Source organism: Mizuhopecten yessoensis, unplaced genomic scaffold, assembly GCF_002113885.1.
Source record: "Mizuhopecten yessoensis strain PY_sf001 unplaced genomic scaffold, ASM211388v2 scaffold10529, whole genome shotgun sequence".
Classification (NCBI taxonomy): domain Eukaryota; kingdom Metazoa; phylum Mollusca; class Bivalvia; order Pectinida; family Pectinidae; genus Mizuhopecten; species Mizuhopecten yessoensis.
The window spans coordinates 533,420-603,719 of record NW_018408592.1 but is presented as its reverse complement, the minus strand read 5'-3'; the positions used below and the strand labels follow the sequence as shown (position 1 = coordinate 603,719).

At 36.2% G+C, this 70,300-nt stretch overlaps 5 protein-coding genes across 11 annotated transcripts in view; 2 read left to right on the top strand and 3 right to left on the bottom strand.

The window, feature by feature from the left end:
• LOC110460953 (phosphatidylinositol 3-kinase 2-like) overlaps positions 1-1,094 on the bottom strand; it is a 28,769-nt gene extending 27,675 nt beyond the window's left edge. For 4 of the 5 annotated variants that reach the window (XM_021514185.1, XM_021514189.1, XM_021514188.1 and 1 more), the window contains exon 1: positions 1,036-1,090. The gene's annotated coding sequence lies outside the window, so the exon portion shown is untranslated. Of the gene's footprint in view, positions 1-1,035 lie in introns of all 5 variants that reach the window. The other variant, XM_021514186.1, reaches the window with a different exon arrangement.
• Positions 1,095-12,716: 11,622 nt separating this feature from the next.
• LOC110460980 (E3 ubiquitin-protein ligase Hakai-like) lies at positions 12,717-18,720 on the bottom strand. Of its 2 annotated transcripts, none has more exons than XM_021514235.1 (6): positions 18,697-18,720; positions 16,813-17,004; positions 16,127-16,218; positions 15,667-15,753; positions 15,158-15,219; positions 12,717-14,808 (listed from the first exon to the last, which is right to left on the bottom strand). In XM_021514235.1, the coding sequence occupies exons 1-6, from the start codon at positions 18,710-18,712 to the stop codon at positions 13,590-13,592; spliced, it is 1,668 nt and encodes a 555-aa protein (XP_021369910.1). In that variant the 5' UTR covers positions 18,713-18,720; the 3' UTR covers positions 12,717-13,589. The 2 variants fall into 2 exon arrangements, with proteins under 2 accessions (XP_021369910.1, XP_021369909.1); XM_021514234.1 differs by lacking the exon at positions 18,697-18,720 and adding an exon at positions 17,842-17,911.
• A 90-nt stretch (positions 18,721-18,810) lies between these two features.
• Positions 18,811-41,541, top strand: LOC110460965 (ubiquitin carboxyl-terminal hydrolase 19-like). 2 transcript variants are annotated; one of them, XM_021514212.1, is made up of 27 exons: positions 18,811-19,154; positions 20,652-20,783; positions 21,363-21,490; positions 21,936-22,110; positions 22,772-22,818; positions 23,096-23,196; positions 24,117-24,188; positions 24,412-24,527; positions 25,256-25,458; positions 25,780-25,939; positions 26,481-26,614; positions 27,090-27,182; positions 27,464-27,529; positions 28,220-28,330; positions 28,654-28,764; positions 29,426-29,509; positions 29,998-30,092; positions 31,136-31,196; positions 31,461-31,576; positions 32,194-32,337; positions 32,849-33,471; positions 33,822-33,922; positions 35,456-35,495; positions 36,252-36,327; positions 36,840-36,992; positions 37,898-38,064; positions 38,307-41,541. In XM_021514212.1, the coding sequence occupies exons 1-27, from the start codon at positions 18,995-18,997 to the stop codon at positions 38,750-38,752; spliced, it is 3,915 nt and encodes a 1,304-aa protein (XP_021369887.1). In that variant the 5' UTR covers positions 18,811-18,994; the 3' UTR covers positions 38,753-41,541. The 2 variants fall into 2 exon arrangements, with proteins under 2 accessions (XP_021369887.1, XP_021369885.1); XM_021514210.1 differs by having other exon boundaries at positions 25,232-25,458.
• Positions 41,542-45,397: 3,856 nt separating this feature from the next.
• On the bottom strand, positions 45,398-54,469 carry LOC110460978. The gene is made up of 6 exons (XM_021514232.1): positions 54,327-54,469; positions 52,470-52,603; positions 50,444-50,685; positions 49,369-49,501; positions 47,146-48,993; positions 45,398-46,901 (listed from the first exon to the last, which is right to left on the bottom strand). The coding sequence occupies exons 2-6, from the start codon at positions 52,555-52,557 to the stop codon at positions 46,591-46,593; spliced, it is 2,622 nt and encodes an 873-aa protein (XP_021369907.1). The 5' UTR covers positions 52,558-52,603; positions 54,327-54,469; the 3' UTR covers positions 45,398-46,590.
• Positions 54,470-60,700: 6,231 nt separating this feature from the next.
• On the top strand, positions 60,701-68,515 carry LOC110460974 (mediator of RNA polymerase II transcription subunit 1.1-like). The gene is made up of 6 exons (XM_021514227.1): positions 60,701-60,783; positions 61,751-61,904; positions 62,083-62,321; positions 64,356-64,497; positions 65,382-65,768; positions 66,332-68,515. The coding sequence occupies exons 2-6, from the start codon at positions 61,793-61,795 to the stop codon at positions 67,468-67,470; spliced, it is 2,019 nt and encodes a 672-aa protein (XP_021369902.1). The 5' UTR covers positions 60,701-60,783; positions 61,751-61,792; the 3' UTR covers positions 67,471-68,515.
• Positions 68,516-70,300: the final 1,785 nt, after the last annotated feature.

Sequence of the window (70,300 nt, the reverse complement as noted above, 5' to 3'; positions counted from 1 at the left end):
CCCTTAGCAGCAGTCCAATGCACAACACTAGAGGACTTCAAGGCACACTTACCCTACACAGCCCTTGAAGCCCTCATCACACACTAGTACATACACCAGATTTTAACTTTTTATCTATACCTTGCACAAAAAAATCACAAAAAAAAACCAACCCCACCCCTAATCACTATTAATAACCCCTTCACGCCTCTACAATAGGACCCCCGATGGCATAATCATCAAACTGATGGAGCCCTCGTATAAAGAAGAAGAAGAAGAAGAATTAGACCAATTCAATAAACCAATTTGGTGTCCTGATATTTAGGTAATCTGGTCAATTCAGTACATGAGATGCTTTGATACTTGTTACTCAGTTCGGGTACTTTAAGTCACTTCACAACAGTCCTTTCAATATTTTTTAGGTGCTTCAAATAACGGTTTAACATTTACTTTGCTTTTTATTGTCACGTGTTGCTAATATCATATTTCGATTTTCTTAGCGGTTTTGTTTTACCTTACAAAAACTTATTGAAATAACCTACATTCTTAGGTATCAAAATTACCAGGTACCGAAACGTCCAGGATTCCCCTAGGTTAATGTATGCAAGACATTCTCAACTTTCAAAAGGACCAGTGGCTAACAAATGTGAGATGTTGTTCAACGCCATGACCCATGAGCATAGCTAGACCGAAATAACCCACTTACATAAACAAATAAAGGAGGTCGGGGAAGTCAAGTCATTTCGGACTAGATCATGGCGATACAACTATGATGGGTCAATAGAGACTCGGAATAACAAAATCATGCAGTTCATTTTGCACGTAAGGTGCCAATTGTTAAAGGACAAACCCCTGGATAAGATTAAATGCCAGTATTAGTTAGGAGCCCACAAGGAGGGCCCTGTGGTGCGAGTAGCGTTAAATGAAAACTTTCCTGTTTATCAAGCAAAAAGTTAAATATCTTGTATATACATATGTAACGTACGTTTGGGAAATCTACATCGTATATAAAAATAAACATGTCAGTTATCAAAAAGAATATGAATTTAAAATTACTGGATTTTGACGTTCAACCACCTGTTTGTATTTCCCACTTGTATTTCAAAAGCTGCACGAGAGATGTCGCTGCAATATATGCGAATTTTGATTGGATGAAGTATAACGGAAGCGGAAATTTGTCGAAAAATATCTATTGTTGTAATATAAGTTTCAAAAAGAACATTAAATTATTACAAGTTAAAACAAAATATATATCCAAGAACTCATCTCACATGATTAATCTAGTTTGGCTTTTATAAAATTACACATAACATTTTGAGAATAATTTGATGTCGCAAAAGCTGTATACAAATCAAAGATGGCGATCGAAATAGAGGAACCAACTCTGTTTGAAAATGTTTTGCATTATGGACTCCTTTTAGGAGCAGTGTTCCAACTTATATGTGTGTTTGCCATTATATTTATACCAAAGAGTGAATTAGATAAGGTAAATGGTAGTTATAATTAGATAGATGATCAAAATTCACTTTTATTTGCATACCGGTACTCGGTCGTTTCGTCACCGAGTTCATAAGTCGTTTCGATCACAGGGACCTGATAACTTGTTACAGCTATATTTGTACCTATATGATCATTGGGGTGTCATTTTAACCAAAAGTCAATCTAAATTCCTAAAACTTGTAAAAATCTTTAGTTTAGGTATGATCATTGGGGTTATTATTTTTTACCGAAAGTCGATCTATTAAATCATGTTACACTTAGTTTAGGTCCAAATATATAGCTGTAACCAATTCTCAGGTTCCTGTGGTCATGTTACTTGGCCAGTAGGTACCTGGGATAGAGTGCTATACAGTTGCCTCATTAAAATGACCTTGACCTACTTTAAAGGTCACTGGGGTCAAAATGTTAAAAACTTAAAACAACAATATTCTAAGAACCATTTGGACTAGAGTCATGATACTTTGGTATGTTATGTAGACTAGCAGTGCGAATATTTTCTCAATTATAGTAATGAGGTGAAAGGTCAACTTTAAGTGCTAGTGGAGGGTCAAATATCAACTTTGGTTAAAAGCTTTAACAATCTTCTTCGCAAGTTCTATAAAGCCCAGGGTCATGATATTTGGCCAGTGAGAACCTGGGATGGAATGCTATAAATTTCCTCATTAAAATGACCTTGACCTTATTTCAAGGTCACAGGGGTCAAATATGTTAAAAAAATAAAACAACAATATCCTAAGAACCATTTGAAATAGAGTCATGATACTTGGGTATGTTATGTAGTCCAGCAGTGCAAATCTTTTTCTCAATTACAGTAATAATGTCAAAGGTCAACATTAAGTGCAAGTTGGAGCTCAAAGGTCATCATGGGTAAAAGGTTTAATTAAATAATCTTCTCTCAAGTTCCATAAGGCTCAGGGTCATGATATTTGGCCAGGTACCTGGGATGGAAATGCTATAAATTTCCTCATTAAAATGACCTTGACCTACTTTCAAGGTAACAGGGGTCAAATATGTTGAACACTTCAAACAACAATATCCAAAGAACCATTTGGACTAGAGTCGTGCTACTTGGGTATGTTATGTAGACCAGCTGTGTGAATTGTTTTCTTTATTACTGTATAATGAGGTCAAAGGTCAACTTTAAGTGCAAGTCGGGAGTCAAAGGTCAATGTGGGTTAAAAGCTTTAAAAATTAAAATTTCACATTTCAAACAACAATATCTTCAGAACTGTTTAAGAGATGTTAAAATGTCTTGTGGTCTAGTTACCAAATTTGGTCTTAAGTTACTTATATATCAGTTTCATGTAACAAAAGAAACAGGTGAGCAATACAGGCCCTCTGGGCCTCTTGTTTGAGAGTGGATCAGGCCGGTAGTGGATCAAAAGCCCATGTCCGGTCTGTCCCCAATTCAGCGTTATCGCTCTAGTAACTTCAATCTCAATAAGTAATGACTTTTTGTAGTATTCAGCTACATATTAAGATACTGCAGTGTACGTAGACATTGATGCAATTATTGTGTTCATAAAGAAGGTTTACAGTTTCAGACACATTTAGGTAAGGAAATAACCAATAAATTTCACAAATAAGTGGTCTGTTTGGTTCATGGAAATAAAGATCTGTTACAAAAGTAGCTTAGAACACAATGCAAAGTGGTTTTGCCTCTTACTATATCTTGGTACTGTTACCTTATTGAAAAGCGAAGACCAGCTTAATGCATAGCATGTAACAACCCATTTACAGTAAAACAAATGTAACAACCCATTTACTGTAAAACAAATGTAACAACCCATTTAAAGTATAACAAATGTAACAACCCATTTAAAGTATAACAAATGTAACAACCCATTTACAGTAAAACAAATGTAACAACCCATTTACAATAAAACAAATGTTTTTAGAATGCATCGACATTCAGCTAATAAGAGAAAACATTATGATAATATAACAGATCTCAAATATCTTTTCAAAACAATATATTCTACAATTTAAACCTGTTCAAAAAGATTTAACAAACTACAGCAACATTTACTTTTCAAGTTGATTTTGTCTTTTACCTTTTTGTTCTTTTGATGTCATTTTTCTTTAAAAAAAAATCTACTTTTTCATTGCTTCAATTATCTCTTTTGTGTTGAAGGGCCATTAAGAGTCCAATAATAATAATAATTCTTGTGTGCAATTTAATTCGTCCATGAACCTCATTTGACCACCAGTGACCCTTCGGCCTACTCTTGTTTTTCTTTGCAAACACTTCCCCTGAAAGGTTACATTCACAGAATGATTAATGATGCATGTTTTCCTTCATGTATTTTTATTTAGTTATTTTGATGTATAAAACAATGTTGAGATCATATTCTGTAAATAGTCAATAGTTACAGAATACAGTGTATATTTATCGTACATGAACCATTATTGTAGCAATGAGATTCTGTGGAAGTAATTTATATGGTGGGTTACAGATAGTTTAATGATAATGGTTCAAATCTGCTGTGTTTCTGTCACGAAAAATTGTACAGAAACATTAAGACAGTAGTGGTGCTGTTTGTTTTGTTTGAAATTTAGTGAAAATTATGGAATAACAGAACAAAAAAGATATATGAAATAAAACAACAACAACAGGAAAGTAAAAAAAGAGATGTTAATTCTCTATCTGAATGAATTAAAGAGCAAGTGTGTACCAATTATTCATAACTAAGAGAGAATTTATTATGTCTCCCCTTCGAATGAAGGGGGACATATTGTATTAATACTGGTTTTGCTTCTGGCTTCTGGTTCTTTTAGTCGCAACTTGTCCGGGCCGTACATTTTAAACCGTTAAAGATATCTTAATCAAACTTAAAGTATACCTGCATCACCCACAGAAGTTGTGCAGTGCACTAGAATTAGGTCTTCTACCCCACTATATACAGAGTTATGGCCCTTTGTTTATTTTTAATATCGAAGTTTATCCGGAGCTTAAGTTCCATGTTGTTTCACCTACGTTGACCAAACTTACCATATTTATGTACCTTAGGAAGACGGAATCTCTCGCACTGAAATCGGGTCTTGTGCCCCACTATATACAGAGTTATGGCTCTTTGTTAATTTTTTAAATAGAATTTTGTCCACAGCATAACTTCTAAACCGTTAATGATAAAAGTATACCTGTATCACCCACTGAAGGTGTGCAGGGCACTTGAATTAGGTCTTGTGCCCCACTATATACAGAGATGTGGCCCTTTGTTTATTTTTAATGCAGAAGTTTGTCCACGCNGCATAAGTTCCATGTTATTTCTCCTACGTTGACCAAACTTGCTATATTTATGTATCTTGGGAAGGCGGAGAGTCGAGTACTGAACATCACCCATCTGCGCATAATTGATCGTAGATGCATTGAGGATTATTTGACTTGATCCGAATAATTTTATTAAATGACCTAAATACACTAAGTTGAAGTTTATAGAAAATAATGAGCCAATAGAGGAACCAGATTGTAATCAGATGTGTGATAATTCCTATTTTCATATACATGTAAATGTGTCTGTAGTACCATATATAGCTGCCGAAAATTTACCAAAATTGTGAAGACAATTTAATAAGAACCAGAATTATTTAAAAGTTTGATGATTTAGAATTTACACACATTAATCTTGATGTGACCTTTCTATATTCTTCGAAATATGCATATTGGATAATAAGGGGAGACATATGTTTTTGTTCACAAAACAAATTTCTTGTTTAAATATTGCTGTAAAATCAGACGACAGTATCATTATTATCAGAGATGAAATTTTTGGTTGATCATGAAAAAACAGTATAAAAGTTTGAGAGTGTGTTATGCCCAAAATAAGCTTTGACTATTAGGTTTTAAACTAAAGGTCTATTAATTTGACTCTTAGGTTTTAAACCAAAGGTCTATTAATTTGACACATATGTTTCGACTCTCCAAAGTTCAGGAAAATATTTCACCTCTGAAATTGCTAAATGGTTTTATCAAGAGTTAACAGAAAACCCTTAAGTAAAACTGGTAATCACAGTTAACAGGTCTTTTGGGAAAACATTTAAGTGGATCCAGTCAGAGTGTTTTACCATATTATCATATAATTGAACTTATGTATGTAATGTCTATATATGTACTAGACATTTTAATAAATTACTTATGTGTAAATAATACAAAAACATAACCTTTATGTTCAGGACAGTGAAGAAGATTTGAAAGCCCAGCATGTTGGACAGAGTAGTGGACAAAATCAACAGCATGGGAACAACACAAAGAAAAACAAGAAGGAAAAGAAGAAGAACCGCTGATACCCCACAACATGAGCAACGAGGCCAAATATTGGTAATAACAATGTATCTCTGTTTGGATGCCTATACCTCTGCCCTGATGTCATTAGATACATTAAAATTTGATTTACTCCTGAGTAGTACCGAGTTCAACTTATGTCATTTTCTCTCTCTTTAAACAACTTCAGAATAACTGACAGACCAAGGGTAGTGATATTTGGTTTGCAGCATAGTAGGTCAAGGGCTATCAAGTTAAAATCAATGACCTTGACCAACATTCAAGGTTACAGGGTCATATGTATTCAAATGTTTAAACAGCTTCATCTGAATAACAAATATAAGGTCATGATATTTTGCTTGTAGCATGCCGAGATGCTGGTATCCCAATTTTCCTTTACATGAGTAATCTTGGTTCATATATTTTAAAGCTAAAAACATCTTCTTCAGAACCGTCAATCATATGTCTGTAAGTTTCTAAGTTGACTGCTGATTCAGCTACTCATTGACATTTAACATTTTCACAGTCGCTATGGTCAAATATGTATTTCAAAATATATACTGTATCTTTTGAACATGGATGAGTGATTACTGTAGAATGTTTAATGCTAAATTTTGGTACAGAGTTGAATATCTTTCTAAACAACATTTGGCAAGATATTTTAGATCTTGATTCATATACTTTATAACAATATTGATTTATATATTCACTATCAAAAGAATTGAAATACATTTATAAATAGTATTACTATTAAAACAAAAATAAGAAAATCAAACGATTGATGTCTTATATCAGCTATTTTTTATTGCAGGTATTGCAAGGTGGGAATCAAGAGCATTCAAGAAGTTGTGGACTCGGTGAAAGTGGAAGTGTCATACACTAACTGAACAATTTTGCAATACATATCACAACATTCGATCCCCTTTTGGGGAAATTAGTTTATAGCCATGTTAGGCATTGCTTACTCCATAATAATATAGTCATAAAATACCCTTTAGTGATTTCATTGTGGATTTTATCCACATCATTTATATGTATATATTATTACATAGACCTGAACTTTTATATTTTTTGTCATGTTATAAAGGATATTCTTTTATCCAAAGTGTTTTCGTTTTTTATTGACAGAATAATACTTACCTATTTACTGTGTTGTTCCTTTGAATTGATTTAGTTGATGTCTAGTCGGTTTACGGAGACTTTGACTTATCAATTATAACTTTCTGTGATTGATCATGTTTTGACTATGACATGAAAACCTCACATTTTGTACTTACAGATAATGTGAATGAAAGTTTTACTTGTTAATGTTTTTATATAAAATTGCTAAGAACTCATATTCTACAAATGCTTTGGTGTGCCTTTGTAACAGGAGATTATAAATGCGACAGGGCAAGACCAAAATTTTATCCCAGGACCTCTGAACTCAAGAAGCACTCTCACCATTTGAACTACCTGGTCACTGGCAGTCAACTGGCCCAGTCCAACTACCTAGTAGGAATTTGTTCCTCCAGTCAGTCTTTAAAATTTTAAAACATGCACAACTGAGGGTCAAAGGGAATCTTCCTGAAAATGGGAAAAGATTGAATTCAGTACTTTGTGGAGAAATATTGATAACAAACTTTAAATGCCAAATTCCAAGATGGTCGTCATGACCAAGACAAATATTGAAATTTGAGAAAGATTTCCATCCAGTACTTCTTGAGAATAATAAAATTAACTCTTTACTGGAGACCTTTCTGTCCTTTTGATCTGTTTCAAAATTAAATATGCACAACTTATGAATGAAATATGTAATTTGAAATGATCATCCAGTACGTATACGTTCTTAAAATAACAATTACAAATTATTAAGTGCCAATATTCAAGAGGGCTGCCTGGAGGCCGTCATGTTCTTCCAGTCAGTCTCATATGTATAACTAAAGACCAAAGGGAATCTGCATGAAAAAGATCCCTACAGTTCTCAGTTCTTCCTGTGAAATAGGAGTTAAAAAAATAACAGTTTAAATCCAAAATGGGCTAGCCATCTAGTAAACCTATTGGTATTCCAATCAGTCTGAAGATTAAGCAAGGCAACACAAGTGATACAAATCCCCTCGCATTCACACATTGTGACATGTAAGAGGAAATGAAGTCGCTAGAGGGATGACAAAGATTTTCTAAAAATAATAGTAGTGACCTTGACCTTCAACGTAGAAATCTGAAAGAAGAAGCTGTTCAAGGCATTGCCATACCAAAAACTTGAAGGAAGTTTCATGAAACTCTATTGAGGAATGAAGTCCATGGAGCGATGACAAAGTTATTTGTAAAAATAGTAAAAGTAACCTTGACCTTAAAAGCAGTAATCTGAAGCACGAACTTGTTCAAGAAATTGTTATATACTAAACACTGGTATCAAGTTTAATGAAATTCTGTTTAGGAATAAAGACGGTAGAGCTATGACAAAGTGTTTCTAAAAATAATAGCAGTGACCTTTACCTTCAACATAGTAATCAGAAATGCGAACTTGTACAAGGTATTGTCATACTAAACACTTGTATAAAGTTTCATGTGAGGAATAAAGTCGCTAGAGCGATGACAAAGAGTGTAACATAGGTATGTATGTAAGGGCAGAATCCTTTATCCCCTCAAACTTTCATTGCGAAGGGATAATAAGGACAACTTAGGACCAAGGGGAACCTAAACATTCATTGGTAAAAACTTCCTCCAAGACTTCTCGAGATAAAGCAAAACTTTCTTCTGTCAAAATCGAAGATTGCTGTCTTTTGGAAATCTTTACCTTTAGGTCAGTCTCAAAATTAAACATGTACAAACGAAGACCAACAGGAACAAAATGTGAATTCCTCCAGCACTTTCTGGGAAAAAACCGATTACAATCTTTAACTGTCAAAATTCAAGAGGGCTGCCCGTTGGCCCTCATGTTTTTAGTCCCCCCATCGGGGGGGTTATAGGGCTGGAGGTTTGCCCTTCATCTGCCCTTCCGTCCAAGAATTGGATGGCGGAGTTCAGAGTGCATGAATAAGGTCACTGTGACCTATGACTTGACCTTTGTCCTTCACTTTTGAAAAAGTTTGTCTGAGGCATATCTTCTATACTATTTCACCTGGAGTAACCAGATTTGGATGGCAGAGTGCAAGAATAAGGTCACTGTGACCTATGACTTGACCTTTGTCCTTCACTTTTGAAAATGTTTGTCCGGGGCATATCTTCTATACTATTTCCCCTGGAGTAACCAGATTTAGTGTACAAGGACATCTTGGAATGATGCAGTCAAACTAGTGTAAGAATTAGGTCACTTTATCCTCACTGTGACCTATACTTCCTGACATAAGTGTACTGTTTGTTAAATATAAAAAATCATTACCGGTGGGGAACTATGGATTGCCTTGCAATACTCTGCCTTCTCTGAATAGTCTTGGATGTGCAGTTAGGGATCAATAAGAGAAATCTATTTCAGATATTTGAGAAAGATTTCTTCTAGAGTACTTCTCGAGAAAAAGGGACAACAAATTTGAACTTTCAAAATCAAAGATGGTTGACTGGTGTCAATCTTGTTCGTCTAATCAGTCTTTAAATATACACAACTATGGACCAAAATTTGAGAAAAATCAATCCAGCTTTTATAAGAGCTTTTGCAATCTGTTGACAACCATTGTGTTTCTGTAAACTTTCCCTTGTGCTTCTTCTCAAGAACTCCAAGGGCAATTGTAACCAAATTTGTTAGAAATTTGAATGAGTTAGTATTGTTTAGATTAACTCTATTATGTAATGTAACAAAAAGTTTGCAACAGAAAACAAAATCTGTCCATTATTTTGGACACTAGGAGGAAGTTTTTAATACATAGTGCAGTATTTGAATGTTAAAATGTTTAAATACTCATATATCTTCTGAAGAACCAAAATACTTTGCTTTTACGGCCAGTAATTTCCTGACAGGGATGCTACAAAATTTGAAAAATAAAAAGACCGCCTTTTTTCAAGGTCACAGGGGTCTTTTAGCTAACATTTCCAAATGGCAAGTGAACTTTTCCCATGGTGTGGCATATATTAAAACCAAAAGCCCTGTAGTCCTGATATTTGGCTTGTAGAGACTTAGAATGGCCCACTTAAAAGTTTCCTTAGATACTTCACCTTGAACTATATAAGGTCAGTTTTCACCCAGGTTAAAAAATTTAAGCAACATTTTCTAAAAAACAAGATCTAGAGCCATGATACTTATGTATAATATGTAGTTCAGTAGTGTTAATATTTTCCTATTAAATTGTATTAAGGTAAAAAGCAAAGTTTTATAGGTGCAGGCTGACGTCACAAGTTAATATTTGCTTTTATGGATAAAACATTAGTGATTTTCTGAAGTTCAAAATTGTCCGATATTTGACCAGTAGGTACCTAGGGTAGAGTGCTATAGAGTTTCCTCTATATAAATGACATTGGCCCACTTTGAATGTCACATGGGTCATTAGGTTAACAACCAGAATTTGAGAGAACTACCTAGATCATTATGAAGTGCCAAATTTTATACCCTTGCTTTTAACAAAGTTGGGGGTAAATAGTATTCACTTTGTGCATGTGTGCATGCCAACTGGTTTCCAGAGCAAATCTCGTCCAGTTTCATGAATGGGCATCACACTTTCAAATGTATGAACAGACTAAAATGAGGTCAGAATGACCTCTATTGTATCTTTGACTATGACCTCATGATCAAGTATTAAATATAAGTTTCTGGAGCAAATCACAGCTGCTGATTCATGAATAGGCATCACATTTTACATATAGGTACCTCAAAGGAAGGTGTGTGTAGCCTCTTAAAATGAGGTCACTGTGACCTCTATTTGACCTTTGACCTTGACCTCGCAAAATAAAATAAAGTGCAAAACCCAGTAGTTTTCTAAGGCATCTCTTGGCTATCGTTTAATGCATTTATGTCAGACTTGATGTGAAGATAGTGCATCATGGTCAAGCAGCCGGTCTTGTAAAAAAATGATTAATATGCAAATATTTGAGCTTGACCTCAACTACCAGAGACAATTTATTGAACAAATAAGCATAGTGTAGAGGTATGAATGAAACCAACATTTGGAGTCTGCTGCTGTCCTCCTGGATGCTGAGCCTGCAATGGGAAAATATTTGCAATATCATATTTAACGGGAAAGTCACATGATTGCTTAAAATCTCTAGGTCAGCAGCACAAGGCCACTGGTCATTGCTTGGGGGAACATTAATTACAGTATATTCTCAGAAAACAAATTCAACTTAAGCTCGTACAAAGGCAATAAATGCATAATGTGTTGCTTAACTACAAAATAGCATCCCTTGTTTAAGAATGTTTAATATTGCATAAATGTAGGTGCGATTACTGTATACAGGGAAATTGTTTGATGCAGTTGAATTTTCGCCATCTGTAATAAGGCAAAATTATCATTACACTAATCAACAACATAATGCATCTTGAATCTAAATGAGAAGGGCAAATTAAGTAGTGGATGAAAAAAGATAGGTTTTCCTATCGAAGGGCGACGATTTCCTTGTATACAGTAATATCTCTTTCCTACAAACACCAAACCTCTCTGGAAAATGATAAAACCAACAGATGCAATTATTTTAAGTATGATTTATTCATGAGCCACTTTCCACCAGCCTATATAACAATGCAAACAATAAGTGTCCCTTTAATTGTTATTATCAGAACATAACACGTCAATTATTTTCTCAATGATTCACCAACATTGATCAAAATTATTTTATGAACACGGACTATGTAAAGATGTAGCAATGTTATATGAATAACTTCAGATAATGGCTGTAATATGTTGTTCTTGTACTCTGATGCAGGAAAAATAGGATATAAAATTGATCCTTATGAACTTGCATTCCTAACTACAGCATAAATTTGCTTTCATTTTATTCGTACACTTATCCTATGAAACAAAGACAGTGATGTTCTATTTCATTTTAATCAAACTATTTTGCAACCATTTCCATTGACCTTCAGTCTGTAACCTTGAAATCATACTTATGGTCTTGCTGACCAACATAACAATTTAAGTAATATTCAGTATGACAGAAATTAGTGTTCCATGAAATTTAACAGAATTTCAAATGAATCACTTTGCAAACTTGACCCTAGATATTTTAGCCTTCTATCTCAAAAGCCCCTTACCCTTTCACCACCGTAGACAATAATGGACTCATCTATATCAATGCATGGTGGAGTCTACTAAAGTTACAAAGGGGTGAAAGGATTAAGAAGAATGTAGCAAGTTTGGTGAAGGTTTCCACTTGTTACTACAAATTTACTGTAGATTTTAACAAAATGATCCTTCCACCTTGTCTTTTAGCCACTGCAGCCATCAGAAATCTTTTAAGTTCTCCTTATGACATTTCAACTTCAGCAAAATCTAATTATACATTGATTTAAAACATGACTCTGAAGAAGATATGATGTCAACATCTGTGCTCTGGGATATAAATAATGATAAAGGGAGATAATTGTACCCTGGCGGTTTCAATTCAATCCGCTCAAACTCACTTACTTCATTACATTGACATGTGACATATTTTAAAATGAACTGCATATTCAAATACTTTGTACCTGGTTCTATGTTTTTCCCCCTTTTGTTCAGTGCTACAGTGATTTTGAAAGCCATCATCTCATCGGTCATAAAAATGTTAGCATGAAAAAAATAACAGTGGGTATCCAAATATCGTCATTTATCAAGTATTAAATAATCAAGAACATGTTAATTCAGCATGCATACCATATTTTACTTGTGCAAAAAAGTGTGGTACCTTGAAATAGTTACACATTTCTTACAGATTTTCCAGGAACAAATATGTGGGGAGAGGGAACCAACCCTCACATTTATGTTTTCTTTAGACCGGTTATCACAACTGGAATAGCCCTTTAGTGTTTTCCAAACATTTTCAAAACAAACTCTGCTTACAACATATATATTAACTTAGGTCCCCCCCCCCCCCCCCCCCTTTTTTTTTTTTTGCTTTAAACATGTTTTAGCGCAATCATTGAAAAAGTCTTATTAGATCATGTAACAGGTTGTAATATAATAATCAGTTTCTTCAATTTCTTTTCAACTATTTTCATAAAATCTTAAAACAAATAAACCAATCTTTAGTTCATGGAATATTACCCATTGAATTTGAATACATGTACAGATAAATTTGTGAGTTGCTAATATATTTTTTTTATATTTTATATACATCTAGTTATTCACTGCAAAATTTTTTAGTCACACAACTAATGATGTTTCATATTTTCCATGAACAATTGAACAGTACAACTAACACTGATAATAGCCTAATGATCTCAATAAAACTACTATATTTAGAATAAAAACATTCATTTTTTATCAATCTTCTGTCAAATATCCAGCATTGTTGGATATCTTTGAATGACTTCTCTGCAAATAGCAATGTTCAAGATGACGAAGGACAGTATGTCTTAACATCCCAATATACTAACATAATAAATACAGAAAATATACAATATGGCAAACATTTCTGTCATTTTCAGGACCAGAGTGAATGGTTTCAAAACTATCTTAAAATTTAGGTCTAGTGCCGTTTGTAATGAACAAATGGGTATTAAAACATACCTACCCAAACTAGTATTATAAATCTGAACTGGTATTTCATAAAGATCAACTTTATCAATAGCATTCTTAACTCTGTAAGTTCTGAAAATATACATCTGCACAAGCATTTTGTTATGAAAAAAATAAAATATGACAAATAAACAAAATTTTCAACTGATACATGTAATTATGATTTTACACATTAATGACTATCTGTAAACAACACTTTTAAACACAAGCTAGTACAAGTACAACCTTCAGTAGAATTGGCCATAGTCAGATTGTGGTCTCTGAGGAGGGGGATGCATGGGGGCGTTTCCTGGGCGGGGAGGGGGAGGCCTCTGTGGAGGCCCAGTCCAAGGTGCTCGGGGGTTTTGTCCAGGTCCAAAGGGAGAATTTTGTTGATTTTCATCAAAGTGTCCATGAGGATTAGGATAACGAGGTTGGCCAGTGGGGAGATGTGTTTGTGGAGCAGGACCAGGACCAGGGGGCATGTTCATCCTTGGGGGTCCTGCCTGAAGTCCATGGAGTGATACAGGGGGTGGAACATTAACTCGGGGTGGAGGGACTGGCCCTGGGGGAGGATGTGATACAGAGGAATTGGGCATGCCAGACACTAAAGATGACTGTCCTACAGTTGGGGAGGAGAAGGGGGATGGCACTCCCTGATTCACCTGGGGTGTAGTGTAAGAAACAGGAGGTGGACCTTGATGCATGGACGGAGCCATTGTTGATGATGCAAACTGAGGGGGTGGTAGTCCTGGAGGGGGGATTGAAGTTGAAAATGAAACAGGGGGCATAACTCCAGTCTGAGGTGCCATGTAAGACTCGCGTCTCCTAAAGTCTGTATCATCCTGCAGTTGAACGGTGATCAAATTAGTCCTTCCTCCAGACATGGCTGGTATACTGGACATCTGATAGCCATCATGTGATGACACCGGCAGTTGCTGTGGTGGCATACCCATGCTCTGAAGTTGGGAAGGAGGCTGGCTATGTGGAATCATGGCTTGACTCACAGACATGACATTGTTGTGCTGAGAAGATAGGGGCTGGGTATGAGCAGGAATTTGTGACATCACACGGCTAACCCTGTCTTCACGGTACAATGTGTCATCCCCACCTGACCTTGACGACATGCTGTGTGATCCCTCGACATGTCTCCCAGATGAGGTTGAGTAATGTTCTAACGATGACATATGCTTCTGTTTGGATGAGGAGCTTGCGTATTGGTCTAATGACTGACTACTTCGATGAGAAGACTCCGACCCTCCATGAGAATCTCTAGAAGATTCTCCACTCATCTTAGCACTCAGTTCTGCGGGTCGAATGTGTCTATGAAGGACATGAGCCTGAAGGTCCCTTTGCGAGAGGTATGTCCGACGACAACCTGCCCGGCCATGTTTTGTACTCTCGTACGTACATATAAATACTGTTCCCAGGGCAGATTGTTCTATCCTTTGCACAGGGTCTTCACATCTGAAATGAAAAATAATACTCTTAGTCTGAGAGGCCTTTTCTTATTCCATTAAATTCAGATCCTTCGCGTCACTAATAAAATGTAAGTAATAATGAATGTTGTCTGTGTACAATGTTATTTACTGAAAACCTTAGTTCAACCAGTGTATTGGTATGAAATTGAAAATTAATATATGATTGACCTAATTATGATAAAATGCTAAAATCAACTTTCTAAAATTCCGGTTGTCGTGGGATGTATGTGGATTGTAATGGGTATCGACAATTGATAGCCAATGCTATTCACTAGCACTCCACCAAGGAAGGTTCAAAGTCAACATTTACAGTGCTAAACCATTTTTTTTTTTACCTTGGACATGTTTTCTCTGTCTGTTTTGCACAATCAAAACAGAACACATGCTTACAGGGTATCTGAAAGTACACGAAATAATGTACATTTAAGAGAAAATAATCAGAGCTACAACAATATACTAAATTTCTGTCCAATTTGTGTACTTAAGCTTCACTTATACTTGCGAAAACATGAATTCTGACACACAATATTGTTACAAATTGTTTAGCCTCCGTTATCTTGTATATCATTCATTTAATATGTGTTCTAGTTCTCCTTCAGGTTGTACTGATTTTAGAATAAACTGATTTAAAAATACATAAAATAATCATAACATCTATATCAGGGCTGAAACAATTATTTTCTGTCCAATTTGTGTACTGGATTTTCATTAATACCAGCGAAAACATGTTATTGAATTGATTTGTCATAGCACCAGCAATTACAAAGTCAGCTAACCATTATTTTGGTAAAAAAAAAAAGAGTGTTTTAAAGATGTACACATCTTATCAACATGATCATCTTACCATTCTACCATATATAAGTATGGGCAGCAGACATTTTTCACAACAATGTACTAGAGGGTCCACCACCTTCTCTCCAATAAGGTTAACCTACAACCAAACAATGGGAGTAAGTCCAGTACTAGTTATATGCCATACAATGTACTTCAACTATAAATGCTCTGACTAAATGTGATATTATAAAATATTGGGTTTAGCCGATCCTTTGGAATTTCTTTTTAAAAATTGTGTAAATGTTGTTAAACGGTCAAGGAGCACATCATCTGAGACAATTTTAATATAATATCACAAATTCACAAAACACTTTTCGAAAAATAAACTGTAGTTACTAAAACCAATAAAGGAAGCTAAATGTATACAGTAGTTTTTTTTAGACACATCATAGTAATAATGTTGATTTCTGAAGAAACATTTCACTGCAGTCACTTCATCCATTCAATTCAGTTTGTCTGATTAAACACACCTTGTGGTTCCATTGGAGGGGCTGGCTCTGGTGAACAGGCTCTCTGGCTGGCTGCTTAAATATAGGGGCGTCTATTATAGCATCATTTCCAGCTTCAAAGTTGAATGAAAAGGATTATTCACATATTGTAATGTAGACCTTTGACTAGGTTTTCAATGTTTTCCAGCAAAATAGAGCATATATGATGGTGAGCAAACAGCTTGATTAACTTGTAATTTTATTACCTTCATTTACTTGGTGTATTTAACCACTGAACATATTTCTGAGATACAAAATGAATCGTTTCATGTGTAATGTATTCTGTTTTATTTCTTCATCTAAATTTTCTTTTAATACTGCAAGTTCAATCAAAATTTGTGAAATGTCTCATTACAGGCCTCCAAAATATCCATCCTCAGATAATAAATCAGTGTTTTTGTTGGGTACCTAAATCTTACAACAGCCTGTTCCTTTCTGAATTGGAAAAATAGAGGATTATAATTTATTGGTATTGAAATTTGGAATATATTTAGTATACATAGTTTTGGGTCATTTTTGGAAAATAATGCAATTTTATCTAGGGAAAACTGTATTCGGCAGTCTGAGCAAAAAAAAGACTGGGTATAGATTGTTAACTTTCTAGATTTTCAAATAACTAACATATGTTTCATGAAGTGATGGACAACATTGAAATCATTGATTCCTACCTTGGTCACCTGTCTCTGGTTTCTCTACAATTTCTTCTTTCTTTGCAGTAGAGCGGGTCACCTTGGAACCTTTTCTAGGGCGACCACGGGTAGCTTTAGCAGGCTGCTTCAACTTAATGGAAATGTTTTTCTTCACAATTCTAGTTCCAATAGCACTTGCATTTGTATCACTTTCAGATTCCAACTCCAATTCTACAAAAAAAAATAAAAAAAAATGGAAAGATGGAGTGTTAATAATAACTGTTTCATGGCTCAAACCTATCTTGAAGATTTGTTTGACGTAAATTAGTACTTTTACATAAATATTTTTTATTTCTTGGCAATAAAATATATACATAACTCATATTATTCCATTCTTGGAAATGTGCATTACAATACTGAACTAGAACTGCAAGTCAACTTGTAATGTAATTTCAATGCTGATCAAAGGTACAAAGTTTCAATTTAATCTATCAGTACATGGGTGCGGTAATGTAAAGGGACATTACTCCAAAAATGTCAAAATATCAAAGGTTAAAAAAGAATTAAAAAAGAAAGATTTTTTTTTATACAAGAAGTATTTATAAACATTTTTTTATTCAAAAGTAAAAATGTCTTGTAATTTTAGATAAATAAAAAAACTACCTTTTGTTTTTACAGAAATGGGCAATACATTGCAAAAAGGTAACTGCTGACTGAAGTATTAAAAATGGTTCAACACTTTTCTCAAGTTGCAATGCACGCCTTGCAAGCTCTCTCTAGGTATTCAACGTTTTCAGGGGTACAATACCCCAATGAGAAATTCCTTTCTGTATGCATATCTGCATACAATGTACTTTCACTGTGCCAAGTTACAAAATCATCCAACACACAGTTAAGGAAGAATTGTCTGGGGCAGAAATTAAAGTTTCAAGGGCTATAACTCCCAGAAACATAATCAAGTTGCAAATTTCTTTCTTTGTGCACATCTACATATGATGTTCTTTCACCATGCCAAGTTAATTACTAAAGGAGTGCATCCAACAAACAGTAATACAAGGAGTTGCTTACGTGGTTCATTGACAGATGGACGGACAGGGCGATTCCTATATACCCCAAACTTCATTTGTGGAAGTATAATAAAGGACCGGGAAAACATCAACTGGGAGGTTTATATGCTGTTCAGTCCAGTAGATGGGCCATTACCAGCCTTTTTGATTATAACCTTGAACATTTGCCATGAAGCTTGCACCTGATTTAAACTAGATGGTCATTTGAGTCAGTCCTAGCTCTTCTAAAGCATGTTTATAAAGTACAAAAGAAAACATTTTTTAGGAACAGATCATATCACCAGGAATGTTCCAACACTATGATATGTAATTGATATTTGATATGAATTTAAACAGGCAGACTTTGTACCTGAAACCTCCATATCTTGGACATGGACTTGATGAATGTTCAACAGAATTTCACAAGACCAATTAACCCTGACTTCAATAATCTCTCTAAACTATCCAAGTCAAAAGATACAATTAAGCAAAGTGAAAACATGTTGCACTTAATTTCCCTAAAAGTTTGTCATTTAAACAAACATATAATAACATCTATTTTTATAATAAACATATTCCATCCGACAATTCGGTATGAAATGCATATCAACAAACATCTATCGACGGGGGAAAAAACCAGCCAAACTGATTATTGAAAGAATTTTACCGGCTAATTTTCTGCTAGTGTACACAGATATATTTCATTTTCGGTTTGATGTTGCACTGGGTTAATGCATGAAGAAATGGTCTAAAAATGGTGTTTTTGTACGGATTATTCTCATCATAATTTACATTTTCACTGCAGGATAATGATATACTGCAACACGATCTAACATTAGCACATATCTCCTCTAAATATGTCAAGTTGAACAGTTACCTGCTTCTTCCGCCATCTTTGTAAAATTTCTGAAAGGTTAATGTAACAGACACGCTGATTGGACATAAATAAATTGTGTTATTGAAAGACACCATTTGATAGGTTAATATTCACCTACCATGCGGTCGACCTGACAGTTGTGAATGACTTGTGAAGAATCTAAAACTGATCAGTGGAACGCTTTTCACGTTATAGTTTATAATCGAAAGACAAACTGTCAAAAATAGATCAAAATCCCAGGAAAAGAAGGCACACGCCAGAGGTGTGCACAGAGACCGAATGCAAGAACAAGTCTGCAATGGCCTCAAGTACAGAGAACACCGATACTGACGGAGCACAAGTCCAAGAAAACAAAGACACACTCAAGACAAGACAAGAACCGACTGCTTCCCTAAATCTGTCAAAACGCAAAAAAGAAATCGAAAATCAACGAGAGGGACATCCAGAACTGAAAGAAAGTGAGGGGTTATGATGAATTTCCTGTTTCAATGCATTTATTTGGATTACTGAAAAAAATGTTAATGAGCTGTCAAAATATATCTGATCTCGCTCAGGTGGAATACTGAGCGTTTCTTTTTAATAGTTTGATATCCAAATTAATCTTATTGCACGTATTCTACATCATATAAATTAGGTATATGAAAAATGTAAAAAAAAAATGTATGTATGCTTTTGATATTGCAAGCATGTTTTTGCACAACATGAAACAATATTTGACAAAAGCTAAAGGTTTACAGTTTTAAACCATAAGGAAGAAGAATTTCTGTAACATATTATTTTCATCATTAGTGCTATTGATGTATTCCTAGTGTTGTTTTAAAATGTTTATGCAATATATGATGAGAAAATGTTAGTGACTTTACCAAGATTAAAACCATGAACCTTCACTCTTCATCCTCCAAATTCTACAGGCTATGCTCACACTTTCTCTGCATCCCTGGAATATGTTGTGGTACAATACAATCAAAGATTCAAAGGCAGGCAGTAAGCTTTTTGATTTCAGGTGAAAAAAACCTGACCAATCAGAAGGCTGATACCTGTCCTCTGAAGATCACAGAGGAGTGACAGCCGACTTCAAAGCTGGTCAATTTTACTGTTACACTGCTACATGATTCTTTGGATGTACATAAAGATCACACTAATCTACTTGTCGTATCCACAAGGTGGTGCATACAGAGCCTTTAATTTCGTCATTATCTATTCAAGGGGTGCAGAGAACATTTGAATTTAAAGGGTAACCATTGTAATTTTCAGGATGCCAATCTCTAGCTATATATAAATGGATGCTGGTGTGGCAGATTTTAATTGTACATAGAATTAAGGTGGCCTTTGAGCTAAAGCGCCCGAATAGGAACCTGGAAATCAAGGGTTTGATCCCCTGTGGAAGCACACTATTCTCTTTCCTGTTACAAATGGTGTCTGTGGCCTTCCCTGTGGTGACAGGGAGTTAGAACCTGGGTTGTGGTGTTCAAGGGCGAACACATTTAAAAAGGGGGGAGTAGTGTGACAGATTTAAATTGTACATATGATTAAGGTCGCCTTCTAGCTTTGAGCTAGAGGGAATTTCCCTTTAACTTAGTGGAAGAGCGTCCGACAAGGAACCTGGAGATCGAGGGTTCGATCCCCGGTGGAAGCACACTATTCTCTTTCCTGTTACACTTGTATTCCTCCTCTGCTAAAATAAATAAATCATTATCATAGATTTTGAAATGTTAGGTTGCAATGTTCTGTCACAATTTAGAAACTTAATTAACTTTTGTAGAAGTCTGAAAAAAAGTGTTGTTTTTTTCCCGATTATTCTATGGATATGTGTTATGTATCATCTAAATGAAGAAAGTGGACTAAACCTCTAGATCAATCAACTGTTCTTCTGAAAGATTAAAGCTATGAAACATAACTACTATATATGCTTTTTAGGTCACCTGGCCTGAAGATTATTTTCAATCTATTTGCAGTTGATATGGATGTAGAGTTTTTGCAAACTGACACAGACTTAAAAATCCTCTTGAACATTGATCTCAAACCAGAACAGTTAAATGGTGTGGACCCAACCATTACAGACACTGACGCCCATTTGAAGTTCCCAGGTTTGTCAAATAAGAACTCATATATAAAAAGTCTTTATCAAAAGTCATTAATATAAGGGTTCACCCTACAAAGTTGTTCTCATGATCATGATGGGGTGTAGAAATAGGCGTCAAATTAGCACTGGGTGTGTTCACTGAAGTTGCAGAAATAGTTTGGTTCATGTGACCTTGATATGCGATACCTGTTTATCAAGGGATAAGCTCTTACACCAAACATAGGCTTGTCGTGAATAACATGTGTTAGGTTTATGATTTTTGTCCGAGTGATGTTGTGAGACAGTGAACTGTGACATTTATTACACAACAAATATTTTATTATAGCATCACATTGACAAATTATTTCTCTGAATGGTTAGAATGACTGATAATTCCAATTATCTGAAAGTGGAAATTTTTCATGATGTAAGGGATTGTGATTTCTGTTTGAAATGGAAATAATAATATGAAATTTTCATATTCAAATGTTACAAGCAAAATATCATAATTATAACATTCTTCAAATACCATTAATATAGATTGATATATCCCACAGTTGAATAAGTCTATGTAAAAAGCATATTTTGTTTATTTTCATTTTAGATGGACAGACATGGTCTTGTAACTTTTTCCGACATGTACAAGGAGATTCTTGCAGGCTCTACTTCAAAAACAGGCAGCTTGTTTTGCATGCAAAGAAAAAAGAAGCTGGACATTGGGTGTCTTATATGGTAAATCTGTATAAGCACCTACAAGCTCTACTTCCATCACTGTTGCATAATATTTTGTAAGATGAATAATCTGACTCTAGCAATCATATCTGCAGACGTATTATGCACTGTTTGTGAGACTGTTGTGTTAAATCCGCTATTGTAGCATTTATTTAGTCATCCATCATACATAATATTAAGGCAGTCCAACTTTTTAAGGTATAGTTCAACATTTATTACCATAAAGGTACATTCAAACCTGTCTTAGCTACCACCTTTTCGTAATTAACTTCTTGAAGCACTTCAATATGGCACTGTTGATTTGTCTGCTCAATATCGACAGCAACCAGTCATTTTGGTACTAAAATGCATTAGAGTTGGTGTTTCTTAGACTATTGGTAAGTAAAAATATCAAATTCAATATTTAATTTTCAATTTTGATAACTGTCTACCAACTACATTTTAGATTCCAAATAGCATACCTGATGAAGATGTAAGAGACAACAGGAAAGCTGAGGAGAAGCTTGATTTGGAGATCCCAGGCAATAGCTCTGATAATGCAGAATCACCACAGGAAGAGAAAGGAGCCAAGGAAACCATGGGCAAGTCGTCACCCTCCGAGGACACCACAAATATAAACAGTAGGTGGAAAATCTGTTTAATATGATATATTTATATACGTATTAAGGCTCTTTAGTGTTTGAATGATGAAAAATTGAAGTTACAGAAAAATATTGTTAGGGTTCCTTAAAAAAAGGTTTTTACAGTTCTTGATGATAAATAAACGAAGAGGAGCAGCTCCTGAATCTAGTTGAGCATATTAATATTTACAGTCGTGTTTTGATATGGGTGCTGACTAATGCTGAATTGATAGGCAGGTTTGACTGAATAATGATGCGCAAGTAACATAAGTATATGGCGAGAGAGTAATAAGGAAAGGCATGTGGCATGAAACAATACAGATTACAGAATGTCGACATTATGTATTGTTTCATGTTTTAAAGTTTTCTTTGCTTTAAATTAAGAGGGCTTCTGTATACATTCCTATACACTCACTGCGCATTAGTCATTTACTCCGGAATTAGTTCTGTGATAAACTAGAATCATGATTCATCTATCAAGGTCCAAGCTCGCCCTCCATCATATCTGTATGCAGACTTTATCAGTATTGTATCCAGATGAACCCCTTTTATTCCACAGATATTTGGATGAATTTCTGATATTGTGAACCACTACTTTGTATACTGTCTTAAAAACTTCAAAACAGGTTTTATTAACAGTACAATTAATATTTTACTTCAGGCTCAGCTTATCAGCTACAACACACCAAACATGACTGGATTGAAAAGGTAAATACACAGCAGAGAGAACCCTACACAAAAACCTAGGTCATGGTTTATTTTGGTTATATACTAAACAGTGCCAACTTTCAACAAACTAGCATTAAAATATATCGTTTGTGTAAGGTAGATGCCACATAGCATTGAGAGAGGAATGTATTGTTCTGCGCCTGTGGAACTCTTTGGTTTGAATAAATATTAATAGTGTTAACTGTTAAGCTTATCAGACTAATATCATATATTCTAAACTTATGAATGTTTAAAGTTGCTTTAATTTCTTTTACAGGAAAATCTCATTGTGGTACACATATATGTAAAGGAAGCCAGGAGAGATGGTATACAGATTTACTTTGATGTGCAGACACTGTCAGTTTTATTCCAGACCTCGTAAGTTACAGTCAACTAATATACTTTTCAGAATCACACATTTTAGTGATTGATTTTTAGCCAGTAGGTACATTCAAGGTCATAGGGGTCAAGTGTGTTTAAAAAAATTCTAGCAACATTTTCTTTGATACCAAATGGTCTAGACAAGAAATTTGGTATGTTATGTAAATCAGCAGTGCACTTTTTTCCTAATACCAGATATATTGTGCCAGGTCAAAGGTCAACTTTGAATACTGACAGGGTTAAGAGGTAAAAATGGGTTGTAACAGGTAAAAAGCTTGAAGATTAAGAAACATCTTCTTATATTCCACAAGGTCCAGAACCTGAAATTTGGCCAGTCAGTACAAGTGATAAAGTGCTATAAAGTTTAAGGTCATTGGTGTCAAATATGTTCAAAACATCAAGCAACATTATCTAAATAGTCATAAGGTCTAGAGCCTTGGTACTAAAACATCATGTACAAAGACCTGCAGTGCAAATATTTTGTTTAGTCCATGGATCATAAGTTTGAGATGGTTGAGATCCCCATCATGTAAACACGTATATACATGCTGGGCAGGAGGTAAAAAACAATCATGGTACCAGAATTAGCCCTGGGGTCTGGCCCTGTCCCTTGGAGACATCTTCCCTTGGCCATTACAAAGCATCCTTTGACCAGAGGGATGGAGCTTGTATATGGATATGTTTGCAATATTAATTTTAATGAGTTTTGATATTTTGCCATGATTTCTTGTGTAAATATTGATTGAAAAATGTTATAAATTTAATTTTGCTACTAATATATGTATGTCTAATGTCTTTCATCAATTTTCGTGAGATATATTATTTCAACAAAAATGCATTCCATAAACATCCACAATTTTATGCACTCCATTATCAATTTCTTCTTGGTAAATGCAATCTGTTTCTTTATTTTACAGGAACTCAAAATTTTTACAACTGCATGCAGGTACTGATGAAAATACTATTTTCAGCTGGGAGGTCAAGTTGAAGTAAGTAAGATTCATAAGATTTGGTAGATAGTTATTGGTTGCCATTGAGTACATTTTTAGCAGTTAAATGATGAAAATATTGGGTAACATTATCTGAAAATAATTTTATTTGCGTCACGGTGACCTTCACCTCTAGGTCAAAGGTTAAATAATAAGTCCTTACAAATAAGGAGGTGGATGTTTTTGTTCACAAAACAAATCTCTAGTGTGTTGAATTTTTCAGAAATGAAATTGATCCATCAAAGTCAAAGTTCCGTATCACTCAAACAATGATAGAAGTCTCATTGAGTAAAAAGATACCTCAGCGATGGAACACTTTAGAAGCACCTCAGCGGAAAGGTAACTTTACACTATACATTCAGTACAGCTGTGTAAATGTAGATAAATTTCAATTTAGGTAAGAGTCAATCATGAATTCCAGTATTATAATGGAAACTATACCGTAAACGTAAAATATTACAAACGCAGGTAATTTACGCTGATTACACGGAGCTGGATCATCCGCGTAAATTTCCCTCGTAGGTATAGTTTTTAATCGATAGTGAAAGGAACAACAACTCTGGTAGATATTGGTACATGTGTGTGTGTGATGTCCTCCTGTAATATTGGTTTGTCAACGTATTACTAATTAATGTACATTGTCCAGTAGGTACGCATACCTAACATGTACTCAGTAGCTACTAGTATTTTAAACCTGTACACATTTTGTAAAGTAAGGGAAATAACTCTGCAGAGTCGGTCTACCACGGCCACGTAAATTACCCCTGCGCGTATAGTTTTGACCTTCAAAATCGCCTAATTTTCACCCAGCGTAAATAGCGTTTACAGTATTGTGGATAGTATTAATCAAAAACAAAGGTTCTTCTAATTAAAGGAAAAGTTAAAGGGAGTGAAATACAGGTATTATCCTGATTATTCCAGTCAAGAAAAAAACATCAAAACCAAAATGTAATTCATATCCCAAAAGCTACATCTTTACAGAGAAATGCATAAAAGTAATTGTATCAAAGGTTTCTGTATTTTGTTATACTTTTTTTCTCCAGAAACTGCTTTGTCTTCAAAATCAGATAGTTGGATTTCCACTGGAAAAATTCCCAGTTCTAGTGGACAAGAGGCAAAGGCATGCTCTGGGAGCCAGTCTAGTGTGATGTTCGATGAGCTGTCTACAGTGTCCACAACCAAGAAAGGGGACTATGCTGACAACAGGACTATGGAGGCCTGTAAAGGGGCCACAGGCGTGTCACAACCAGTCCGAGACCTTAACTCACAGGTAAGTACAGTCTACACTCTACAGTGGGACCGTTAACACCTTATATCAGTGAGATATCCAATCTGTTACTGCCGGTCTGGACCAGAATTTGTAGAATGCTTGATAGCTAAAAAATTCAAAATAGTGATAATTAGATTAAATTGCAAAGCAATAATGTAAATGTAAAATGTTTGTTATTCTATTGCCAAAGTGATGTATTAAACTACTTTTCTACTAATAAATTTGATTGCGTTGGTGAGGAAAGCTGTGATGTTGAATTGTAGACCATTTCTCTAATAAAATGCTGTATGCTTTAGTCGGATCTTCGCTTTTCTTTCTTAGAAGCCTACATGTAAAGTTTCACCAATGAACAAAGCAAAGGAAATGGAGCAAGTTGTCTCCCCTGGGAATACAGGCCTGGACAATCTGGGCAACACCTGCTTCATGAACAGTGTTTTACAGTCCCTGGCCAACACCAGGGAGTTCCGGGACTTCTTCTACAGTAAGTAACAATATCTAATCATTCAGCCTTTGTATTAAAGCTGTTCCTATAGAATCCTGAAACATTGAAACGGGAAAGATCCCCTTCCACTCATTGTTTGCTTAAAGGTCCAGCCATTATACAAACTTTTAAAATCATTTCTTACCCCACCACCTGTATATAATTCCCCAATTCCCAGATGATTTTTTTTTTATACTTCACATAAAACTTGCTTCACTATTTGAAGATTATTGTAATAAATAGATCCACTGACATGTAATGTCAAGGCTATTGATTTACTGGCCAATAAGGGTTATTTTAAAAACTGCATTATTGATAAATAAAAAAATAATGAAAATAAGGAAGCAGATGTAGTATTGCTACATTGTAATGATATTAAAAAGCTTTCTAAAAGATTGCCACTTTTCTTATTGCTGAGGTAAACATAATAATTAGTTAATTATTTTATTAATAAATTTTTAGAACTTTGTGGATTGGAATGGATTTGTGAATTTTAACTAGCAGAAGATGTTAATTTTTGCAACCTATGTTGTGTTTTTAGGTGGTGCCTACCAGAAAGACATAAACACAGATAACCCTTTGGGCAGTGGAGGGAAATTGGCAGTACAATTTGCACATCTACTCAAAGTGCTATGGTCAGGAAAACACTACTCCTATGCTCCGTCAAAACTCAAGGTAGGTCTGCAATGCTCTTCAGCTCACACATTGTATGGCAGTGGCAGTCTTACATGCTGATAAATGACTTAACAATCTTGTATTAGAATTTCTAAGCATCGTTTGATTTTTGGCTTTTAAGGATTGGGCCTTGGGTTTTAGAATTGGAAAAAGGTTTAATTCAGATTAGGATTTTTTTTCCATCCTATAAAAAGTGTATTATAAATTTTATACTGATGTACATTTTGAAAAACTAAAGGTACTTTATTTAACAAAAGTTTAACATTCAAATATGGGTCGTAAGTAGAATTGAAATAAAATAAATAATTCTAAGTTAAGTTGGAGAGTTTCTTCAGCAAAAAATGTGGAAAATATAACCCATTTCTTGTTGGGATTCGGATGTCATTTGAATATGTTGAACACTTTGATGTTGACTGACTTTATAAAAGTAAGTATCTGAATTATGCATGGCATCTAACATCTTGACATTTTACAGAATCTTGTTGCGATGAAGGCCAGTCAGTTTACAGGATTTGCACAACATGATGCTCAGGAATTCATGGCTTTTCTCTTGGATGGTCTTCACGAGGTAAAAGGATGTTTGATATTTCTTCAATAATTTTTTCATAAAAACTTCAACTTCTTCGTCTTTCCAAGAGCTATCTATAAGATTTAGTTCCCAAACAAAGTTTTTGTTTGGTAAAATAGAGGAAATGAAAGTCAAAGCAATAAAAAAATCACCTCATACCTTAGTTGATTAAGAATAAATCGGAGGTATCATTCCTTATTTTGAATTCTTTTCAACACTTTAGTTAATTTATTACTTTGGTATTAAACATTAAACTCTACTCTGTGTATTTTATCGTCCAGGACCTGAATCGTGTGAAGGAGAAGCCCTACACAGAGACTGTAGACTCCGACGGCAAATCAGATGAGGTTGGTATCATCACATCTACCAGAAAAATTACAAAACTGAAATAATACAAAAATCAAAATTTAAGCTGATATGAAGGAGTGATGGCTTAGGAATGCACTTTCAATGATAAGGTTGTGTACAGGATAAAATTATGGATGCATGGTTCATACAGGTGTTGAAAAGGCCCTAAAAGAAAGGGTTGGGCTTGAAAAGCCCCTAAATTTAAGAAAAAAAAGTCTTGAAAGGGTAAAGATGAGCCTCAAGTTTAACTAAATGATTGTTGAGCTATGATATTATAATCAGTTAGGTGTTTTTTTCTGTCAATCTCCTACAATTTAATTTAGAAATACAAGAAAATTAAATATTTGTTAGGAGTTATTTTCTTGATTGTCGGGCTGCTGACCAGTTTAAGATTTTAGGCTTGCTTGCTGTTTATATTGTGAATGGAAGAGACAACCAGGTTAAACACCCAGATCTGTATTTGAGAATTAATTTGTAATTGGCAGGAGTTATGTCCTAAGTTTCATTTTAATGGCTCTAAAAAGCCCTGAATTTCCAAGAAAATTCCTGTACAAGCCCAGGGATGGAATGAGAAGCAAAGAAGGGAAAAACCAATTTATTGTGAATGAGAAATGCCTTGTTGCCTACCCTACAGATGAACTTGTATATGTAGTATGTGTGTGTTGACCTGTGCATATTTTCTGTGGCAGACTGTAGCCAGAGAGGCGTGGGATGTGTATAAGAAGAGAAATGACTCGTTCATTGTCGACCTGTTCCAAGGCCAGTACAAGTCAAAGTTAGTGTGCCCTGTCTGTGGTAAGGTACGTACATTATAAATGTTGTAAAGACTATAGCTAGTTATGACAATTTTAAAGAGATCAATAATAATTAGATTGATAATACCCACTCATAATATCCTACAATAAATGTGGTAAATTATGGATTTACAAATATGAACAACAAAACAAAATCAACATACGAAAATAATTATGTGTTATTTTCCATATTATATTGTATTTCTATATTACTAATGCGTGATCAATGTAGGTGTAGGATTTTTTTTTTTTTTTTACATTGTGATCATTTATATATACAATTTCAATAATTTCATAATTCTTGATTACTTTTTTTAACTTCAATATAGGTATCGATAACCTTCGACCCTTTCCTGTACCTATCTGTGCCATTACCGAAGAAGAAGCGACAACTACCTGTGATATTTATGTGGAGGGACCCATACAAAAAACCTGTGCAGGTATGTTGGATTAACAGAAAGTTCTTTATTGCCACTACAGCTGATGGAAGTAAAACAATAAAACATTTCAAACAGGGAATCATTAACTGTTTGTAATACTGTTGATATATTGATTTGGGGCGTTTAGTATACTGTATATCGAGAAACTTTCACCCTTCACTGGTAAAATCTGTATTCGCCCAGCGTTAATTTGCCATTCAATTGTAGTGAGTATATATAGTAAGTTGGGTATAGTAAAACCTCCCTATAATGCCACCATTTGTCCAGAAAAATTGTCGTTATAAAGGGGGTTGGCAATATATTGAGGGAAATATATTAAGGATTTATTTTTATTTTTTTTAAACAAGAAAAAGGGACGTTGAAATATGCTGGTGGTAAATGAGGTGGCAATTGACACAAGGGGCATGCATTATTTCAAGGTTTCACTGTATTAATATTTGCTGTCAAAAAAGCAAAAGTTCAATTGTGAAAATTTCCTGTTATAAAGTATGTGGAATAGGTAACTATTAACAGGTGGTCTCCATTTAGCTGTGTAGAGGTAATTGGAAAAGACATATTTAGGATAAAATGGTAATGAGGATGTTGATAACTGTGGCTGCTTGTTGGACATTGTATTGAGAATTATTGAGACTTTTCTCAGCTGACCTGTTTTGTTCCACAGTTATTGCTTTGGTTGGCAAAGGAGTGTACAACAGACATGGTCAAAGAAGCGGCCTCAAAGAAAACGGGAGTTAAACCAAGAGATGTGAGTGTCAAGTCAACTGTCACAGGATCAGCAATGTTGTAATATTACTCCAAATATCCATAGTTAACCCTTTCACCACTGTAGACCATAGTGGACTCCTCCTCATCCAGATGAATGTATGGTAGAGTCTTCTCAAGTTACCTAGGGGTGAAAGAGTTAACCGTCTGACTACTCATTGAAGACGATTCTTCAACCCCAGTTATGCAACCCTTTTCTGCTACCTGGCTCGTTAGTTGTTTAGGGGTTTAAATTTCACATTTTGAAGGTACATTTTTTTTCACAAATATTAGATTTCATATAAATCATCCAGTGAACTTGTAAATGTTATTTAAGGTGTCATTATCATGTCTGTTGATTGGCACGTGTTAGAGTTGACTAAGCTACATAATTGACATACCATGCAACTGTACAGTGTAGCTTACCGTTCATGTATGCAGCTATCAGTTTTAAAAAAAAAAATCATCTGTTTTCCTTCTTTTCATTTTCAGATGAGAATTATAGAGGCATACAAGAGTAAAATATACAAGTATTACAGCAGTGAGTCTGACTGGTCCAATGTCCAAGCCAGTGATAGCATCATAATGTAAGTCTGGGGGACATGTCATAACATCATAATGTAAGTCTGGAGGACATGGCATAACATCATAATGTAAGTCTGCGGGACATGTCATAACATCGTAATGTAAGTCTGGGGGACATTTCACAAAATCATAATGTAAGTCTGGGCGACATGTCATAACATCATATGTAAGTCTGGGGGACATGTCGTAACATCGTAATGGAAGCCGGGGGGGCATGTCATAACATCATATGTAAGTCTGGGGGACATGTCATAACATAATAATGTAAGTCTGGGGGACATGTACTAACATCATAATATAAGTCTGGGGGACATGTACTAACATCATAATATAAGTCTGGGGGACATGTCATCGCATCATAATGTAAGTCTCGGGGACATGTCATAACATAATAATGTAAGTCTGGGGGACATTTCACAAAATCATAATGTAAGTCTGGAGGACATGTCATAACAACATAATGTAAGTCTGGAGGACATGTCATAGCGTCATAATGTAAGTCTGGAGGACATGTCATAACAACATAATGTAAGTCTGGGGGACATGTCGTAACATCGTAATGGAAGCCGGGGGGGCATGTCATAACATCATATGTAAGTCTGGGGGACATTTCACAAAATCATAATGTAAGTCTGGAGGACATGTCATAGCGTCATAATGTAAGTCTGGAGGACATGTCATAACAACATAATGTAAGTCTGGGGGACATGTACTAACATCATAATATAAGTCTGGGGGACATGTCATCGCATCATAATGTAAGTCTGGAGGACATGTCACAGCATCATAATGTAAGTCTGCGGGACATGTCATAACATAATAATGTAAGTCTGGGGGACATGCCATAACATCATAATGTAAGTCTGGGGGACATGTCATAACATCATAAGTGTTGGTACATTACTTCTCCATGTGTGGAGAAGGATGGGGAGGGGGACAGAACTTTCCATGCACAGGTCAGGGGTTTGTGGGGACTTATTATGCCTTTGAATCACAATAATAATATTATAAAACTTTCAAAATGTGCATACTTGACCTATTTCAGAGGTGAGGTATTGTCAGAGGAAGTGGCTGGGGAACCGGTGTATGAAGTTTATGTTGTCCAGGTGAGTAGATTTAGTCCAAGTACGTACTCCTCACCTACTTATTTACAGTTTCTGTATTTAACACAGTCAGTTGATTTGGTTAGTTATTTTCCGAGTAAAACTGAAAAGGCTTGAACTTGTCCTGTGGAGAAAACAAATGTTATCATGATTTCGATGATTGTGCAATTGGTGCAGCACCTTGCAATTGAAAAGGACAAAACATAAAATGACTAAATAAATACAAACTATAAGAAGTGAGCCTGTATACTCTCCTTTCCTCTACAGAGGACCATCCTCCCTAACACAGCTCCTACACACTGTGCATCCTGTAAACGACTGTGTCCTGATGGAAGCAAGCTGAAGAGATGTACAAAGTGTTACAAAGTCGGATACTGTGATAGGTAGGCATTCCTTCAATTTTCATCAAAAAAAATTCAAGCTGTTATAAAATTTTGAGTTCCTCAAATCTTATAATTCCCCTTAGCTTTTGCATTGAGATTTGTCCAGTCCATAGGGTGACACCAACTGCAGTATGTTGTTATATGTGTGAGCATTTCTTTCTTGACAATTAAGTCATTCTGGATTCAGAAAAAAAGTAATATATCTATGAAAGACTGTTCTTTTGTCTGTTGTCATATAACCCTGCATGTGTGTAAATACTACAATGTCCTATTCTCATAAAACTACAAAAGAAAGTATAGGAAAACAACGAACCAACGAACACCCCCACCTCAATATATGAATAGACAAAATATCTCTTTACAGCTTTAAATATCAATGTTAACTTTGTAAATGACATCACAGAAATCAGTATTCAATTCTATCTCAGAATTTACACAAATCACCAAAAGAAATAATGGACATAATGTTCTGCATCTTTGTTTCAGAGAAACTATTTCTTTTTCTATTTAAACTTTTTCATTACCTGAGTCTGACCCTCACATAAGATGAGAAGCACAGTGATTGGATTAATGAGATTTGACTGTCTAGTTGTATCCATTAAATTATCTGTTAACAGGAAGTGTCAGAGGGACCACTGGAACCTTCACCGGACTAACTGTAAACCAACCCCAGAACCCGTCGGCTGTCCATACATCCTCAGTATACCCGAGTCACGCACAACCTTCTCCAGGCTTTGTACGCTCATGGAAGCTTCCGCCAGGTTGGTTGTTAATCTCCGTTGTTATTTAGAAAGACCTCCTCTATACAATATTTTATACTAAATGTATACTTGACAAGAAGAAAAACCTGAAGAAATTTAAATTCTGGTTTTATTTTTAATGACAACAAGAATACAATGTACAATATTTTTGTAGGTCACCTGGCTGGAAGGGTCAAAGATACTGTTATATTGCCTGTAGCTATATTTTAAGATTACAAATGAGAGATTTTTACTAGATAAGCGATGGAGGCCCTTTGGGCCTCTTGTTTTAATTTGTTTAAACCATGATTAAGTGAAACCTTTTTGAACCAAACACACAACTAAATCAGTATTTTGATTAAGACTTTTGGAGTATGCAGTATAAATATATTAGAAATAAAAGTCTGCTGAAGGTTTTGTTTATACAGGTTTCCAAATACCCAGGTACATGGTAATAAGCAACCCAGTATGTGTGTTGTATAAAGTAAAGATAAACTTCAAAGAATGTTTCATTTTTCTCATGTTTCTTAAGATATTCTGTGGATGTATTCCAACCCCCTGTCAAACCTGATGCGTCCGGTAAACTCAGCAGCCAATCCTCCACCTCCTCAAGTCTCAGTAGCAGCAGCAGCCAATCAAGTGGCAGTATGAACAGTTTAGATAGCCAATCATCTATCAGTAGTACATGTACAATCACAGCCGGTCAGGATCAGACTGACTGTGGGGACACGGACTTGACTGCCTCATCATCTAGTGTGACGACAGGCGTTGAAAGTGGTGAGGAGATGGCCGACATCTCCCAATATCTCCAAGCAAATGTGGAAGGGGATCATATGAACATCAACCCCACCGACACAGATATTCCACTCAATCCAGGACAATCGGACGAGAGTGTCAATGAGAGGAATCTACCGGAGTATCCTTCCTTTAAGTTGCCTCAATCAGATTACGCTGACATGACTCGAGAGGCAGAGATAGGAGGGGAGGAGGAGGACATGGAGGATGGGCGTGGCTCCCGACCGACGCCCACTAATTCCGTACTCGGTATAAAATCAGATGATATGGATAGAGTATCACCTCTCTTCTTCATCAAACCTGTCAACCAAGAAGGCCTTGGCATAAAAGGACCCGACGGGGAAAGGCTTGAAGACAAAGGTACGTGTGGCACTCTTCTAAATTGAGAGGGTGGATGGCAGAATAATTACGCTGGCTTTTATAAACATTTTGAATATTAATATTGTGTTCTAATAAATGTAATCCCTCAATTTAATAATATAACTTTGACCCAGATCTATACATGTTTTTCAAATTTCTACAATCAAAATAGCATGTAGGAAAAAAAGTTATGTTTTATACTCCAGACCAACATAGATTTGGAGATGGATGTTTGTGAAGTGGGTCATGGTAGGGGACATGAGCATGTATTACTTATCAGTATTTCGTATGCTTGTTTAAAACACCTGTAAAGATTGCATACTTTCAAGAGGTTTTGTTTTACTTGGCAGGAGATGTACCACTGGATTTGTCCTACAGACAGTTTCTGTCTATTGACTGGAAAAACAATGACAAGTTCAGTCCATATGCACTAGTGCAAACCAAAGAACTGGTATGTCTGAATAGTAGTACAGTTGAACCTTGTTATCTCGAACTCTTTTAACTCAAAGACCCCGTTTATCTCGAAGTATTTCTCCGGTCCCGGCCAAGTCTCTTCTTTATCTTAGTAAATAAGACTCTGATAATTCAAACCCTGAAAAGTCGAAAAACTCTGATACCTCGAAGTAAGAAATTGGTTTCAATAGCTTAAATCCAACATCAAAACATCGTCTACTTCAAATTGTTCGAATTTCATTTTGTCACTTATTAATTCTTTGATACAAATAAAAAGCAACAGTACGACATCTCGCCATTCCATGTTTATGAACATCTTTCGCGTGTAGACTAAATCGGTAAAAAGAATTTACGATAAAGCTTCAGACTGTAAAGTGTGCGGACTGCCAAAACCATGATGTTTATAATAAAAACAAAATTCATTAATGTTGATCAACCGTATTCTGTACTTACTGCGAGTCCGTTAAATGATTTGTACACCCAAACAGACGACTGTGCAAACCAGAAAATTGGAAAAAAAGCTTGGTCATGCATAAAAGAGTTCCACAGTTAAAATCACAACCTAGGACAGCTTTATGGGTTCATGTTTTCACAGGAGCCAGTATGGTTTTGAACGTCGATCGAGAAATTTAAGAACAATACGATAATTGCTGTTGATTACATCGAGTTGAGGAGGTGTCAGGTGTCACATTTAGCTTTAATGAATAATGTGTTACATGTACGATATAATATGTTTGGATGTGTTTTTATTTACAGAATCAACTATGTGTACGCTCCATTACAGTGATTTGTTTTAGACTTGCACACTTTCATTTCCTCATTGTATAGTACGAGGACGAAGACAGCATTTAATCACTAAGCCCGTCAATATTTATAAGGATTCACAATATGGTCCAACCGTTTTGATCGCGTTAAATGAAAGTATGTTTTTCGGAAATAACTTACTCTACAGTAATTTTATAAGTGTGTTTATTGTAAAATTACATACCTGTATTTGTTATATTGATTAATACGTGTATTATTCACCGATTGATTATAAGTATAGGTTATTAATAAAATAACAACTGTTAGTGCTATGTCCAACAGCATTTCATACTAAATTAATAAACCTGCATAACTTGAATACTCGGATATCTCGAAGTTTTCCCACCACCCCGTCTACTTTGAGATAACTAGGTTCGACAGTATTTTGTAAATAATACCTTCCCGAGACAATATTACGAGAAATATACTGTTTCCTGCTTTCTCACTCCAACTATCTCTCTCTTTTTTTCTTTTGTTAGACCACTTACCAATGCAGAGGAAATGTCTTAAAAAAGAATCTTATTTCTACTCACTGTAAATCAGGTGTAACAGAAATGTTTTCTATTATTATATGTACCCACTAAAAAGCACTAGCATTAAAACTTCAAAATAGTAATGAGAAGATGTAAGTTTCAGTACATTGTATTAGGATCTTGTTTATAAATTGTATGTATATAAAGCTGTGAGTATTGTTGTGATATACTATTTTGTTTTCTCCCTAATGTAGGACTGTGAGGAGGACCCCAGCATGCAGGCTTCAGTGGATGGTGAGTGGAACGTAATATTATAATACGGTTACTGAAGATTCTCTCTCTGTCCTGTACAGTGAAACCTTAATGCATAAAATTCAGCCCAGCCTGTTTTTCTGGTCCAGGCCATTTACTTTTACAAAAGTATACTAATTTTACCTGACCATCGTAAACATTGATGGGTGAGTTATTCGTTATGACTCGAAGAGATATACCCGGTATATATATATTGGTCCTCATGCATATTACCAACATATCCATGTAAAAAAATTCTAGACTATTGTAAGGTCTCTGATCCTTAAATGTGAAGTCTTACATTTCTTTAGCTCACCTGCCCAAAGGTGAAAATGACCTTGACCTTCTTACAAGGTCACAGAGACAAATATGTCAAACACTTCAAACAAATTCTGAAGAAGAACCAAAAAGCATAGAATCATACAATAATATTTTGCTGGTAGTTTCAACAGATGGAGCTGACAATGTTTGCCAGTGAAATATTTGTAGTACAGTATGATGTTTAATGAGAATATTTTGCTATGACTACTTAAAGATACAGGCTCTCTGGGCCTCTTGTTTAAGTTATTGTGGTTACATCGGATAGAGTGTACACCCTGTACATTATATCTAAAGCAATGGGAGTCTTTTTACAATAGAATCTTGTTAGTTCAGACACTTTGGGTTATTGCCTCAGTGAGCCCTTATTTTGTTGGAACCTTGTTAGTCTGGGTACTTTGATTTGTGTGTATAGTTTATAATAGTGGACTATATTTACAGAAAACAGCAACATCACCATTACACAATGTCTGGATTTGTTCACGGAGCCCGAGGTCCTCAGTCCAGAGGAAGCCTGGTAAGAAAAGCTTACACATACGATATCCAACATTAGTATGCATATATATATATACAGCTTACGAAGATAAACTTACACATATAATTACCAACATAAGCATACATATATGCATTTGACACACTATATGAAATTATGTCTCCTGTTACAGGAGAAAAATGTCTGATGACTTTGATGTTGGTCAATTTGTCAAAGTTAAGATCAGTACTGTGTGACTCATTGCTGTCTATTTAAATCAATTGGTAATACTTGTCAGTTTGTAATTTACTTTGGATAATGGTATTTTAGCTTCATTTAATATCCATATGATAAATTTTGAAATCTCAAATACTTCCAGATACCTAAACATCATTGTTGTCCCAAATGTTTCAGGAACCAAATGCCCCTCTATGACAGTCTCTGTAATTTGAATCTCAATATTAAAGCCAAAACCATTCTGCAACCGTACCAATTTGCCTGCTGTAAGCTCGATGTCTGAATTTATCTGTAGAGTCTTATAACTTTTGTGTAAACAGGTACTGTCCGCGGTGTAAGGAGCATCGGGAGGCCACTAAACAAATGTCCATCTGGAGACTGCCCCATACACTCATCATACAACTCAAACGCTTCTCCTTCAGAAACTTCATCTGGCGGGACAAAATTGACAAAATGGTGGACTTTCCTGTTAGGTATGTCTTGTGGCATTCAATTAATACAAAATGGTGGAATTTCCTGTTAGGTATGTCTGGTGGCACTCAATTAATACAAAATGGTGGAATTTCCTGTTAGGTATGTCTGGTGGCATTCAATTAATACAAAATGGTGGAATTTCCTGTTAGGTATGTCTTGTGGCATTCAATTAATACAAAATGGTGGACTTTCCTGTTAGGTATGTCTGGTGGCATTCAATTAATACAAAATGGTGGACTTTCCTGTTAGGTATGTCTGGTGGCATTCAATTAATACAAAATGGTGGACTTTCCTGTTAGGTATGTCTGGTGGCATTCAATTAATACAAAATGGTGGACTTTCCTGTTAGGTATTAAGTCTGGTGGCATTCAATTAATACAAAATGGTGGACTTTCCTGTTAGGTATGTCTGGTGGCATTCAATTAATACAAAATGATGGAATTTCCTGTTAGGTATGACCTGTGGAATTCAATTAATACAAAATGGTGGAATTTCCTGTTAGGTATGTCTGGTGGCATTCAATTAATACAAAATGGTGGAATTTCCTGTTAGGTATGTCCTGTGGCATTCAATTATTACAAAATGGTGGAATTTCCTGTTAGGTATGTCTGGTGGCATTCAATTAATACAAAATGATGGAATTTCCTGTTAGGTATGTCCTGTGGAATTCAATTAATACAAAATGGTGGAATTTCCTGTTAGGTATGTCTTGTGGCATTCAATTAATTAATAGCACAGATTTGTATTATTACCCCTAAAGATTTCAAGAGTGATATAAAAAAAATCTAATTCAGTGGATATTTGAATATTAAGATTATCTTTAATTTTATCATCAAGAACTTTCAAGATGTGCAGCAGAGTTTCATAACAGGAAAATAAGCATTTGCATTTTTACTTACCACAGAGGATTTGACCTGTCTCAGTTCTACATCGGTGCCCAGCCGAAGAACGAGCCTCCGCCTGTGTATGACCTGTATGCTGTAGTAAACCATTATGGAGGCATTCTGGGTGGTCACTACACGGCATTCGTGAGGTGTGCAGACCTCACAGACTCTAGTAAGAATGATGTTGGTAAGTCTATTATTACGTGTAGTATACAGACCTCAGACAGCGGTAGAAAGGACTGGAAGGAGTAATAAAATATGGAAAATTTACAGACATCAGTAAGATTGATGGAGTAGAAAAGTACCTGTATTACTACTTGCAGATTTAATTAATAACCACACCACACCAAGGAAATCAGTGTTGATCATGTTAATTTGTAAAATTCCAAGTTTGATTATTTACTGATTGTTTTTTTTTCTGTTTGACAGATTGGCGATTGTGTGACGACAGCAGAGTGTCTTCAGTAAGCAATGAGAAAAACCAGGTAGTGACCAGGGGAGCCTACCTCCTGTTCTACAGGAGACGGGACACATTCTCAATCCCCAAGGAAATGTCCTCCGGACAGGACACAGAAAACAAAGCAGAGGAAGAAACTCCACAAACAGACCCCTCCTTCTCAGGGGAGACAAACACTGTAGACAATACTATAGGAATAGACTCAACAGATTCAGGGAACACCGCAGCCAGTGGTAATGTCACAGAGGCCACGCCCCTCCTGGACAACCGATACTCCGATCCCAAGAATGGTGACACTTACCCAGAGGACAGTGATAAGGAGAACGTAGACTGTGACGGGGAACAAACTGGCGTACAGGAAAATACCTACCGGCCCCCTGTAGATCTGGGCTACATGGACATGGAGGCTGTCGACTAGCTGTGATGTCGTATAGATGTTGCCTTGGTTATATGTGAGGGGCATTTGAATGTGGTGTGTTTCTAAGTTAAGACTAAGTTATCTGTAGAGTATTATAAGATTGAGAAGTGGCGTACAAGTTGTATGTGTATGTTTGAGTTATTTAGTTTTGATATATTTCGACTAAACAGATAGTTGTTTGATATAATGTTGTATATCTTTAAGCATGTTCTTGCGCGACACCATGGTTAGAACAAAAGTGTGATAATGATGCATTAGGTGGATGTTGTTTTAATCTTGGAAAGGAGTCTTGTTTTATTGTGATACCTATTCCTTAAAGTCGTCAAGTTTATTACTTTAAAGATTGTCTTTTGTATTAATGCTAATATAGATCAAATTAATAAAATTTCAGCTGGAAAAAATATTTATCAATATTTACATCCTTTTTACTCTCCTAGTCTTGGTAGAGAACCCTTGTGATTTATGTGATATTTATTTCAATTTTCAAAGTTTGCTCAGATTTACAAAATCTGTGGGAAAATACCAGTTCTCCTATGAACCGTACAAGGTGTAATACCCTCAATAATAGTTGGTGCATTATTGTGATACTGGGAACAAAACCTAGCACATATTTTACATGGAACCTATGGCAGGATATGAAATATAACAATATTGTGTACAGTGAAACTGTCGCAGAAAACTGAAAGATACCTTGCACTGAAAAACTGTCGCAGATGACATGACAGTGCTGTCAAAAGAATTAAAGCATACCAATACTTAATACTTCGAAACTGTCACGGGGGAAAAATAACAAAACAATGCTTTGTACAGGAAAATCGTCCAAGGTAAGAAAACATACGGGGAAAGTAACGCAGGACATCACACAACAAAACATGTACTATGGATTGTGAAACCGAAAGAAAACATTACAATACTGTGCACAGTGAAACTATCACAAGAGTGTTACTTTGACAGTTTTTGCCGAAGAAAGATTCCATGAATTCAACACAAAAGCTAACATCACTAGTAAAGTAACACTACATATAAACAACATGGGAGCATCAAAAAGGCTGTCTACAGTCGGTACGCTGACTTGTCTCATAGTAAATCTACAGTACTTTGATGAGAAATGTTCTCAGTCGTATTGAAATAACGAATTCACCTAAACATGCACTAGCAGGTCGTATGACTCCACTGTCTTATTACCCAAAGTCTCTTAAATAGGGTTCAAATCTTCCTTTATACTCCAGTGGTTACGCTCACTTACGCTCTCTGCACCCCTGGAATATGTCATGGAGATTGTGATGGGATAAGGATACAACTCCCTACTACAGAGCATGCTGTCTTTAACGAGGAACAGAAACATTTAGATTAATGTTGAGATATGGAAACTGATGATTTTGAAAAAGAGGAAATATAATAAAATTTGAATGTAAGACAAAAATGTACCACTTACAACTAGATAGTAGAAACGGTTGTGAGATTTGTTTTGTTTGTAGTATATACTGTGATCTCAATACCTCTACTGTTATACTATTTTTTCACGAGATGTTCTTATTTATATGATGTGATATTTTGAGAGGACATGACATACTTACACTGTTCTATTCCCCATCGCATAGAGCGGAAAACATGTATGTAATGCTATGATGTAATAACAAGCGACTGTACATTATGTAAATTTATAGTCCCAACAAAGTTAACATTAGATTTGGAGTTCATGAGTTAAAAGGCCGAGGTTTTTTCATGGCCTCCCAATTTTCCTAATTTTCCTGAAATCCTTGATAAATAGATATAGCAATGTAGAACATTTTAGCAAATTAAAAAAAGGAAAACTAGAGACAAAAATTGTACAAATGGTGGGGTTGACACCCCAGGGGGCTGAGGGGCGGGGCCAAAAAGGGTAATTTGGCTATTTGGCTTTTAGCGACCTTCTCTGGACCTCAGCAATGGATATCAACTATATTTTGTTGTAAGCATTCCTTCATGGTGGGGATTAACTATTGTACAAATGGTGGGGCTGACTCCCCGGGCTAAGGGGATGGGGCCAAAACTAGTTTATTACTTGGAAATGGTTGAGATCCCCACCCCAAAACTATATATACAAATGCTGGGCATGAAGAGACGAATGCAGTCATAATATGCTACAAGGATTGGCCTTGAGGTCTGGCCCTATCCCTGGAATCTTATTCGGAGAATATTTTTCCATGATAGCTTAGATATCCAGGTGAGTGATACAGGCCCTCTTGTCTAGGCTTCACATACTAAATTTAGGAAAGTATTGAAAAGTCACTTTAACTAAATCTGAATAGATCTATCTAAAAAGTTACAATTTTTCTGTCAAACTTTTACTTGAATATTAAATTACCAGGTAAATGGATGCCTTTTCTTAAATAGTTCTAAGCCTAACAATGGTATTAAGCTGCTCACTCTTGGCTTACATTTGAAGTGAAGACAGCAGTTCATTATATATAACATGTGTAAGAATGTAGACCTCTCCATTCAAATTAAATAATGAAATAACGTTTAAAGATGATGAGTTTGATAAAATCTTAAAACATTCAGACAGATTTGTTGGGGATGACATGCCAGTTGTCTCCCCTGCTTTATTTCTAGATTTTTGTCTGAAAGATAATAGATTCTTTCACCGTTACAATTGGTCCACAGACTTTGAAGAAACTTTTATTGTAATTTGTTTGGAAAAAAATCGATTCGATGTACCTCTTGTTATATATGAACCAATGTAATTTTGTTACCAACTTCAATTCCTCTTTTACGTGTGATATGTGAATAAAACGCTTTACATCGTCTTGAAACTGTTTCTTGGTATTTTTGCTTAAGTATCGCTATGACCTTATACTTTGTGAGAAAAGAGACAAACTGTATTCATCCCACATGTTGTGTTGTCATTTTTGTGTCGCCTGCAATGCGAGGCGACATATAGGTATTTCTTTGTTGGTTGCGTCGTCTGAAACAAGGTTTCCGTGCGATAACTTGAGTTCCCTTGGGTTGATTGAACTCGAACTTGGTACACTTATTGCATACCAATACTGCCCAGACGAGTTTGCATTTCAGAAGTTTATATGCATTTTTAGTGGAGTCATGCTCCTTTTATTGCCAAATAAGGGCATTGTGTTGTTAATGCAAGGACTTTTTAGGTCACCTGAGACGAAGTCTCGAGTAGAATATTCTAATCGCCTTTTGTCCGTCATGCGTCCGTCCATAAGCAATTAACATTTTCGACTTCTTCTCAAAAACCGCGATCAGGTTTCAATAAAATTTTGCAGGAACCTTCCTTGGTCAAATATGCACCAAAATTGTGAATTATATGGTTCTCGCCCCCAGGGGCTAAAAGTGGTCAAATTGGCTTCAATTTTTAAAATCTTCTTCTCCAGACCCAGATATGCTGGAAACCAATACTCTTAAAAGGTGGAAGGGTCTTGAGGTACTTTATCAAAATTGTGAATTTCATGACTCAAGCTTCACGTTTGCCCCTGGGGAGGGGGTGAAATTTACAATAGTTTATATAGGAAAATGGGTATCTTTTGTTCATTTTCTACTGGCAATCATGCAAACTTGATGAACATTATAACCATGAGATGACAGTTTGATACTTTGACATTTTTAACCCTTTCTGATCCCGAGAGGCTGAGGGGCGGAGCCCAAATGGGGTCATTTAGCCAGAAATTTCAACAGTCATCTTCTCCAGACTGAGATAGGCTGGAAACAAATACTCGTAATAGATGAAAGGGTCTTGAGGTGCTCTATCAAAATTGTGAATTTCATGACCCCCGACTCCATGTTTGCCCCTGGGAAGGGGTCGAAGTTTACTATAGTTTATATAGGAAAATGGTACTTTTGGGTATGTTTGGTTCATTTTCAATTGGAAATTATTCAAACTTGACAGACATTATAACCATGAAAGGACAGTTTGATACTTTGACAGTTTGGGCCCTGGCCCGCCCCCAAGGACTGAGGGGCGGGGCTTAAAGGGGTCAAATTTGCTTAAATTAAACAACTGATGTTAATTTGGCTATTTTGCTTTAAGCGACTTTTTCTCTTGAACTAAGCGATGGATATCAACTATATTTTGTTTTGGAAAATCTTATACAGATATGCTACAAAGGATTGGCCTTGGGGTCTGGCTGCAACCTTAGGGACCTAGTTTCCGAGTCACACCTTTGAAACAGTTGAGATCCCCACCCCATAACCATACATACAATTGCTGGGCATGGAAAATCTAATACAGATATGCTACAAGGACTGGCCTTGGGGTCTGGCCATATCCCTGGGATCTTATTTGAAGAATATTTTGCCTTGATTAATTAGACATCCATGTGAGCGATACAGGCCATCTGGGCCTCTTGTTTGTTTAGCATTGATGCGATCACATCAATATCACATTTGTTTTGCAATAAACGTGATGTTTGGCAACAATATTTTCTTTTAATAAGTGTATACAGTACTTTATTTTGCCGTTCAGTATTTCAATCCAATTTATTACCAAATGCACATTGCATATATGCAGTATACATATCTGGTACAGTGCACGTTCATTTTTCTATTTTTCTACAATAAAAACAAAACAATTTCATGTAGAATTTTTATTTTGATTCTATTGGTAAAAAAGTTGCTACAATATAAAGGTGATATGTTTCTCTCACTTACACTTAACTCCCTCTCTCCAAACTTAAGATGTGTATGACTATAAATTTGATGATCTTTTATGAAAAAGCAACATGGAAGCAGAGTTTGTTTTTAAATTGTGACTTGTAAATTATAAAAAAAAATCACAGAAAATCATTTATGCATCCAATTATGACAAGGTTTTTTGCAGTAATATGTGATCAAATTGACATACATTGTACTGTATTTAGACTTAATTTACTTAATGCACTCGAAATTAATATACATTATGTATTTATAATCATTGAGTTTTACTCATAAAATGGAAACATTAACAATTGTATGTTTATTCTGAAGTGATTTTTTATATGATGAGCCAAGCATAAACATAAAAATAAGAAAACATTCGAAATATATTAATAGTCTACCTGGTAATGTACATTTACATTTATAACGTATAATGCCCTGCCGCTTCGTGCAATAAAACACATGGACTATTGTTACCAGAAACTCAGGTCAAATACTTTCTACTTTATATGGGAAGGCATTACTAGTAAATGACTAATGTTGCTTAGGAATGTGTTGAAATTTGAAGCAAAAAGTTTGATAGATTTAACAAGCTGTGACGGTTTAGCACTGAATCTCATTCAGATTGTTAGAACTTAAACCAACAATAAAACATATTTTCTTGTTTTTATCGGATATGTGTTCTGATTTTAGATTAAGACAAAGACATTTTTAAATATCATCTGTATGTCACATCACAGCATTGCAGAAATCTAAAAAATTGTTAATACCTAAAATATTCATCGAGATTACTAAAATTATATAAATAGTAAAAACACTAGGTTACTTCTAAAACAGGGCAAGTGACGATAGTGTATTAAAATTGAAATGTTAGATAAAAATGTTATCCAGCTTTTGTTTTTAATTTTTCCCAAATTGAATTTAACCCTAAATCAAACACAAACTTTAAAAAGCCTGACTAGGTTACTGAAATGTAAAAATATAAACTATAAATGTATGTGACAACATTACAGTATACTCATTATGACGACAAACTACAAATAGAGAATGCTCTTGGTTTCTTGTTGAATAAATTAAATTTCAAAAGGGATTACTTTGAAGAGAGAGACAAAATATGAAAAATATTCAACCTTAGAGTGAATTTATAAAAAAAAATCATCAAGAAACTAAGAATGTTTTATTTATTGCATTTTTCTTAGTATTTACATTGAATTCCGTGAACAGAAATTCCATTTCTGGCAAAAAAAATAGTGAGAGAAGGTCGTGCTGTATAACAACGTCACAGCAACAATGCCATCACAATTAAATGTCAAAAAGTCCTATTTACCTTATTTGTTACAGAAGAAAATTATCAATTGTAATTCCTTTGTTAACCCATTCACCCCTAAAGTCACATTGGAACCTTACCAAAACAAAGATTGGACAAGTCTAGTTCATAAATGTAGGGGTGAATAAGTTAAACCTTATATTTCACAGGTAAGAACGTAATAAAATTGTTCGGTCATTTTTTCTTGCAGCTAGTGCCCATTTTCCTACTCCCAATTATGTGTAACCATGGAGATACTCATCAGTATAAAAAAAGATTTAAACAGAAATCTATAATTCAAACAAAGAGCACTTGTACAATCAAGTATATATAGAGGTTACACAACGAGTGGTTGTTGAATATGGTATTTATTTCACTCGAGTTAGTTAATTTTCAAAAGTTACAAAAGACAAGAGCTTTAACGAGAGTGAAATAAATACCATACTCAACAACCACGAGTCGTGTGATCTGTTTCTACCACAATCTCATGAACATACACACATGTGTTTGTTGACAAGGCTGGCGTAGTGATATGACCCAAAGGAAAAAAGTCACTCATTTATTCAAAAATGACTTTTTTTTGACAAATTTAATTATTGTCAAAATTTATGTTTCGGCAACAACTTTGTGAAAAAATAAAATAGATAAATGACTTTAAATATATTGAGCGTAGCAGTATTGCATTAATTTATATAAATTAACCACGGACTATATGCGCGTAAGCATATCGTACGAAGTCTGCCTCCCGCCAAGTGATGAACCGTTGTATATATATATTCCAGCATGCAGAGTATATCCTTGATCTTTCATCAAAATTGTTTTTATTTTCCAAATTATTAAAAAAGTGCTTTTATTGGAACAAAAGGAATTTAATACAGCAGTTTTCAAATTACTATAAAATTTGGGTTTGAAAACAATTGCTTTCAATGAACCCCCAGGTTCCATACTTAACAGATTTAATTTTGAAATGTACATCAGTAATATTTCAACCAAAGTTTGGGAGACTGTATAGGCAGGTTTAATAACTTACAGCCATCCCGCTGTGCATGGCTGGTCGTAGTCGGACTGATGACCCCCTCAAGGCTATAGTGCAGTATTGTACCAATCAGTCACATGCATGTACATGACATATCCCCCCGGGCTGTGTACAACATCAAACACATTATTGATATTCCCAAGGTACATCTTGTCTACCGTCAGCTGTTTTGATCAATTATGCAAGAGCATGGGTTACAGGTAGAACATGTGTGTACTATAAAACAATGTTACTCCAGTACTTGAAGTTTACAATGGGACACAAGTTAATTGACCCCAATTTCTTGAGATTAAAAATGCCTCTGACCTGTGTATCTCCAAAGTGTTTTCACCACTGTACTCTTGTCCATGAAGATTTTAGTAAGAATATTAGCAATTATTTTTTCGTTAGCATTAATGAGCTTGTACTCAAAACTAAAACTGACGTATGTTTTACGGGAACCCTTCTATTTCAAATTTGAAGAAAAATTGAACAAGATACATTAAAATAAATTAATACATGTAGCAAAAAGGAACACTGGTGTTTAAGGAAAAAGTTCAATCTTTGTGTCGGAATTCAGTTCCAGGCTGGCATGAGAATGAAAGAATGATTTATGAGAAAACTATGTGCAAATTGCAATATGCATAGGACTGGTATATTTGATGTGCTTATATCTTGTAGGCTTATCATTGTATTGTACCTGACTTCATGTAATGTACAAATTACAAATCAAACTATTTTATTCATACTTACTTACCTCTGTCAGAACAATTTACATTTAAATTAAATTAAATTCTATTTTGTGTGCTGCACAAACTGCAGTATATATCAGGTCTCAGATGAACAGTGTCACCAACATGAACATTTAACCCTGGTTGTTGATCCTCAGATCTCCGATTCGTCTGCCATGGATAGTGTGATCTTGTCCCTGAACGCATTGTTGGCCCGGGGAGCGTTGTGTACCCGTGGTCCCCCGGGTCCTGACGGGGGCACGTGGGGGGTGTCCCGAACAGTTGGATTTACTCCAGTGTAAAAGCCAGTGTTGTCTCGCTCAGGGGTCTCCGCAGCGTATATAGGGGCTGGGGTCATGTAGGGAAGGGCTCCTCCCTGGACCCGGCCCTTAGAAGGGGACATAAAGGCTGGCTCGGCACCTGTCTTGAGCTGCTGGGCCGCATTGAACGACATCTGCTGCAATGCTGAACATAAACAGTACAATGTTAGTATCTCGTGGTCACAGTGAACCAGGCAACATCAAAATGTCCATCTAAACATAAACTCAAGTTATTAAATGTAATGAAAATTTATAAATTACATATCAACAACTGATATAAAATTTTGACTTTTTATTATAAAGAAAACGCCATCAGATGTCCCACAAATAAGAATATTAAGATTTCCGATATAATAAGTGTTGTGACATCAATAAATATTTATAAATACCTGGGCTAGGAGCATCTGGTACACCTCCACCCTCGTTAGCCTTGGTGGTCACCCTCACCATGGTTTTCCTAGTGATTTGAGGATTGTCCACACCAACTGGGTCGGTGGGGTCACGATTGAGGTCACTCCAAACGACCTGGTTGACCTGAGCCCCACTGACAGGGTCTATACCTGTCCTCATCATGGTGGTCCCTGGGGGAGGGAGGTTGGGGTCATCAAGAACTGTTCCTGTTGGACCCCCAGGTACTGTTGCCATTAAGCCCATAGGTTTGGACTTTCGTCCGTGTCGGGGACTGCGATGACGGGAGTTTGGGTCATGGTTTGATGGAGTTGATGCGTAACCAGGCGCTCCTGGTGACCCCATGTCTGTTATCTGTAAACCTTGGTTGTAAGGCTGACCCTCCATACCTGGGGCTGGTATCATCACAACCTGACCGTCGGGCTGCATGTAATACGTGGGCTGACCAGCCTGTCCGTAAGGGGCCCCGCCCACGCCCCCAGGAGCCTGGTTATTGTACCCATACACTGGATTCCCATACCCATCATAACCGATGATCTGTGGCTGACTGTATTGGTCTGCCGGTTGAGGCTGGTAGCCATATTGGTCTGGCTGAGAATAATAGTGGGGTTGAGTGGATGTGTCCGTTGCAAAAACCGGTGCCAGTGCCTCTGGAGGCAGAGGTAAAGAGGACAGTGGATCTGACAAAGGAATCCTAGAGAGTAGTTCCATGGGTTCCTCTGTGGTATAGCCAGTGGGATGATCTGGCTCATACTCGTCGCCTGTGTCAGGCGCATTCCTGTGCCTCCGAGGACCAGAGTCATTGATAGACTTCTTCCTCTTTCTCTTCTTTTTCTTGGATCTAGGAGACCCCTCTGTCCTGGGTCGGAGTTCATTGACAGAGGCACGAATGGCTGGATTAGAGCTGCTTAACATTGGATTAGACATCTTATCCGACTCTAAGGGCTCGCTCTGCTGATCAAGAGCCATAAATTTAGTGTCTTCTAGCGAGTCCATCTCCTCTGGGAGAAGAGCCTTTACCCCGGGCCCCCTCCTCTTGGATGATGGTCCACCGGGGGCCGTGTCATTTATGTCTGTCTCCTTGCCCTCTTTCATACTTTTCCTCCTGGAGAGCTCCTTCTGCAGCTCTGCTAATATGCCAGTTGGCTTTTCTTCTGTAGCTTCCTTATTTTCCTCATCTGGAGTTTCAAACCTACCTGACTTTGGACGCTTTGTCTCTGTTTCATTACTTTCCTGTGGTTTCCTTTGTCGTCCCGGCCTACTGACTGTACTACTAGCTGCTGGTTTATCGTAGTTCTCGTACATTTGATCTACGTCTGTTTCCTGGCTAGTTGCTATAGCACCATTATTGGCATTCTTTGCCAAGTTTCCCGCCAACACAGCCGAATCGTTGCTCACGCTATATTGTCCCCGTCTAGGCCTACCCGTGCCATTGGTCCCATCCCTTGAAATCATATTTTTGTTGTAGTTTTTACCGGTGGGCTGTCCAGTAGTGAGGGAAGCCATGGAACTTTGTGATGCATTTGTCATTGTGTCCCACAAGTCCTGATTGTTCAGATTAAAATTGTTATTACGAGAGGGATTCATCGACACTTTTTTCTCAGAGAATGCAGAATTGACTGTCCCAGACTCCGACCGATCCTGTGGTTTACGCTTCGGACGCTGTTTGTACGGCCTTCCATCCATACCGGGCAGCTTTCCATTCTTAAAACACCAACAAAGGAGGATGATGAAGGCAATCAGTAACACCAGAGCAAGAACAATACCGACGATGGCCCCTACTGGCAGATGGGATATGCCCTCGACAACTTCTGGGGCATTAGGATCTCCTAAACAAAAAAACAGGTGAATTAAAATTTGAAAAATAGATGTACAATATATAATATATAAATAATAATGATAAAAAAAAACCAAATCTGATAATTTCAATCCCTGGTAAAAAATATCCAAGAAGATATCCTCTGTATCAAAGGTACTTATGTACAGAACACAATCTAAGGGAGAGTATCGACCGCAGTGGATTTAAACAACGTCATGTCACTTCTAAGTACAGAGACAGGACACGGACCTTTAAGTTTAATCTTATGTCTTACAGTATTTGGCAGTAATACAGATATGATCATGATCTTTAGGAAACAGGGAGCAATGTGTATAAAATTCATGTTTGAATTACGAAATCAATTTCCCTTAGGCTGCACACTTACGAAAGGCCTTGATCCTAAGGCTGAAGTCGTTCTTCGGCTGGAATATGTCCCTTGGTTGACGGAGGTAGAAGGTGGCAATCCTTCCCTTGGTGTACAAAACACCGGTACTCTTTGACCCACATGACAAACTTTTCTGTCAACACAAAATTAAACATCTCTATTGTTGAACTTGTTCAGTGATTTTTGCATTGTTTTGATTTTTGGGTGATATTTGGTGATTTTTGCATTGTTTTGATTTTTGGGTGATATTTGGTGATTTTTGCATTGTTCTGATTTTTGGGTGATATTTGGTGATTTTTGCATTGTTTTGATTTTTGGGTGATATTTGGTGATTTTTGCATTGTTTTGATTTTTGGGTGATATTTGGTGATTTTTGTATTTTAAATAATGATACAAGTAACTTTATTATTACCAGGTAACAACACAATTCCTATACACATGTCAGTTGATCAAACTATTGATAAAATTAAGCGATTTTCCCAGTACATCAATTTTTTTTACATTCTTAACATCATTAAATTCAACATGTTTATGAATGTGGGCGAGTCACACAGTCCAAACTCCAATACCTGCATAGCAATATCTTGGAAGTTATTTTTATAAAAAAAAGTTAGGTTTACATATATTTTCATTGGTGTGCCATCCAGTCAGTTGATTCAAGTCATACATGTATATTTTGGTTTAGAAATACTGATTATTCACTGTATATACATTGATAAGGTAGCGTTGACAGTTTAACATTAATCATACCATTGTCTCGAATATTACAATCCGTTAAGTTTCAATATTTCAGGAGTTGACAGAATAAATTTTGCATTTTGTATGAAGTACAAAAATGTATACTGATCCAATATACTGCACATACACAACAAGTTCATCAATCTAATTTGTCAATCCAAAACATTTGTTGTTTTTTGCACGAAAATTGAAAACTTTTGTTTGTTTGTTGGAGTGGAGGCTATACAGGTAATAGTTATACTAATATTCACAATTCTTTTGTACCTGGGAAAACCACAACAGTCAGTAAATAGAGACATTTCATTATATATCAAAAAAGAAACGGCTGGTAACTTACCAAAGGAACACCAACAGTGCCCTCCCCATTATAAATGTTGAGTGAGAAGCTACAGTCAGATATAGTGATGGCTTCCTGTATGATCTCCAGCATGAAGTAGGTGTCCGTATAACCGGCCTCTATGATCACCTGGCAGGTAGTGGGAGGGTTGGAGGACGCCACTGAATCGTGGCCTCCGAGCACGATATCAAAGTCATAGATGGTATGTCTGGAGTTACAGCTAGCTATTGAATCCATGTAAACTGAAACAAAGGAAAAAATTAAAACCATTTTGATACATTTCAACTTACACACCATACACCTGTGATTTGTGTATATGCTACCATACAAATTATTCTGTGATTTGTGTTAGATGCTATCTTACACATCATACCTGTGACTTGTGTTTGAGTTAAGCTATATATGCTACCTTAGTTACACATTATACCTGTGTTTAGTGTTAGAGTTATAATGATATATATTACCTTACACATCATAGCTGTGACTTGTGTTTGAGGTAAGCTATATATGCTACCTTACACATCATGCTTGTGATTTGTGTTGGAGTTAAGGTTATATGTGACCTTACACATTATAGCTGTGATTTGTGTTAGATGCTATCTTACACATCATAGCTGTGATTTGTGTTACAGTTAAGGTTATATGGTACCTTACACAGCATACTTTTGATTTGTGTTAGAGTTAATGTTATATGCTACCTTACACAGCATACTTATGATTTGTGTTAGAGTGAAGTTTATATGCTACCTTACACATCCTACTTGTGATTTGTGTTATAGTTACGGTTATATGCTACCTAGCTTACACATCATGCTTGTGATTTGTGTTTGAGTTAAGGTTATATGTTTCCTTACACATTATACTTGTGATTTGTGTTAGAGTTAAGGTTATATGCTACCTTTCACATCTACCTTTCACATCTACCTTTCACATTATACTTATGATTTGTGTTAGAGTTAAGGTTATATGTTACCTTACACAGCATACTTGTGATTTGTGTTAGAGTTAAGGTTATATGCTACCTTACACATCATAGCTGTGATTTGTGTTACAGTTAAGGTTATATGTTACCTTACACATTATACTTGTGATTTGCGTTAGAGTTTTAGGTTATATGTTACCTTACACATTATACTTGTGATTTGTGTTAGAGTTTTAGGTTATATGTTACCTTACACATCATACTTGTGATTTGTGTTAGAGTTAAGGTTATATGCTACCTTACACATCATGCTTGTGGTTTGTGTTAGAGTTAAGGTTATATGCTACCTAGCTTACACATCATACTTGTGATTTGTGTTTGAGTTAAGATTATATGTTACCTTACACATTATACTTGTGTTTTGTGTTAGAGTTTTAGGTTATATGTTACCTTACACATTATACTTGTGATTTGTGTTAGAGTTAAGGTTATATGCTACCTTATACAGCATACTTGTGATTTGTGTTTGAGTTAAGGTTATATGTTACCTTACACATTATACCTGTGTTTAGTGTTAGAGTTATAATGATATATATTACCTTACACATCATACTTGTGATTTGTGTTAGAGTTAAGGTTATATGTTACCTTACACATTATACCTGTGTTTAGTGTTAGAGTTATAATTTTGTGATTTGTGTTAGAGTTAAGGTTATATGCTACCTTACACATCATGCTTGTGATTTGTGTTAGAGTTAAGGTTATATGCTACCTAGCTTACACATCATACTTGTGATTTGTGTTTGAGTTAAGATTATATGCTACCTTACACATCATACCTGTGATTTGTGTTAGAGTTAAGGTTATATGCTACCTTTCACATTATACTTGTGATTTGTGTTAGAGTAAAGGTTATATGCTACCTTTCACACTTTATCTGACATTCAGTTTTCAATATATATTTCATTAACATTTCTTGTTAAATCCTTTAAACTTCTTAATATTTTCTTATTTTCACATGTTATTATTTCTTACTTTCCAACTGAACGTATAACTTAATTAAATTAGCATCATTTTTGCATGAGCATGAATTTCATGACTTACTATTCTTGACATTGAAGGCAATCACAGGTGAGAAGAGGCTGGCTGCCATCAGCTGCAGCAGCAGCAAATCCCAACGTGATCGTGGCATGTTAGGAAAGGTGGACTGGCTGAACTGCAACTACATAGTCCTGGATCTGGTCATGAGATAAAAAGGCGAAATTAGATAACTGTTTAACCTATTACAATAAACATAACTAAATTTGTTTTACGTAGGTTATTCAAATAGAACATTCTGTTCATAATTTGTGAACACAGCGGTGGTGACTTGTATCCAAAGAGATGGGGGAAGGTTGATGGATTGTGCATCAACACATGTACATATATACTAACAGGTGGAAGGGGGCATCAGTCATTTCTGGGGTAAAATTAGCCATCATACATTAAAACAGATACATGAGTGTATTTCAATTGACACCCATCTGCCCGATGTTGCAGTATATTCTATTCCTACCACAGAACAAGAATGATCAATATGATGGAATAGAACTGGACCACACGTCTTACGTTTAACAGGACAGAAAGTCACCAGGCAGCAGAATATACTTCATAGAAACCTGACCTTATGAGTTACTAGTCCTTTATTTTACTTTCGTTTTCGTTGCTCCTGAAACCTTTAAGATGAGATAATATCATACATGTGGGCTTTTATTATGAGATGTAGGTTCTCTTGGATAGTTCCCTACTTCCTGTACAATTTAACAGGACTGTTAGATAAAAGTCTGTATATGTCAAAATCTGTCACTTTCTTATACACATAGAATGAAAGTATATACAATTTGGCATTGAATTGAAAATATGTACCGTCCTACAAGACATTTTGTGGATTGTATGGCCAAATAAACAGGATGGTTACAATTTAACTGTACAATTATGTCAATCAAATAATCTCATTTGCTAATTGAACAAAAGTTTATAACTGTACGTTGTATCTTAGGCATAGAGACAAGATTTGTAGTAGGGGAAGGCATAAACAGGGTCTAGGGATGTATTTTCCTGTATAAAGAGATTTAAGACATGTTCTATATTATGTGAATTTTGTATTGCTTAAAAAAATAAGCAAACGAATACTAATATTCTAACTATTATATAATTATTATATGGGCTTTAAAAAAGTCAAAATTCCTCACCACTTAATTGATGTCTGTCTGTCCCTATAATAATATCGGGAAGTGGTGGTGGTGGTGGTGGTGGTGGGGGGGGGGACAATTTCTTTCNGGGGGGGGGGGGGGGGGGTCTTAGGAATCAGGACCCACTATATACTACCATCGTTTGAAAAATAAAATTAAGTGTAGAGACAGGTGCACGTGGGTCTCCTAGTGTTGTTTGACTGCCTCAGAAAAATGGAGAACATCATGTGTATAGTATCAGATATATATCTGCCCCTTTTTTTCAATGCAGATACCTATATGATCACACACGATCGAGGTATCATATTTGTTCTGTCAAAAACACTGACATTAGTAGCTTTGATTAGGGTTTACTATTGATAAATTATCGCTGTCACCAGATAGGAAATGATGCTCATGATAAAGCAATAATTTTATGATTCTCAGTACACCTAAATCTGATAACTAAATATAAAGGGGGATAATTTTACATCGAGGCGCTTTAAGTAAAACCACGGAATTAGATTCTTATCTAAGTCCGTGGTGAAACAGTATTTTTTGTTGGTATAAGAAGAACAACTGACAGGGTTCACTGGCCGTGTCAAGCATAGCCCTATCTCTTATCATTTCCTGTTGAATAAAAATAACGTTTGATACCGTTGTGTACTGTATACCAGATTGTAAACAGCTTGATTTGATTTCATTCTAAATTTCTACCGTTGTTTGACAGGCTCCTCGCCTCCGAACTCACCTAATTGATGTTAATTCCTGGTTTTGTCGATATTCCCACGGTTTTGTCACGGTGATCGCAGAACCTTCGCCATATTTACAATTCACTGATAATATATATATACATCACCTGGAATGACCCACTTACTACACCTTTGTGAACGCCGCCAGCTGAAGTCTAAAATAGTCGATAATAAACCCCAACGCCTTCACAGGTAAATTGCGGAATATCCTTGAAAACTAAAAATACCTCAGACATTGGTATGACATGTGTTAACAACACGCAGTGTTTGGGTGGCTGATTTCGGCATATATATGTATACTTTTTTGATACACAATACATGAGAAGTCATGTAAGCCTTTGATTTCATGTAATTTACATGTAATAATTCAGAGCTGACTGGATTGTAAAATAATAATTTTACCAGAATACAATCTATGTATCTATTTATTATGGTCCAGTGAGTCAGTTTACGGGTTTAACATGAAGATTTAGTTTTGGTGTTTTTTTCTCAGCAATGGATATATAAATGTTATCACTGAAAAAAAATCTACCAATCAACATCAGGGAAACTGTATTTTTCTCACTTAAAAGGGCATTTAAAAATAATTCTAATCATTTATTTAACCAAGAGACATATACAGTATATACTTCTCTGATTTAATTGTATTGAAAACATATTGAACCATCGGCTAAAAAACCTTTCTAATCAACCTTGGAAAAATTGGCTTTATTGCCTTTTCAATATAGAAAATACTAATTTGGTTAATCTCAACAGCAAATAAAGTTTATTATTAATTTAAAAAAAAAAAAAAATCTGTAATAAATTTCATGTATGGCCAAAGTCCAGCGCTTTCGTACACAAACACCAACCATCAAGTTTAGCCAACAGTGCTGATTTTCAGCTGATTTGAAGTCCCAGGACCCTAGTCACTTTTTGTATTATTGGGTACTATTAACTTTTTTCTCAAATTCCACAATTGCAGTCCATCGACCACTTGTATACACGGAATTAGATTGTTACCTATGTCCGGGATTCTACAGAGGCCATTGGTGGGGGTTTTCTGCGCCTCCGCCAAGGGTCGAACCCGGGACCTCTGATTTACTAGATAGTCCAGGCATTTTGCGACAAATAAGGGCTGAACCTCACACAAATTGCAACAGAATATCTGACAATTGTTTATTACTCATGAACGTGTCATCTATAACAATAAAAAGTCCTAAGGAATCCAAGTGGTGGAAAGTAATTCTAAAAATGGTTTCTTAACCGTACTCTGGTACCATTTTATGTTACTTTATAATGAGATATTGAGCGACATTCTAACAACATATTTAATGCTATACACGTATTTGAATTGGGGGGGGGGTCTGGTTTTATTATTGAGATGACCAGTGCCTTCTGATAGGGAGATGGTCTGATTTTATTATTGAGATGACCAGTGCCTTCTGATAGGGAGATGGTCTGATTTTATTATTGAGATGACCAGTGACTTCTGATAGGGAGATGGTCTGATTTTATTATTGAGATGACCAGTGACTTCTGATAGGGAGATGGTCTGATTTTATTATTGAGATGACCAGTGACTTCTGATAGGGAGATGGTCTGATTTTATTATTGAGATGACCAGTGACTTCTGATAGGGAGATGGTCTGATTTTATTATTGAGATGACCAGTGACTTCTGATAGGGAGATGGTCTGATTTTATTATTGAGATGACCAGTGACTTCTGATAGGGAGATGGTCTGATTTTATTATTGAGATGACCAGTGACTTCTGATAGGGAGATGGTCTGATTTTATTATTGAGATGACCAGTGACTTCTGATAGGGAGATGGTCTGATTTTATTATTGAGATGACCAGTGACTTCTGATAGGGAGATGGTCTGATTTTATTATCGAGATGACCAGTGCCTTCTGATCAGACGTCTAGATGGTTTATATCCATTTATTATGGTCTGACATATATACTTTAACCCTTTATTAGCTACGACAATTCTGCAGCAGACGACTTTGAACATGTGTCAAAAAATAGAAAATCTCTATAATTTGATGGATAACCTATGACTAAAAGTGGAAATCATTGTGTCAAAAGGAGAAATTGCTCGTTTTGAGTAATTTCTTCTTTTTTCACTATGTTTTCAAAAATCCGTCTGCTGCAGAGGCGTCAGAAATAGTCTATATGAGGCAAAGGGTTAATAATGCATGCACTGATGTTCAACACAAATAATAATGCATAACGATAAGAAGTCGTGTGCTTCCTAAGACAATATTTTAAAGTAACATCACTTTTATGCTATATAATACTAGAAATGAATTAGCACACCCTGACCCGTTGCAGTTGATACATGTAACAGATCACTCAATGTTATGCTTCTTACATGTTCACCTCAGGCTGCTACAATCTGTCTTGCAGCTGCATCTGATGACCTGCAGGAGTTCCTGTGGAGCTGGCGGTAAGTCAGTTTGAACAGGAAAAAGCACCCCATCACTCTCTTTCCAACCCCAGTCTTGGGGCAGGAGTTCATATACGGTTCCCTTTCACTGCTGCACATGTTAGTACATACGGAGACTGTGAAATTGTGCCGCTTCTGAAGTAGGTGATAGGCTCTGTAGCTGTTCATTTGAAGTGCTAGTAGCCACTTTCTCACAAAAACGGTTGTACTGTAGTGAGTTGAGTCCCTCCCCAGGATTCCCATTGTACAAGAACACAAAATCATTCTCTCCTGCTGCCACACTATCTGCTGTGGAAGCTGACGGTGTGCCGAACACTACTTGCTCACGGAAGTCATAACCGGCTATGAATTTCTTGAGGGCAGCTCCTTTACCAATGCCGTACAGGCGGGAGGTAGTGTCACACCCAAGGATCGCATGGACGAAGAGGATGTGCGTGCACATACTAGGACCCAGCTGCTGCTCGAGAGCCTTGAATGTTCCAGACACGTGGGTTCTTCGTGCTCTAGTTGTAAGAAGAGGTCATTTGACTCGAGGTTGGTATGATAGATGAGGAGTATAAGCAGATCGGTATCATCACCAATGAGCACAGTGCACTATGAGGAGATCAGCATCACCTGGGGCATGAAACGTCTGGCAGTTTTTCTTCTGCAGATGGATACTGATCATGTTGATAAACTGTTTTTTGTTTGTGTTGTTTGCGAGGAACTCTTCTTTCTTTATTGTAACAGACATGTCCTCATCAAAAGTCACGGTTGCTCGAGTCCTTCGTCTCTGGTGTGACATGTCCTTGGTGGATGTGCCCTCATAACCATCAAACACAACAATTGCCTCTCCATACTTCCTTGTGACGTAGTCAGTGTACAACCTGCAGATGTAATTGTATGCGGATCCACGTGTCCATGGGATGCGATGAACAAGTGCTCACCATCAAGCACGTACTGAACTTGACCTGTGATCCCTGGAAGGTCAGGTGTGAGGAGGGACCATATGACATCTGCTAGCACTGGTTTCATTGGCTGTCGAAGCAGCAGTGAGGTGTCAAACAGCGCTGGTGGATGACTGTACAGCTCGTACTTAAACACTGATGCCATACCTCGTGATGCTTTTACAACAACCGTGAGTCGTTGGAAAAGTAGTTGAGGATCCACCTGTACTGCTTCGAAACCAATCTTCACTGAGGATTGAGTGCTCAAGGTGATTGCCTGATCCCTCTTCTTGAATGTGTTTTCTTTGTCGTGGTTTGTCCATTCATCTTAGCCGATGGACTTTGATTTGTCAACATTCACATCAATGTGTGCATGGACCTCTGTCGAGACATTGCGCAAGCTTGGATCAGGGCAGAAGGGGTTTCTTTTCATGGAGATGCATGGCATTGTTGACTTCAGCGCAAGCTGGCATAGCGAGGAGCCATGTTACACGCTGCTGCTCTGTCAGCCCTCGACCTCTTGTGAGGCCACCACTGGTCTTCATGCTCCTCATCAGCACCTGCTCGATGATGAGATCTAATGAGAAGCCAGCCCATAGGCGATCACTTCTTTTAACCATATAGTATCCCTCTTCAAATCACTGGTAGACATCTGGATGTTCCACCTTGCACATTCGCTGCACATATATCCGAGCCGATGTCGTATAGAGATTGTGCCCAGAAGCTGCCATGAAAGGAAGCATTTCAGATATTGCTTCAATGTGCAGTGCCCAGTTTCCTGTATGTTCTGCTCTCAGAACCTTGCATAGTATGTCTACCATATCCATGTGTTCAGGTTTAAAGAACAGTAACTGTGACAAATAACTACACATGAATTTCACTGATTGCACTTTTTGCAACGTTCAATTTGACCGTTTTTGCAATAAATTCTGTCCACATGAATTTTGCAAATCACTTCAATTTGTGGTAATTTTCCTTTCGAACATGCACTGTACTGCAGCCAATTGCATGTCGCATGTAAATAATAGTTTCTGGTAGATTGTTGATAGTTCTGAAACCTTTGTGTAAATAACCTTTTTTAACATGGATGGCAATAGGGGGAAAATGCCATCACCGATTTCAGCACTTTTCAATACTTTCCACCACTTTGATTCCTTAGGACTTTTGATATGTTATACAAGACACATTTATGAGAATAAACCAGTTGAAAGAGTTTCTGTTGCAATTTGTGTGAGGTCATGTCATATAATGCCTGTACTACAATAGACTGATGATGTACCGATTGAAATGTATTCGTATAGCCGGTAATATGTCTCAGACAGTCTCTGGCTGAGGCATATTACCGGCTATACGAATTCTGTAGTACTAAATAAAAGATTTGTACATTGTATATCGACCCAGAGACATACAAAGCCATGTAGTGTATACGTCTCTGCTAATTCTCAAACCCACTTTTATGAAAAAAATCAAATGAAAATGAAAATGTTCTAAGAGAGAGCAGACTGAAAATGCAACGGGGTCAACCAGGATTCGAACCTTGGACCTCCAGTAACATATACCCAATTTAAGTTAAGGTCGCTTTAACCTCGGAATTAGATTGCTATCTAAGTACGTGCTCTAGTCAACTGAACTGGTACTTGATCAGCGGTAGTGAAATTAAGGGGAGGTTACTGTACGTATGATTTTTTTGTGTTTTGCCTCGGTGGGTCAGGGATCGTTAGAAAGTCTCGTTCTTTTTTATTTGTATATTAATGACATAGAAATGTAACTGTTGAATTAATTTTTTCCTTTAAAGCTGGTGAATAATAAAGCATTTTTTGTGGATGACCAATTTATTCTTTATGAATCAACTGAAGGACTATTTACTAAATTAAAGATTCTATCATCGTGTTGTAATAAACGGAAATAACAATCCAGGTAAATTAAACAAAATCAATGTTTGTCTTGTTCCAGCCAGAAATAGGTAAAATAACTAGTCTCCTTATCAGCCGATTTGGAAGAATAGAAAGGTCACATCAAGATTAAGGTGTGTAAATTCTAAACCATTAAACTTTTAAATTATTTTGCAACGAAGGAGAAATAACATAGAACTTATTTTACAGAAAAACTTCGGTATAAAAATTAACAAATGGCCATATTTCTTTATACAGTGGGTCACGAGACCCGATATTGGAATTCGACACTCCTACTTCCCAAGATACATAACTATAGCAAGTTTGGTCAACGTAGGTGAAATAATACAGAAGTTAGGACAAACTTCGGCATAATAAACAATTTACCATAACTATGTATATAATGGGGCACGACACCTAATTCCAGTGCACTGCACACCTTCTGTTGGTGATGTAGGTATACTTTAAAGTTTGATCAAGATGTCTTTAAAGGTTTAAAGTTATGCCTTGGCCCAGACACGTACATATTACTGTAATGTATACGTCTCTGCTTGGAAAAACTTCGATACAAAAATAAATAAACAAAGGGTCAAAACTTTGTATATACTATAGTGGGGCACAAGCCAACTTGGTAAGTGCCCAGAAACGACGCCTGGAACGGGTAGGAACAGAAGCCTAGAGTAAGACCAAATTCACTTATACTTTATTTGCACTTTTGTACTAATATTCGGAATATATCTATAGTATGAGTGAAAATTCAGTCTCAACATATGACATAGACATATCATCCTGAATTATATAACAGTCTTTTCTCTGAAAAATGGGTGCGGGGATTCATGAAAATAAATAAACCCCCTCCCCTTATAATTACCTGCCAACGAAACTTTTAAAACTATGCTACACAATTCCATTTTGAAATATGAAATATTTTTCGGTGTTATTCAAAACATCGATTTAGTGCCGTCGAATATTATATAGACTTTGAGTAAAAAACACACACTCTGTTTTAACCTTGTTGATGTAATGTCCTATCTTTAGTATTTGGGTATGACCGGCTTTACTGTGTCATCTATCTGTACCTATAGATAGTTGCACAACCCTTCACATGTTAACACAGTGACTCACAACCGTTTTATCGACTGGTTTTACCTTGCTCAGGTAAACAATTAAAAAATGGCGACCGTTGAAGACGTCAGGAAACACAGGTAAGATTTCTATCACGGTCTGATAATCTACAAAGAATTTAATACATTTTCTTCATTCAAACATTATAGTTTGTTTAAGTTGATATTATTGGATAAACATAATGAATCACGGATTTATTGATCTGGTAACAATTTGACCAAATACAGTAGCGCTGTATATCACTGCTTATAGTTCCTTGTTGTTAACAGGTACACATACGGATGTTGTTCAAACAACTCGATGGTATATGGTGTATAAATAATAAGAAAATATTAATTCGAAATACCAACAATTAACTACGCTATATTAAGTATATTTATGTTTTATTAACTAATTAAGCGGTGCATGTAAATTGTACTAATGTAGTATATCAGTATGTATAGAATATAGAGGGGTCGCGTGATCATTTATGTTCAGGTATTGTTCACAAATGAATTGATAATTGACTGTTGGAATTCACGTCCTGATATCTGAGTGAGTAAGTAAAACTGTACATGTACTTATATATATATAATTATGTACGTCTTTTACATCCGCCGTAACAGTTATATACTTGGGCTCAGACTGAGTTTCCTCTGTCAGATTAAGACATTTTGACAGATGGATGTCTGGTGTGGGCCAACCAGACATCTATCTGCCAAAATGTCTTAATCTGGTCAGGGCCAGAGGAAACTTGGGCTTATCTAGGGTTGGTCACAGGCACTACTCTGTAACCTAGATAGGGATTCAAACCTGTGACCTCCGAACTCGGATGCACAAACCGATCAAGGTACCTGAGCTCAGTCCTGCAACATTAGAGTTGCTCTTTGGTCCAAATCTTAGATCTTGGTCCAACCCAACACAACATGCAATGTACAATCAATTCTTATTGTGTTACTCATATTGAAATTTGTGTAAAATGATACCCTAGCTTTTTTACCTACCATGCATTATCATAACCACATGATAAAAGTTTTAATGATATTATTATACATTTTTCGTTCTAAGGGGCACAATTACGTTGGAAATGTAAGAAGGCAAAGCAGAAGCATGCTTTTCGTGTGGACTACACCCATATGGGTGTTGCTGTTGACCCCCTTGGGGATAACTGCCCAATGGGCAAGCTGGGAAAACCAAAACCCTACAAACACCAAGGAAAACTGTAAGCTTTTTACATCAATAATCTCTCAGGAAAATTTAATTTCCTGTATATTTTTTCAAGTGAATATGGATAATTTTGCTTAATTCTGAATTTATGTGGGAAAATTTCAATAGACTGGAATTATTTTTGTCATTTCTGTCCTATTCTAAAGTATCCCTGTTTGTATATGTCTTTTCAGTTTTCATGGACTCCAATGCTGAGTGTAACAAGCAGTATGACATTGGAGAGAACAACGCCCTTCTGCACGGTCACGGTGCTTTGTTAGAGCAGCAACCCCCAAAGACCTGCCAGATCACATTCAGCACTGACAGTGTCCGTGAGAAACGCAAGTTCAGGATAGAGGTCATTAGTGCAAGCTTCGATGCTGATGGAGTACAGTTCTATGTCTACGACAGTTCTACAACAGACACTTTGCTGGTGAGCTCATCACATTTCACATAGACCTTTTTGAATTCTAGCTGTTTAAAAAATGGTGGCTGGGTAGAACAGGTATAAGTGCACTTGCCTTTCACCAAGACAGCCAGCATTCCATTCTCCGATCAGAAGTGAACAAAGGGCCCAATGGGCCTGCAGCACCCACCTGGTATACATCTCACACTTGGTACCTTAAAAGTGATCTTAAATAAAGCTCAAGGCAAACTATCAGTATTTATGATTTAAAGTCATTCAAAAGAACCTGTTAAAAGATTTTAAAACATTTCACTGTGACCTTGAAAGTCGAACAAGGTCATTATATTGAACAAATTTTATAGTCCTTCATTTCAGAATGCAACTTGCAAAATATCACCACCCTATCCTTTTGTTTATTGAAATTAGGTAATTTTCATGTTTGAACATATTGACTAAATGTGACCTCGAAAGTAGGTCAAGGTCATTCAAATGAAAAAGCTTGATAGCCCTTCATACTGGCCAAATATTAACATTCTGGGCCTCATGGTTATTCAGAAGAAGCAGTTTATAAATTTTAAACAAATTTGACCCCTGTGACCTTGAATATATTCAAGGTCATTCACTTGAACAAACTTGGTAGCCCTTAATCCCAGCATGCTACTGACTAGATATCAACATTCTAGGCCTTATGGTTATTCAGAAGAAGTTGTTTAAAGATTTTAACATATTTGACCCCTGTGACTTTGAATATAATGAACAAACTTCTTGGAATCCCTTCATCCCATCGTGTTACAGGCAAAGTATCATCATCCTTGGCATTGGGGTTATTCAGAAGAAGTTGTTTGAAGATTTTGAACATATTCTATCCTAGTGACCTCATAAATAATTCAAAGTCATTTATTTGAACAAACTTGGTAGCCCTTCACCCCAGCATGCTACTGACCAAATATCATCACCCTGGGCATTTTGGTTATTCAGAGGAATTGTTTAAAGTTTTGAACATATTTGACCTTTGTTACCTTGAATATGGGTGAAGGTCATTTATTTGAGCAAACTTGGTAGCCCTTCACCCAGCATGCTACTGACCAAATATCACCATACGCGTCCTTTCTGTTATTCTGAAGAAGTTGTATAAAGGTTTTTTAAGACAATTGACCCATGTGACCTTGAATATAAGTGAAGGTCATTCAGTTGAACAAACTTGGTAGCCCTTCATCCCAGCATGCTACTGGCCAAATATCATCACCCTGGACATTTTGGTTATTGAGAAGAAGTTGTTTAAAGTAAAATATTGATGCTGGACGCCCGCACCACGGCATAAGCTCACTTGGCCCTTCAGGCCAGGTGAGCTAAACAGTAGGTATTGGTCACCTGCCTGAACACATGGGTCTGCCTATGGTACTTTGATTTCCTCCTAGACGCCAACACCTGCCGCACACTTATCATGGGAGCCAACAAAAGTTCTAAATTAACATTAAGTTAATAAAACTTGTTCCATAATTGTTGTAAAATAAATTAAGTGTATGTACTTTAAAAAAAAAAATACATGAAAAAAATGAAAAATACATACAATGAATTGTTCTGTGGTCTGGACTTCCTCTTTTATTTGCTATATAATAAGTGTACACTGTCTTGTATATCTAGACTTTTGTTTAACTCTTACTTGATACTTCATGGATTACGCTCACTTACATTCTCTGCACCCCTAGAATATATCATAATAAAATTGAAGGCATAGGGCTAGCTATTTGATTGGTCTGTGGCAAAAAACACCTGACCAATCGCTAGGCTGACACTGTCCTTTGAAGATTACAGAGGAGCAACACCCGACTTCAAAGCCTGTTAATTTTACTGTTATGCCACTGACAGATTCATTTGATGTACAGCAAAAGATCAAAGCTAGTCTTCTCGTCTCATCTACAAGGTGGTGCACACCCAGCCTTCAATTTTGCCATGACATATTCCAGGGGTGCAGAGAGCGAAAGTGAGTGAAACCCCTAGATATTGAGGATGTGTTAAACTTGACTTGTCAGATAATTTACTTAATTTTTCTTTCTGTAGTATGGGTTTGGGTTCGGAAAGGACAAACCTGCCAACTTTCAACCGTTGATCACCTCTGGAGGATTCGTGACCTTCCAACTTGTCAAAGCTTATGCGGGACAAGCTGACTACAACATCAAGTGTCACATCATCAGTATTCCAGGTAAAGAAGCAGCATTGTTCTCAAACTTCCCAAAACTCAATTTTAACCCTTCATTATAAAGTCATAAATCTTGTATGTTTTACTGTATTCCCTGTAATTAGCGCCCCTCCCTTTTTCAGGGCACTTTGAAGCGATATCGGCCCCATTTTCCCAAACACCCTTCATTCGGGCCCTCTTCTGTTAACAAAATATAATACTAAATATACTTTATATCAGACACTCACCTTGCAGTCTGACAAAACTGCTTTCCAGTGTTTTAGATAATAAAAAGAGAGCAATATTTAAATTTTTCCTTGTGAAAATGTTGACTGTGCAGTTATGGCTGCGCCTTTACAGCCAATTTTTTCTTATCTTAATAAGCGCCCCATTCACCCAATTTTTCCAAGAGACATGGGCACTAATTATGGCAAATACAGTACTCTATTTATGTCAAGTAAGATGGCATGGCGATGATGTTATTATATTCTGGTATACTGTATGCCAGGACATTTTTGCAGCAATTTACCTTTCACCCTCCATATTTGTTGGCGAATTAATCATTATTGTAAATGTAAGTGCACTGCATACCCTTATAGTAAATAAATATAAAGGACGAAATTTACACTTAATGATTATTGATTATAGGTGGAGGGTAAGTTTTGTCTGAGCGAAAGTTTCGGGATATATACAGTATATCTTTGTCTGTGAAAAGAATGCTATCATTTGATTTCAATTATGGAAAAATATAAACATCATTATTGCAAGAGTTTGCTTTCAAGAAGTTTAACACTCAATTAACTTTACAGGATCTCAAACAAGTAACCTGAATTGAAATTGATATAATGAAAATAACACTGATTTAGGAAATGTAAATGAGTCATACAAATATTTGTCCATGGTAACAGGTGATGTCAGCGTCATTGACGAGTGCCCAGGTGGAGAGGGACCTGGGTGTAACTACTATTTCTATCAGTCTCCCGTCACCAAGGAAATCATCCTTGGGATTGTTGGTGGAGTTTTTGGACTCATTCTCTTCGTCATCGCTCCCATCGTCATCATCTGCTGCTATCGTAAATCCAAAGGAGTGAATCGACGATGGGATGAGTTCAAACTCGGCCAGACTAACACAGCGGCAAACATCAGCACCAGCAAGGGTAGCGTGCGGGCCACTTCACATGACACGAAGTCCAAACTGTGGGCCTCACAGAGCTCTAAAATGGGTCTATCCAGCGTAAACAAACCTTACCGTAGCAGGGGCAGGCTAAGTGAGGATGATGATAGTGTTTTTGATGGTGAGTAATATTTTATATATGTTTGGTGCAATGTAATTTGTTCAAACATGAATGATTATGTAATAAAAACATTAGGTTTGAGTTGTTGGGTTCTTTTTTGGTTGGGCGGGGATTAAGATTTTATGAACAATACAATCTTGTCATTCCATTGAGTCAGAGTGGCAAGTATAAGTAGTGCTTTTAGATCTAGGTCTAGATATGTAATCTATAAATCTATAAAGCATAGAAAAGCAAATTGAAAATTGCAGTCCCCAAACACTCTTTTGGACTTCTGAAGTTATTTCCTAGATCAATTTATCACTTTGAACATTTCTTACTTATAAATATTTAGATAGCTGAATACGTTAGACGCTTGTTTTTAATCTTCTGGAAAATAGCTCGCTTGTTTTTTATCTTCTGGAAAATAGCTAAGTAATGAGATGGAAAATGTTCTCTTAAGATAAGCAGCCTATCCATTTGAAATTGCAAAATCACCTGTTAAAATTAACTAGAACAATTAATTAAGCATTGCTATTCAAATTCTGTAAAACTCCTCAATGGATATTATCTACATCTTATTTCAGATGGTCCTCCCAGAAGCTACCCACCTCCACCTCCGCCCTACGAGCGTTACGACAAGTCAACGCGACATAATAGGGATGATCACGATAGTCGCAACCGGAGACGTGATCGTTACGATAGCAGAGATGAGGACTATGATAGAAAAGACAGGCGCTATAGAGACAGGAATGACGACAGATTTGACCGACGGAACCGGAGAGAAATTGACAGAGAACGAAGAGACTCTTCTCCAAGACGTTCTCTTTACTCTGACTCTAACTCTGAAATGGAGTCGTCGTTTGTACAGGCAGAAGATGATCATCCACAGGAGAAGTTTGTGGAGAGGATCATCAAGCCTAGTGTGAAACCCAAAGCAAAAGCCAAAACTAAGAAGCCAGTGGAAGAGGACGTTTATGATGAACTGAGTGAGGATGTAGAGGCACTCAGAGACAGCAGTGTTCAGTGTGGGCCATCCGACGAGGAGAACGAATCAAATACGGAGACCACTGATGATGATACATCAGAAACTGAGTCAGACTCAGAAGATGAGAAAAAGAAAATCGATCCAAGAACTGCTTTGTATTCAAAACCAAGTAAAAAAGGGAAAAATAGAAATGGTGAGGCCAAACAGCCTCCTCAGCAGCCACCGCAGCAGCCTCAGTTTGGTGTGGCTGCCTACCCGCCAGGTCCGGTCATGGCTGGCACAAATATGGGACAACCTATGATTGGCCATCCAATGATCGGTCACCCTTTGGCTACAACCAGGCCTCCAATCCCAGGTGTTATTGTGAGACCAGTAACACAGCCACAGTTTGCTACAGGTCACTACCCTCCCGTAATGCGACCAGGAGTTCCCATACAGCCTGGCCCAATGCAGTTCAGACCAGTTCAGCCTCCAAACCAGGCAGGAGCTAGGCTGCCCCACGTACAAGTCCCACAACAGTCCCATCCTTCTCAGCATCGTGCGGCTTCCAATCCACCCCAAGATCCACCCTTGTTTTCATACCTGGTCCAGCGAGGGTACACAGGTAGATATTCTCCAGCCAGTTCAGGAACAGGGATTAGCAGTGACGCCCACGTGATCAATCTCACCGACGACTCTGATGGTGCGGCTAACCTTCCGAGTGGTGTGGACCTCATGAAGAGGACCACAGATGTATAATGTTCGGTGAGCGGATAGAAAGTGCTGCCTTTATAATAAATGAACTGTCATTTTCTTTTTATGATGCAATGTGGCATGATTTAACTTTTTCACGCCTGAAGACACATTTGAACTCTTCTGGTTCAAAGGTTGAAATAGTTCATTTTAAAATTCCAGGGGTGAATGAGTTGAAAGATAAATTTGAAACTAATTAACAGCTGCATGAAGATTGTGCAAGAAAGCTGTAAGATACGTTTTATATAGACTTGAAATTTTGTTTGCTCAGAAAATAATTTGCCAATTATATGTAAACAAATTGATTGATAAGGAATAATTGTAGTAATCAGTTATACCTGGAGATAATAGTAATTTGTCAATTTCATCATGCCTAGTATTAAGTACATGTCATATATTTTAATCTCATGAGCAAGTAAAGTAACCAGTGTCATTCCTGTTTATACTTAGGCCTTGCAATATTTTTAGAAGAGTGTTCATTTGTATATAGTATGTATACTGGTCTAGTAGTGACTGCAGTACATTGTTATACAGTGTGTACATGGGAACCCTGTTGATTTCATGTAATTTTTCTGGGCATACCATGGCCAGTATGATTACAGATGCATATTTGTAAAAACGGAAATTTTAAATCTTTCTTTCATAATACATTGTCTGTAAAACAGACAGGGAATATAATTTATTATGTAGTCATAAATTGAGATATTTAACCTTAACCTATGACCTCTAAAATATAATAAGATACTTCTGAGATATCTTGTACAGAAGCTGTGTACTGACCCATGCATGGATGTATGCATCCATACAAAGCGATTACTACAAGGTGCATGTATATATTCATTATAGATTAAGCCATTCTTTCAAAATATTCAGTTTGCTAAGAATATTAATAAAATATGATTCCCAAAAAACTACCTGGTACATATATAGTATAATGTATATTATACATACACCAGGTACTCAATACAGTGTATTGTTCAAAATAAAATAATAAGTTATATAAGATTTGAAATGTATAAATACCGGTACATATTTGGTGTTACATTGTATCACAGAAAATCAAATTTTCTTGACATACTTTTTTTTTTTAAAACATTTGACAATTGAGTGTTGAAGACGGGTTTTTTTTATCCAAACTCTTTAACATCTTTTTCACTGCAGACTTTTTCTTCCGGGCAAATAATCATGTTTCCGTTACGGCCTTCAAAGATGCAATTTCTTAAATATTGGTTCATCAGTAATTATAGTAATTGGATACTCAGTCTGCACATATAATAGAAAGACTAAAGGATATTAGAGTATTTGGATTTTTTGTAACCATTTTCCTTTTTATATAATTTTCCTTTTTAATAGTTGAAAGTTTCAGGAGACTGAAATACCTTTAACTTGACACAAAAATCTTCAAGCTTCAGTTAGAAGTTGAGAAATAAATCAGTCCACATATTTCATATGAATTTTTAACTCATCAGCAACCAATCAGCAGAATTGTAATGTTGTGCAATACCTTAACTACCTTAACAACATACATCCGATCAATGTTTGGTACGATAGACATCGCAGTACCTCAACAACATACATCCGATCAATGTTTGGTACGATAGACATCACAACCCTCAACAACATACATCGGATCAATGTCTGGTACGATAGTTCCGTGTTTAAACTATTTTTATATAGTCACAATTGATGTTTTTATATGAAATTTAATAACATGTATTTTATCACATCTGAAAAATATTCCAATTCAAATCATTTTAATAGAATGAATGTATTATCATCTAGGAGATAACAACCTGATTTTGTTATACCATGTATATACATGTATATATCTAATAAAGAATTTTTAAGAAATACCTTCATTGTGTTTTTCATCAACTCATTCACCCCTGAAATTTCATAATGAACTATTCCAACCTTTGAATTGGAAGAGTTCAAATGAGTCTTTAGGGGTAAATGAATTTATCTGAAGGCCTTCTTTCCAAATAACTAACAAGAGAATACAGAAGTTTCAACAAAATCATAATTTGAACCAAAATCAGTAAGATTAAGGCACAATATGAATAAAGGAAAGATTTACATGGAGACCATTGAAAAAGTACAAGAAGATTAAAAGCAGGTGTTCCAAAATGTAATCAGCATCTCCTTATGATAATCATTTATCCAGAAAAATTCCCTAGTCTCCTTTAAATCAAACTTTCTGTCGAGAAAACATCTGTATAATAATAATTTGAGGATCTTATATACCGCTTTATCGCAACCTTGTTTGTAGGTCATCATAATGCGGTTCACAAATTATTATCAATGGTTAAAGGGCCTTTACAACCAGCCAATATCTTTCTCAAATCCCTGGGGAGCATATACAGCCAGTGCTGCCATTTCGGCGCTCACAGCTAGCATTCTGCAATTCTAGCACTGCCCAACCACATACTCATTTACAGCTGAGTAGACTGGAACTAGAACACTGACAGGTCAGTAAGGGCCCCGTCTTGTGGCAATATATCCCCCATAATCATCAAGAAGCAATCTGCCCATATAGCTGAGCTTGACGTTTGACATTTGGACTTCAAAAAGAATCGCAAGGTAGCAAAATATACATTTTACATGTACTATGATGTGAGTCTTGTTTCCTTCCACCTCCATATTTGCTGGGCTAACAGAAATGTAAATACCGGTGCAATACTCATTTGTTAGCTTTGATTTGTTTTATTTCACCTTATATACCTCCTACATCAAGAGCCAGGGTCAAAGTCAGAGATCCACTTTGTCTTTGACCTTGGGACCCAAATGACCTTGACCATTAACCTAGTGACCCTGAACTTTGGTCAGTTGACTTATT

Coding starts and splice junctions, on each gene's coding strand:
- LOC110460978 (XM_021514232.1), bottom strand. CDS start 52,557: ATGCCACGATCACGTTGGGATTTGCTGCTGCTGCAGCTGATGGCAGCC. Junction 49,502..50,443: donor GCACTGTTGGTGTTCCTTTG/GTAAGTTACCAG, acceptor TTGTGTTGACAG/AAAAGTTTGTCATGTGGGTC. Junction 48,994..49,368: donor CCTTAGGATCAAGGCCTTTC/GTAAGTGTGCAG, acceptor TTTTTTGTTTAG/GAGATCCTAATGCCCCAGAA.
- LOC110460974 (XM_021514227.1), top strand. CDS start 61,793: ATGCTTTTCGTGTGGACTACACCCATATGGGTGTTGCTGTTGACCCCC. Junction 64,498..65,381: donor TCACATCATCAGTATTCCAG/GTAAAGAAGCAG, acceptor CCATGGTAACAG/GTGATGTCAGCGTCATTGAC. Junction 65,769..66,331: donor TGATGATAGTGTTTTTGATG/GTGAGTAATATT, acceptor ATCTTATTTCAG/ATGGTCCTCCCAGAAGCTAC.
- LOC110460980 (XM_021514234.1), bottom strand. CDS start 17,896: ATGAAGTTTGGGGTATATAGGAATCGCCCTGTCCGTCCATCTGTCAAT. Junction 17,005..17,841: donor TCCATCTGTCAATGAACCAC/GTAAGCAACTCC, acceptor TTTTTTTTGTAG/AATTGGAGTTGGAATCTGAA. Junction 15,754..16,126: donor CCCTCCAATGGAACCACAAG/GTGTGTTTAATC, acceptor GTTTGGTTGTAG/GTTAACCTTATTGGAGAGAA.
- LOC110460965 (XM_021514210.1), top strand. CDS start 18,995: ATGGCCTCAAGTACAGAGAACACCGATACTGACGGAGCACAAGTCCAA. Junction 19,155..20,651: donor ACATCCAGAACTGAAAGAAA/GTGAGGGGTTAT, acceptor ATCTATTTGCAG/TTGATATGGATGTAGAGTTT. Junction 22,819..23,095: donor AACATGACTGGATTGAAAAG/GTAAATACACAG, acceptor TTTCTTTTACAG/GAAAATCTCATTGTGGTACA.